This window comes from Rhinoraja longicauda, chromosome 3 (assembly GCF_053455715.1).
Source record: "Rhinoraja longicauda isolate Sanriku21f chromosome 3, sRhiLon1.1, whole genome shotgun sequence".
Classification (NCBI taxonomy): Eukaryota; Metazoa; Chordata; class Chondrichthyes; order Rajiformes; family Arhynchobatidae; genus Rhinoraja; species Rhinoraja longicauda.
The window spans coordinates 3,038,809-3,100,756 of NC_135955.1; the positions used below are offsets into that span (position 1 = coordinate 3,038,809).

General features: G+C 50.8%; 2 protein-coding genes across 3 annotated transcripts in view; both read left to right on the forward strand.

Moving 5' to 3' along the window:
• Nucleotides 1–7,407: 7,407 nt before the first annotated feature.
• On the forward strand, nucleotides 7,408–60,671 carry LOC144592297 (disabled homolog 2-like). Of its 2 annotated transcripts, XM_078396820.1 has the most exons (13): nucleotides 7,408–7,566; nucleotides 16,334–16,473; nucleotides 17,556–17,654; nucleotides 22,677–22,808; nucleotides 25,220–25,306; nucleotides 27,318–27,335; nucleotides 30,222–30,272; nucleotides 32,976–33,038; nucleotides 41,408–41,956; nucleotides 43,603–43,708; nucleotides 46,954–47,529; nucleotides 54,806–54,891; nucleotides 60,420–60,669. In XM_078396820.1, the coding sequence occupies exons 1-13, from the start codon at nucleotides 7,488–7,490 to the stop codon at nucleotides 60,483–60,485; spliced, it is 2,052 nt and encodes a 683-aa protein (XP_078252946.1). In that variant the 5' UTR covers nucleotides 7,408–7,487; the 3' UTR covers nucleotides 60,486–60,669. The 2 variants fall into 2 exon arrangements, with proteins under 2 accessions (XP_078252946.1, XP_078252947.1); XM_078396821.1 differs by lacking the exon at nucleotides 41,408–41,956 and having other exon boundaries at nucleotides 60,420–60,671.
• A 991-nt stretch (nucleotides 60,672–61,662) lies between these two features.
• LOC144611467 (complement component C9-like) overlaps nucleotides 61,663–61,948 on the forward strand; it is a 30,364-nt gene continuing 30,078 nt past the window's right edge. Inside the window, 1 exon segment of the mRNA XM_078430590.1 lies at nucleotides 61,663–61,666. Coding sequence (XP_078286716.1) covers nucleotides 61,663–61,666 — 4 coding nt within the window.

Sequence of the window (61,948 nt, forward strand, 5' to 3'; positions counted from 1 at the left end):
TTCTTTGTTCCCCATAATAAATTCCCCTGCTTCTGTCTTCAAGGGACCCACATTTGCCTTGACTATTTTTTTCCTCTTCACGTACCTAAAAAAACTTTTGCTATCCTCCTTTATATTATTGGCTAGTTTACCCTCGTACCTCATCTTTTCTCCCCGTATTGCCTTTTTAGTTAACTTTTGTTGCTCTTTAAAAGAGTCCCAATCCTCTGTCTTCCCACTCTTCTTTGCTATGTTATACTTCCTCTCCTTAATTTTTATGCTGTCCCTGACTTCCCTCGTCAGCCACAGGTGTCTCTTACTCCCCTTAGAGTCTTTCCACCTCTTTGGAATAAATTGATCCTGCAACCTCTGCATTATTCCCAGGAATACCTGCCATTGCTGTTCTACCGTCTTCCCTGCTAGGGCCTCCTTCCAATCAATTTTGGCCAGCTCCTGCCTCATGCCTCTGTAATCCCCTTTGCTATACTGTAATACCGACACTTCCGATTTTCCCTTCTACCTTTCCATTTGCAGAGTAAAACTTATCATGTTGTGATCACTGCCTCCTAATGGCTCTTTTACCTCTAGTCCCCTTATCAGATCAGGATCATTACACAACACTAAATCCAGAATTGCCTTCTCCCTGGTAGGCTCCAGTACAAGCTGTTCTAAGAATCCATCTCGAAGGCACTCTACAAACTCTCTTTCCTGGGGTCCATTTCCAACCTGATTTTCCCAGTCTACCTGCATGTTGAAATCTCCCATAACCACCGTAGATGAGAGGGGATCTTATTGAAACGTATAAGATTATTAAGGGATTGGACACGTTAGAGGCAGGAAACATGTTCCCAATGTTGGGGGAGTCCAGAACCAGGGGCCACAGTTTAAGAATAAGGGGTAGGCCATTTAGAACTGAGATGAGGAAAAACCTTTACAGTCAGAGAGTTGTAAATCTGTGGAATTCACTGCCTCAGAAGGCAGTGGAGGCCAATTCCATGGATGCTTTCAAGAGAGAGCTAGATAGAGCTCTTAAGGATAGCGGAGTCAGGGGGTATGGGGAGAAGGCAGGAACGGGGTACTGATTGGGAATGATCAGCCATGATCACATCAGAATCAGAATCAGAATTTCCTTTATTGTCATCCAAAAAAAACAAGTCCTTTGGACGAGATTTTGTCACCCACAGTCCTGGCTCGAAGGGCCGAATGGCCTACTCCTGCACCTATTGTTTATAACATCTCTGGCAGGGAAGGAATGGGCGACGTTTCGGGTCGAGACCCTCCTTCAGTCTGATCATGACTCCATCCCCTGCCCTGTAACTGAGGCACGGTAGCGCAGCGGTAGAGTTGCTGCTTTACAGCGAATGCAGCGCCGGAGACTCAGGTTCGATCCTGACTACGGGTGCTGCACTGTAAGGAGTTTGTACGTTCTCCCCGTGACCTGCGTGGGTTTTCTCCGAGATCTTCGGTTTCCTCCCACACTCCAAAGACGTACAGGTATGTAGGTTAATTGGCTGGGTAAATGTAAAAAATTGTCCCTAGTGGGTGTAGGATAGTGTTAATGTACGGGGATCGCTGGGTGGCACGGACTTGGAGGGCCGAAAAGGCCTGTTTCCGGCTGTATATATATGATATGACCCCGTGATCTGGCAATGACTAGTTTTGTAAAATCATCCACTGTTGCCTGAAGGATTAGGCAGCAACACTGCTCCAAAACTCCCCCCTGGTCTTTTAAACTTATAATTTACAAGCTTCCTCCATGGGACTATTTTAGCGATGACTAAAACTAACCACTGGACGTGAACTCTGAGTAATTCTCAAGGTCGGGGCAAAATTCATGGTCCTTTGAGTTTTTGCAATAGCTCTAGCCTTGAAATATTATCAAGACGATGGCTTTTAAAGATGAGATTTTGTTTTTAACACAAGTGGACTCTGAACAGGGGAGGACTATTATTAGCCCAGGTGCAGATGCCTGGGATGGTCGTTGGTGCATTAGTGAGTGACGTGCCTGACTGGGACCCCTGGCAGCACGGTGGCGCAGCGGGTCGAGCTGCTGCCTTGCAGCACCAGGGACCCGGATTCGATCCTGACTACGGGCACCGTCTGTACGGAGTTTGTACGTTCTCCCCGTGACCTGCGTGGGCTTTCTCCGAGAACTTCTGTTTCCTCCCGCACTCCAAAAATTAACTTGTGGGTTAATTGGCTTGGTGTAAATGTAAACTGTCCCTAATGTGTGTGTGCAGGATAGTGTTAGTGTGCGGGGATCGCTGGTCGGCGCGGACTCGGTGGGCCGAAGGGCCTGTTCCCGTGCTGTATCTCTGAACTAAACTGCTCACTGTGACCGGCCTCTGATGCAGTCAACGCAATCCAGTCATCTCGATCTCTCCCTAATGGGTGTCCCGAGTTAATGTTTCTACAGTTTAGGAGCTAATGTTTTAACTCTTGATTAGTTTAACCTTTGGACACCACCCTTGGCTCTTGCTGTGTGTCTTGGTTGTGTCTCATTCCTGTGGCAGTCAGCAGTGGGATTGCAGCTGGTAGCAACCGCTCAATTTGGAGTAGGCAAGGAACTGCAGATGCTGGCTTACAAAAACAGACGCAGTGCTGGAGTAAACTCAGCGGGTCAGGCAGCATCTCCAAAGGAAACTATTCTGGGAATGAATGGGTTAACATATGATGATCGTTCGACGGCACTGGGCCTGTACTCGCTGGAGTTTAGAGATACAGCGTGGAAACAGGCCCTTCGGCCCACCGGGTCCGCGCCGCCCAGCGATCCCCGCACATTAACACTATCCTACGCACACTAGGGACAATTTTTACATTTGCCCAGCCAATTAACCTACATACCTGTACGTCTTTGGAGTGTGGGAGGAAACCGAAGATCTCGGAGAAAACCCACGCAGGTCACGGGGTGAACGTACAAACTCCGTACAGGCAGCGCCCGTAGTCAGGATCGAACCTGAGTCTCCGGCGCTGCATTCGCTGTAAGGCAGCAACTCTACCGCTGCGCCACCGTGCCGCTCAGAAGGATGAGGGGGGGAGACCTCATTGAAACTTACCGAATAATGAAAGGCCTGGATAGAGTGGATGCAGAGAGGATGTTTCCACTAGTGGGAGAGTCTAGGATCAGAGGGCACAGCCTCAGAATAAAAGGACGATCCTTTAGAAAAGAGATGAGAAAGAATTTCTTTAGCCAAAAGGTGGTGAATCTGTGGAATTCATTGCCACAGACGACTGTGGAGGCCAAGTCATTGGGTATTTTTAAGGCAGAGGTTCTTGATTAGTAAGGGCATCAAAGGTTACAGGGAGATGGCAGGAGAATGGGGTTGGGAGACAGAGATACCACAGCCATGAGTGAATGACAGAATAGACTCAATGGGTCAAATGGCTTAATTCTGCTCCAATGTCTTGTTATGAACTTAATTTGGGGACTCAGACTGAATGGGACTTAGGGGACTGGATGAAGAGAATTGGGAGGGTACTGACCCAAACCCACCTCTCCGTGTTCTCCAGAGATGCTGCCTGACCCGCTGAGTTACTCCAGCACTCTGTGAAACGTCACCTATCCATGTCCTCCACAGATGCTACCTGACCCGCTGAGTTACTCCAGCACTCTGTGAAACGTCACCTATCCATGTTCTCCACAGATGCTGCCTGACCCGCTGAGTTACTCCAGCACTTTGTTTTTTTAAAAATTGTAAACCAGCATCTGCAGTTCCTGGTTTATACTTGGAGACTTGCATATTTATCTCATGGCCCAAGTGTTTTGAATGATCCTTTTTAAGAAGTTCTCAGTCTTTTACCACCAAGAGTCCATAGCTGCCTGAAACTGTCATCGCGAGTACTGTATACAGTGCGGTCAAGTCTTATGGCACACTTGCCTTCGTGGCATTGAGCATCAGAGTCAGGAAGTCATGATGTGGCTTTATAGGACTTTGGTTCGACCACATTTGGATTATTGTGTGCAGTCCTGGTCTCCCCGTTCCAGGAAGGGTGTGGATGTTTTGCAGAGGAGCTTTAACAGGATGATAGACAATGGACAATAGGTGCAGGAGGAGGCCATTCAGCCCTTCGAGCCAGCACCGCCATTCAATGTGATCATGGCTGATCATTCTCAATCAGTACCCCGTTCCTGCTTTCTCCCCATACCCCCTGACTCCGCTATCCTTAAGAACTCTATCTAGCTCTCTCTTGAATGCATTCAGAGAATTGGCCTCCGCTGCCTTCTGAGGCAGAGAATTCCACAGATTTACAACTCTCTGACTGAAAAGGTTTTCCCTCATTTCCGTTCTGAATGGCCTACCCCTTATTTTTAAACTGTGGCCCCTGGTTCTGGACTCCCCCAACAGTGGGAACATGTTTCCTGCCACTAACGTGTCCAACCCCTTAATAATCATACGTTTCGATAAGATCCCCTCTCATCCTTCTAAATTCCAGTGTATACAAGCCTAGTCGCTCCAGTCTTTCAACATACGACAGTCCCGCCATTCCAGGCATCAACCTAGTAAACCTACGCTGCACGCCCTCAATAGCAAGAATATCCTTCCTCAAATTTGGAGACCAAAACTGCACACAGTACTCCAGGTGCGGTCTCACTAGGGTCCTGTACAACTGCAGAAGGACCTCTTTGCTCCTGGATTCGGGGGCATTGAATACAAGGAAAGGTTGGACAGGCTCGTAGCATCAAAGGCTGAGGTGTGAGCTGATAGAAACACATGAAATTGACCCACAGATAGGGTAGACAGACCTTTCTGTCCAGAGTGGAAATACCAAAGATGAGAGAGCATAGATTAAGCTGAGAGGAATAAAGTTTAAAGATGTGCAGGGCGAGTTGAATTGAATTGAATTGAATTGAATTGAATTGAATACATTTTATTAGCCAAGTGTGTACACAGATCAGCCAAAACATTACGACCATCTGCCTAATATGCTGTTGGTCCTCCGTGTGCAGCCCCATACGCAGCAGGGTGTGATGCACATTCCTCCCGTGACCACCATTAACATTTTCTGTGACTTGTGCCACAGTCGACCTTCTGTCAGTTCGGACCAGACGGGATAGCCTTCGTTGCCCTCGCGCATCGATGAGCCTTGGGCGCCCAACACCCTGCCTGTCGCCGGTTTGTGGTTTGTCCCTCCTCGGACCACTGTCGGTAGGTACTCACCACTGCTGACCGGGAGCACCCCACAAGCCTTGCCGTTTCAGAGATGCTCTGACCCAGCCGTCTGGCCAGAACAATTTGGCCCTTGTCAAAGTCGCTCAGGTCTTTACTCCTGCCCATTTCTTCAACTTCAAGAACTGACTGTTCACTTGCTGCCCAATATATCCCACCCCTTGACAGGTGCCATTGTAACAACATAATCAACGTTATTCACTTCACCTGTCAGTGGTCATAATGTTTTGGCTGATATATACGTACAAGGAATTTGCCTTTGTGCTCCGCTCACAAGTAACAACACGACATACGTTAGGAATAAATCATAAAACTTAAAAAATAAAACATTACAGTTTAAACATGTGAAGGATGAAATTAAATACCAGAGCAAAAGGAGACTACAGACTTTGGCTGTTGAGTAGAGCTATTGCTCGTGGAAAGAAGCTGTTTTTATGTCTGGCTGTGGCTGCTTTGACAGTCCGGAGTCGCCTTCCAGAGGGAAGTGCTTCAAAGAGTTTGTGGCCAGGGTGAGAGGGGTCAGAGATGTTCATTTTAAACAGAATAGTGGGTGCCTGGAACGTGTTGCCAGGGGTGTTGGTAGGGGCAGATACAATGATGGTGTTTACGAGGCTTTCTTTAGATAGGTACATGGATCTGGGTCATGTGCAAGAGGTGGGCTGTGGTGAAGAAGTCTGGTTCGAGCTTACTGGCGCGGTAAAAAAAAAAATTGTCTTTAGAGATACAGGGCAGAAACAGGCCCTTCGGCCCACCGCCTGTCTGCTGACCAGCAATCACCCCGTGCACTAACACTATCCTGCACACTGGGGACAATTTGCAATTTCACCAAAGCTAATTAACCCACCAAGTTGTGCATCTTTGAAGTGTGGGAGGAAACCAGGGCACCCGGAGAAAACCCACACTGTCACAGGGAAGAACGTGCAAACTCCACACAGGCAGCACCCCTCAGTTGGGATTAAACCCTGGTCTCTGGCACTGTAAGGCAGCAACTGGAAGGGGCGGCACGGTGGCGCAGCGGTAGAGTTGCCGCCTTACAGCTAACGCAACGCCGAAGACCTGGGTTCGATCCTGACCACGGGCACCGTCTGTACGGAGTTTGTACGTTCTCCCCGTGACCTGCGTGGGTTTTCTCCGAGATCTTCGGTTTCCTCCCGCACTCCAAAGACGTACAGGTTTGTAGGTTAATTGGCTGGGCAAATGTAAAAATTGTCCCTAGTGGGTGTAGGATGGTGTTAATGTGCAGGGATTGCTGGTCAGTGCGGACCCGATGGGCCGAAAGGGCCTGTTTCTGCGCTGTATCTCTGAATACCACCTTGTGCCGCGATTGAGTGGGACACGGGCCAAATGCAGGTAAATGGGATTAATTTGAATGGGGGCATCTTTGTTGGCGTGGACAAGTTGAGTCGAAGGGCCTGTTTGTGCTGTCGACTCTGTCTCTACTTCGGGCAAATCCGCCAACTCTAGACACACGGCAGGGTGGCACAGCGGGTCGTGCTGCTGCCTCACAGCGCCAGAGACCCGGGTTCAATCCAGACCACGGGTGCTGTCTGTACGGAGTTTGCACGTTCTCCCCGTGACCTGCGTGGGTTTTCTCCGAGATCTTCAGATTCCTCCCGCACTCCAAAGCCGTAGAGGTCTACAGGTTAATTGGCTTGGCTTGGTGTAATTGTAATTCCAGAACCAGGGGCCACAGTTTAAGAATAAGGGGTAGGCCATTTAGAACGGAGATGAGGAAAAACTTTTTCAGTCAGAGAGTTGTAAATCTGTGGAATTCTCTGCCTCAGAAGGCAGTGGAGGCCAATTCTCTGAATGCATTCAAGAGAGAGCTAGATAGAGCTCTTAAGGATATCGGAGTCAGGGGGTATGGGGAGAAGGCAGGAACGGGGCACTGATTGAGAATGATCAGCCATGATCACATTGAATGGCGGTGCTGGCTCGAAGGGCCGAATGGACTACTCCTGCACCTATTGTCTATTGTCTATTGTAAAGTTGTCCCCAGTGTGTGTAGGCTGGTGTGCTGGGATCGCTGGTCGGTGCGGACTCGGTGGGCTGAAGGGCCTGTTTCTGCGCTGTCGCTCAAAACTAAACTAAACACACTGATCTGGCGAGACACAGAATGCTGGAGTAACACAGCGGGTCAGGCAGCATCCCCTGGAGATTTTGATTTACCTTCGATTTAAACCAGCATCTGCAGTTAGTTTTCCTTACATTGACCTGGCTGCTAACCTTCCTTCCCTCCCCCCCCCCCCCCCCAGGTTGGATGCTGTGTGCTGAGGTCCTCTCCCAGTTCCAGACCAGCTGTCTACCCGCACCTCGTGTCTTCCGAACCCAGAGAACAACATGTCTGACCCCGTTGAGATCAGTCCCACTCCACCCGAGACATCGCCCTCAAAAACATCCAAGAAGGACAAAAAACGAGGTAAGAAACTCTGTGGGTTGACACTAAATGCTGAGGCAACTCAGTGGGACAGGCAGCCTCTCTGGAGAGAAGGAATGGGTGACATTTCGGGTCAAGTCAAGTCAAGTCAATTTTATTTGTAAAGCACATTTAAAAACAACCCACGTTGACCAAAGTGCTGTACATCAGTTCAGGTAGTAAGAACGAACATACAATGGCACACAAACATAACAGCACATACATAAACAGTTCACAGCACCCCCTCAGAGGGCCTCAAACGCTAGGGAGTAGAGATAGGTTTTGAGCCTGGACTTAAAGGAGTCGATGGAGGGGGCAGTTCTGATGGGGAGAGGGATGCTGTTCCACAGTCTAGGAGCTGCAACCGCAAAAGCGCGGTCACCCCTGAGCTTAAGCCTAGACCGTGGGATAGTCAGTAGCCCCAAGTCGGCCGACCTGAGGGACCTGGAGATAGAGTGGTGGGGTAGAAGATTTTTGATATGGGGGGGGGGAGCCGGTTTAGGGCTTTGTATGTGAATAGGAGGAGCTTGAAGTTGATTCTGTACCGTACTGGGAGCCAGTGGAGAGAGGCCAGAATCGGGGTGATGTGGTCCCTTTTACGGTTACCCGTCAGGAGTCTCGCTGCGGCGTTTTGGACCAATCGCAGGCGGGACAGGGATGATTGGCTGATCCCAGTGTAGAGGGAGTTGCAGTAGTCTAGGCGGGAGGAGATGAATGCGTGGATGATTTTTTTCGATGTCGTCAAATTGGAGGAATGGTTTGATTTTAGCTACGGTACGAAGCTGGAAGGAGCTGGCTTTTACCACAGAGTTGACTTGCTGTCAAGACCCTTCGTCAGACTGAGAGTCAGGGGAGAGGGAGACACAGAGATGGAAGGGGAAGGTGTGAAAACGAGACATCAAAGGGGATGAGGTGCAAGGAAAATGTAGAGTAGATCGTTTTTAGCTCGGAGAGGCATAGAGAGATAAAATGTAGCTTGGAAGACGGTCATACAGGTCAGAGAACTAGGGTGGGGGAGGGGGATGGAGAGAGAGGGAAAGCAAGGGTCACTTGATGTTAGAGACATCGATGTTCAAACCACTGGGTTACAAGCTGCCCAAGCAAAATACGAGGTGCTGTTCCTCCAGCTTGCATTGGGCCTCACACTGGCAAGGCTTTTAGATCTGGTGGTCTAGATCGGACCGACTCATTCATGTTAGAAGTTGCGCTGAGTTTTATTCCTCTCCTGGTGATCTTCAGGCAATGCATGCAGTCATGAGGAGAATGGATCCGGTGAATGCATACACCTCTTTCATAGAAACATAGCAACATAGAAAATAGGTGCAGGAGTAGGCCATTCGGCCCTTCGAGCCTGTACGCACCGCCATTCAATATGATCATGGCTGATCATCCAACTCAGTATCCTGTACCTGCCTTCTTTCCATACCCCCTGATCCCTTTAGCCACAAGGGCCACATCTAACTCCCTCTTAAATATAGCCAATGAACTGGCCTCAACTACCCTCTGTGGCAGAGAATTCCACAGATTCACCACTCTCGGTGTGAAAAAAAACGTTCTCATCTCGGTTCTAAAAGACTTCCCCCTTATCCTTAAACTGTGACCCCTGGTTCTGGACTTCCCCAACATCGGGAACAATCTTCCCGCATCTAGCCTGTCCAACCCCTTAAGAATTTTGTACGTTTCTATAAGATCCCCCCTCAATCTTCCAAATTCTAGCGAGTACAAACTGAGTCTATCCAGTCTTTCTTCATATGAAAGTCCTGCCATCCCAGGAATCAATCTGGTGAACCTTCTCTGTACTCCCTCTATGGCAAGAATGTCTTTCCTCAGATTAGGAGACCTAAACTGTACGCAATACTCCTGGTGTGGTCTCACCAATGCCCTGTACAACTGCAGCAGAACCTCCCTGCTCGTATACTCCCAGGGCATTTGAATCAAGTGCAGGGCGGAATGGCCCGGTGGCGCAGGGTAGAGTTGCTGCCTTACAGCGTTTGGACGGCCTATTCTGTGCAGCCCTTCTTGAACAGAAGCACGACGCTTGAAAGCCTCCAGTCTTCCGCCATCTCTTCCTGCATTTAATGATGACTCTGAAATCCCAGCACCTGCAATTTCCCCCTCTCTCGTTTTCCCCTCTAGTGCCCTCGGATAAATCTGATCAGGCCCGGGAGATGTACCTGCCTTCATGCACGTCAGGACTTTCAGCGCCTCTTCCACCACTACACTGACTGCTCTCAAGACACTCCCAGTGTCTCGCCCCGGTCTCCCCATCCCCGGGGAACTTGCCCATCTCCTGCGGCTGCTCACAGAGTTGACCGCATTGATCCCCGATCAATTCCTGAAAGGGGTCCTTGCCTTTTTCCCCCTTTACCTGCTTATTGTCACTTCCAAACGCTTCTATAATTGCTGACCTCGCCAACCTATGCTGCTTCAAGACTGAATTTTCCACTCGGCCCATCCACTTCCCTGAAATCCCACCCCCTCTGCACACGAACATTCCCAGTGTTCATGGTTATTGAGTTGTTGCCCAGCATAGAAATGGGAACTTCGTCAATGCCAACCAAATATGGCATGTTGGGCTAGTCTTATTTGGCCCATAGCACTCTAAACTCTTCCAAATGGTATATACCCACCTTGACAACTTCCTCTGACAGCTCATTCCATATGCCCAGTTGTGTAAACAGTTACCCCTTAGGTTCCTATTACATCTTCCCCCTCTTGCCTTACACCTAGTTGTTGATATCCCTACACCGGGGGTACAAAGCTCCCCTACTAAGGGATGGCACAGTGTCACAGTGGCTCAGCGATAGAGTCACTGCCTTACAGCCCCAGAGACCCGAGTTCAATCCTGACTTACTCGGTTAACTCCCGGAATGGCGGGACTGTCGTATGTTGAAAGACCGGAGCGACTAGGCTTGTATACACTGGAATTTAGAAGGATGAGAGGAGATCTTATCGAAAAGTATAAGATTATTAAGGGGTTGGACACGTTAGAGGCAGGAGACATGTTCCCAATGTTGGGGGAGTCCAGAACCAGGGGCCACAGTGTAAGAATAAGGGGTAGGCCATTTAGAACTGAGATGAGGAAAAACGTTTTCAGTCAGAGAGTTGTGAATCTGTGGAATTCTCTGCCTCAGAAGGCAGTGGAGGCCAATTCTCTGAATGCTTTCAAGAGAGAGCTAGATAGAGCTCTTAAGGATAGCGGAGTCAGGGGGTATGGGGAGAAGGCAGGAACGGGGTACTGATTGTGAATGATCAGCCATGATCACATTGAATGGCGGTGCTGGCTCGAAGGGCCGAATGCCCTCCTCCTGCACCTACTGTCTATTGTCTATTGTCTATTGTCTACTACGGGTGCTAACTGTACGGAGTTTGTACGTTCTCTCCGAGTCCTGCGCGGGTTTTCTCCGAGATCCGCGGTTTCCTCCCACGCTCCAAAGACGTGCAGGTATGTCGGCTAAAATTGGTTTGGTATAAATCTAAAATTGTCCCGCGTGTGTGTAGGGTCGTGTTAGTGAGCGGGGATCGCTGGTCGGTGCGGACTCGATGGGCCGAAAGAAAACAAAGGCCCTGCAACCTGAGGTGCAGCTTTACTAGAAGGTGGCGGGTATATGGTACAAGGTGTCAGGGGAGGTAGTTGAGACAAGTTCTATAACTGAGGGCAGCACGGTGGCGCGGCGGTAGAGTTGCTGCCTTACAGCGCCAGAGACCCAGTTCAATGACTGACTATCGGTGCTGTCTGCACAGAGTTTAGTTTAGAGACACAGCGCAGAAACAGGCCCTTCGGCCCACCGGGTCCGCGCCGACCAGCGATCCCCGCACACTAACATTATCCTACACACACTAGGGATCATTTTTACATTTACCAAGCCAATTAGCCTGCAAACCTGCACGTCTTTGGAGTGCGGGAGGAAGCCGAAGATCTCGGAGAAAACCTACGCAGGTCACGGGGAGAACGTACAGACAGCGCCCGTAGTCGGGATTGAACCCGGGTCTCCGGCGCTGCATTCGCTGTAAGGCAGCAACTCTGCCGCTGCGCCACCGTGCAGCACTATTTCTACGTTCTCCCCGTGACCTGCGTGGGTTTTCTCTGAGATCTTCGGTTCAAAGACGTGCAGGTTTGTAGGTTGATTAGTTTGGTAAAATGCAACAACAAAAAAAATTTGTAGCTGAGCCAAGTAAATAACTGTTTTGTTGCGCGCTGTCCAGTCAGCTAGAAGATTGTCCAAGATTATAATCGAGCCGTCCACAGTGTGCAAGGGCATAACGTTTAGTGCACGGTAATGTGCAATTAAAGATAGTCTGATGATCCCGAATGAGGTAGATAGTGCGTCAGGGCCACTGTAGCCGTGGTAGGAGGGTTCATGTGCTGGGAAGAGACTGTTCCTGAATCTGGAGGTGTACCTCTTGCCCGATGCGAGGGAGAGTGGCCGGGGTGAGACTGCTCCTTGATTATGCTGCTGGGCCTTGCCGAGGCCAGCGTGAAGCACAGGTGGAGTCGATGGGCCGCGTCCACTATTTCCTGCGGCCTTCGAACGGGCACAGAGATAGGAATCCGTGTCTCGGGAATGTGAAGAATGCACACCGGGGTAGCTGGGTCTGGGGAGAGCATGGATCGGCAGGCAGACGTTCCTGTTGTGGCCGTTTGGCACTTGTCCTGGCTGCGACTGAACCACCACCTATAGGTTAGGATTGGACATGCTGGAGGCAGCAAAGATGTTCCCAATGTTGGGGGAGTCCAGAACAAGGGGCCACAGTTTGGGCTAAATGGCCTCCTCCTGCACCTATTTTCTATGTTTCTAAAATCTTTCACTGTACTTCGGTACACGTGACAATAAACTAAGGGGTTGGACAAGTTAGAGGCAGGAACCATGTTCCCAATGTTGGGGGAGTCCAGAACAAGGGGCCACAGTTTAAGAATAAGGGGTAGGCCATTTAGAACGGAGATGAGGAAAAACTTTTTTAGTCAGAGTGTTGTGAATATGTGGAATTCTCTGCCTCAGAGGGCAGTGGAGGCCAAGTCTCTGAATACATTCAAGAGAGAGCTAGATAGAGCTCTTAAGGATAGCGGAGTCAGGGGGTATGGGGAGAAAGCAGGAACGGGGTACTGATTGAGAATGATCAGCCATGATCACATTGAATGGCGGTGCTGGCTCGAAGGGCCGAATGGCCTCCTCCTGCACCTATTGTCTATTGTCTATTGTCTATAAACTAAAAACGACCTCTAGGATCACCCCTTCAGTCCCCTGAGCACCAAGGAATAAAGTCCTAGCCTGCCCCGACCTCTCCCTGTAGCTCAGGCCCTCGAGTCCTGGCAACATCCTCGCGATTCTTCCCAGCATTCTTTTCCGGCTGAATGGCATCCTTCCCGTAGCAGGGTGACCGACTCCGAGCACAAGCACAAGTACAGGACAGTCACAGCACACCTGCGGGTGTCACGGAAAGTTTACAACGGGAACTCTGTCCAAACGTCAGCGATTTACCAGCTGCCATTAACTTGCTCAACCTTTCATAGGTCAAGCAGGCCATAAACACCATAAAATAGTAACGGATATCAACGGTAACGTGCAGGTTTCATACTAACAGGTCCTGAACCTGTCACATATTTGCGGAAGGAGCAAAGAGGTCCTTCTGCAGTTGTACAGGGGAAGTCCTCCTGCACTTATTTTCTATGTCTCTCTCCCTGTGCAATTTGTAGCTGAGCCAAGTAAATAACTGTTTTGTTGCGCGCTGTCCAGTCAGAAAGAAGACTGTCCGAGATTATAATCGAACCGTCCACAGTGTGCAAGGGCATAACGTTTAGTGCAAGGTAATGTGCAATTAAAGATAGTCTGATGATCCCGAATGAGGTAGATAGTGCGTCAGGGCCATTGTAGCCGTGGTAGGAGGGTTCACGTGCTGGGAAGAGACTGCTCCTGAATCTGGAGGTGTACCTCTTGCCCGATGCGAGGGAGAGTGGCCGGGCTGAGACTGCTCCTTGATTATGCTGCTGGGCCTTGCCGAGGCCAGCGTTAAATGCAGGTGGAGTCGATGGGCCGCGTCCACTGTTTCCTGCGGCCTTCGAACGGGCACAGAGATAGGAATCCGTGTCTCGGGAATGTGAAGAATGCACACCGGGGTGGCTGGGTCTGGGGGGAGCATGGATCGGCAGGCAGACGTTCCTGTTGTGGCCGTTTGCCACTTGTCCTGGCTGCGACTGAACCACCACCTATAGGTGCTGTACTTCGTGGTCCGGTATCTGTTATAGCTTTGTTGTGACTCTGGAAGGACCACAGGTACACGTGTTTAAAAAGGTTATAATGCTGGAGCTTAAATCCAGGCTGTTTATTCCACGGCCACCTGGAACCAGAGTGACCACCAAATCACCTCATACTCTCATTCATTCAGGCTGAAGAAGGGTCTCGACCCGAAGCGTCAACCAATTCCTTCTCTCCCGAGATGCTGCCTGACCTGCTGAGTTACTCCAGCATTTTGTGAATAAATAACCTCAATCTCTTATATACACGTTACCTCACAGGCAAACAAAGTAGTCCTTGTGATACAACAAAGTAGTCCTTGCAATATCACAACACCCCACTTGTCTTATAAATTAAAATATATTTAACGACAAACTCTAAACACAAATGTTTTTTTATTAACACCATAAAATAGTAACGAATATCAACGGTAGCGTGCAGCTATCTTACTAACACGTCCTGAACCTGTCACATATTTGCGGAAGGAGCAAAGGGGTCATAGAAACATAGAAAATAGGTGCAGGAGTAGGCCATTCGGCCCTTCGAGCCTGCACCGCCATACAATGTGATCATGGCTGATCATCCAACTCAGTATCCTGTACCTGCCTTCTCTCCATACCCCCTGATCCCTTTAGCCACAAGGGCCACATCTAACTCCCTCTTAAATATAGCCAATGAACTGGCCTCAACTACCTTCTGTGGCAGAGAATTCCACAGATTCACCACTCTGTGTGAAATAAAACGTTCTCATCTCGGTCCTAAAAGACTTCCCCCTTATCCTTAAACTGTGACCCCTTGTTCTGAACTTCCCCAACATCGGGAACAATCTTCCCGCATCTAGCCTGTCCAACCCCTTAAGAATTTTGTAATTTTCTATAAATTCCCCCATCAATCTTCTAAATTCCAGCGAGTACAAGCCGAGTCTATCCAGTCTTTCTTCATATGAAAGTCCTGCCATCCCAGGAATCAATCTGGTGAACCTTCTCTGTACTCCCTCTATGGCAAGAATGTCTTTCCTCAGCATAGGAGACGAAAACTGTAAGCAATACTCCAGGTGTGGTCTCACCAATACCCTGTACAACTGCAGCAGAACCTCCCTGCTCCTATACTCAAATCCCCTCGCTATGAATGCCAACACACCATTCGCTTTCTTCACTGCCTGCTGCAGTTGTACAGGGGAAGTCCTCCTGCACTTATTTTCTATGTCTCTCTCCCTGTGTAACTTTCTGCTGCTGTTGCAATGTGTAAATCCCTGGTCTTTGGCCTGCTTGACCTATGAAAGGTTGTGCAAGTTAATGGCAGCTGATAAATCGCTGACGTTTGGACAGAGTTCCCATTGTAAACTTTCCGTGCTCGGAGTTAGTCACCCTGCTACAGAAGGATGCCATTTAGCCGGAAAAGAATGCAGGGAAGATTTGTGAGGATGTTGCCAGGACTCGAGGGCCTGAGCTACAGGGAGAGCTCGGATGAACAAGGATACCCAGACCTCTTTGTACTTCCCCATTTCCTAACTTGACACCATTCCGATAATAATCTGCCTTCCTGTTCCTACCACCAAAGTGGATAACCTCACACTTATCCACATTAAACTGCATCTGCCATGCATCTGCCCACTCACACAACCTGTCCAAGTCACCCTGCATCCTCATAGCATCCTCCTCACAGTTCACACTGCCACCCAGCTTTGTGTCATCTGCAAATTTGCTAATGTTACTTTTAATCCCTTCATCCAAGTCATTAATGTATATTGTAAATAGCTGCGGTCCCAGCACCGAGCCTTGCGGTACCCCACTAGTCACTGCCTGCCATTCTGAAAGGGACCCGTTAATCCCTACTCTTTGTTTCCTGTCTGCCAACCAATTTTCTATCCATGTCAGTACCCTACCCCCAATACCGTGTGCTCTAATTTTGCCCACTAATCTCCTATGTGGGACCTTATGCTGCTGGCCTTGCCGAGGCAGCGTGAGGTGTAGATGGAATTAATGGAGGGGAGGTTGGTTCGTGCGATGGTCTGGGCTGCGTCCACAATTCGCTGCAATTTCTTGCGGTCTTGGATGGAGCTGCTCCAAGCTGTGATGCGTCCCGATTAAAATCCTTTCTCTGGCGCATCTGTAGAAGTTGGTGAGAGTTGTCGGGCGCATGTCGAGCTTCCTAAGCCTTCCAAGGAAGGAGATGTGTTGGTGTTGCTTCCACACCCAAGAACATTTGTTGTTAGTTTGTGGTGAAGAAGCTGTTCTTGCACCTGGGGGGGGGGGGGGGGGGGGGAGGGGGCTGTTTTTGGACCCCTGTACCTTCCCAATGGTGCAGGAAGGAACTGCAGGCGCTGGTTGGAACCGAAGACAGACGCACAAAACGCTGGAGTAACTCAGCGGGACAGAGCGGGATGGGATGAGAGCGCGGTCAGGGTGGCGTGGGTCTCGGATACTGGCTGCCTTACGGGGGCAGCATCTCCTGTAGATCCCTTCAACGGTGAGGAGGTCAGTACCCGTGACGGGCCGATTGTGACACAGTGGCTTCACGACTCTGCTCCACCCCAGGTCCAGAGAAGACCGAGGAGTTCCTCCTGGCTAGGTTCAAAGGCGATGGGATTCGCTACAAGGCCAAGATAATTGGCATTGATGACGTGGCTGAAGCCCGAGGAGATCAGATGTGCCAGGATTCGATGATGAAACTGAAGGTACGGTCTCTGCTTTCCCCCCCCCCCCCCCCTCCTACAGAGGCCTGGTGGTCCAAATCTAGACATTGCTAAAACTTTAACGTTTTAAGGTGAGAGGGGAAAGATTGAACAGGAACCTAAGGCGGCAACGTTTTACACACAGATGGTGGTGGGTGTATGGGACGAACTGCCAGTGGAGGTGGGGTGTTTGGACATTTGGACAGGTACTTGGGTAGGAAGGATAAGGACAATAGACAATAGACAATAGGCAATAGACAATAGACAATAGACAATAGACAATAGACAATAGGCAATAGACAATTGACAATAGGCAATAGGCAATAGGCAATAGGCAATAGGCAATAGGCAATAGACAATAGACAATAGGCAATAGACAATAGACAATAGGCAATAGACAATAGACAATAGGTGCAGGAGGAGGCCATTCAGCCCTTCGAGCCAGCACCGCCATTCAATGTGATCATGGCTGATCATTCACAATCAGTACCCCGTTCCTGCCTTCTCCCCATACCCCCTGACTCCACTATCCTTAAGAGCTCTATCTAGCTCTCTCTTGAAAGCATCCAGAGAATTGGCCTCCACTGCCTTCTGAGGCAGAGAATTCCACAGATTCACAACTCTCTGACTGAAAAGGTTTTTCCAAATCTCCGTTCTAAATGGCCTACCCCTTATTCTTAAACTGTGGCCCCTTGTTCTGGACTCCCCCCAACATTGGGAACATGTTTCCTGCCTCTAACGTGTCCAACCCCTTAATAATCTTATACGTTTCGATAAGATCCCCTCTCATCCTTCTAAATTCCAGTGTATACAAGCCCAGTCGCTCCAGTCTTTCAACATACGACAGTCCCGCCATTCCGGCAATTAACCTGGTAAACCTACGCTGCACGCCCTCAATAGCAAGAATGTCCTTCCTCAAATTTGGAGACCAACACTGCACACCCCCCTCCAGGGGGGAGGTGTCTGGTTATGTTTTGGTGTAGGGATGGTTTCTGTAAGAGGTGGGCAGGGAGGGATCTTGTGTTGCACGTTCTGTGCTGACGTGACTCTGGGTTGACCACTTGTCTGCTGACTCTCCTGTCCAGGGTATCGCCATCGCCGCCCGTGCCCAGGGCCAGCACAAGCAGAGGATCTGGTTGACCATCTCCCTGTCTGGGATCAAGCTGATCGACGAGAAGACTGGTGTGAGTATCCTCCCGTGCGCACACATCAGTTGAGTTTATTCTCACGCGTACCAAGGCGCGGTGAAAAGCCTTTTGCTGCCTGCTGACCAGTCAGCGGGAAGTCAATACGTGATAACAATCGAGCCATTTAGCCTGCCTTTAGTTTAGTTTAGAGGTACAGCGCGAAAATATAGGCCCTTCGGCCCACCGAGTCCGCACCGACCAGCCATTGTCACTGTTGTGTAGGATAGTGCTAATTTACAATTTTAGCACTATCCTAGCCAATTAACCTGCAAACCTGGAGTGTGGAAGGAAACCGGTGCGCCCGGTGGCACAGCGGTAGAGTTGCCGCCTTACAGCGAATGCAGCGCCGGAGACTCAGGTTCGATCCTGACTACCGGCGCCGTCTGTACGGAGTTTGTACGTTCTCCCCGTGACCTGCGTGGGTTTTCTCCGAGATCTTCCGTTTCCTCCCACACTCCAAAGACGTACAGGTCTGTAGGTTAATTGACTGGGTAAATGTTAAAATTGTCCCTAGTGGGTGTAGGATAGTGTTAGTGTGCCAGGATCGCTGGGCGGCACGGACCCGGTGGGCCGAAGGGCCTGTTTCCGCGCTGTATCTCTAAATCTAAAATCTAAAAAAAACCCACGCGGTCACAGGTAGTACGTACAGACGGCCGCCATTATTCGGGATCGAACCCAGGTCTCTTGACGCTGTGAGAAGCAACTCTACCGCTGTGCCACCATGCGGCCCTCTACCCGAACCCCCCCCCCCCTGAGTGTCGAGAGCCTCTGGTTGATTACTTGCAAGCCGCAATCGTTTGAGTTGCCTATCAGTGCTGCTGTGAACGTAACTGATTCTGTTTTCGATCCTGGACGCGGGTGCTGATTGCACGTTCTCCCCGTGACCACGTGGGTTTTCTCTGGGCGCTCCGGTTTCCTCTCGCACTGCAAAGACGTGCAGGTTTAATTGGGGTTGGTAAAACTGTAAATTGTCCCTAGTGTGTGTAGGATAGTGTTAACGTGCGGGGATCGCTGGTCGGCGCGGACACGGTGGGCCGATGGGCCTGTTTTGCGCGCTGTATCTCTAAACTAAACTAAAAATTGCAGTCTTTTACCCTGAGAAGGGGAATCGAGAGCCAGAGGGCACGGTATAAGGTGACAATAGACAATAGACAATAGGTGCAGGAGGAGGCCATTCGGCCCTTCGAGCCAGCACCGCCATTTAATGTGACCATGGCTGATCATTCTCAATCAGTACCCCGTTCCTGTCATCTCCCCGTACCCCCTGACTCCGCTATCCTTAAAAGCTCTATCTAGCTCTCTCTCTTGAATGCATTCAGAGAATTGGCCTCCACTGCCTTCTGAGGCAGAGAATTCCACAGATTCACAACTCTCTGACTGAAAAAGTTTTTCCTCATCTCCGTTCTAAATGGCCCACCCCTTATAATAACAATAATAATAATAATAATATGCCTTTATTGTCATTGTACGAACAGTACAACGAAATTAAAAGTGCTACATCTGAAACAGTGCGACAGTGCAATTCTTTCAAAGACAATCGCACAAATATAGGAACCAACACAACAAGTACCAATATCAATAAAAACCAATAAAAAACCTAATAAATAATGAATAGGTTTTACACCTAAAATGCTGAAAATATTCAAAAAGTGCGACGAAAGTGAAAGTCAAATCAAGTCAAGTATTTCCATTCACAGTCTTTATGGCCCAGGGAAAGGAACAGTTTTTATGTTGGTCTGTTCTGGTCCTTAGGCTCCTGTAGCACCTCCCAGAGGGCAGGAGAGCAAACACTTCATATCCTGGGTGTGTGCTGACCTTCATTATATTTCTGGCCCTGTTTAGACAACGCGGGCTGGAGATGTCCTCCAGGGAAGGCAGTGGACAGCCGATGATTTTCTCTGCTGCCTTAATAACCTTCTGGAGGGCCTTCTGGTCTGCAACTGAGCAGCCAGCATACCACACTATGTAATACGCTCAGTATACCACTGTAGAATACCACAGTATGCCAGTACGCTCTCAATGGTGGAGGTCACCAGCAGATTCTCCTTCAGTTTCTTTTTCCGGAGCAGTCTTAAAAAGTGCAGTCTCTGCTGTGACTTTTTAACTACCGCCGTAGTATTTGCAGTCCAGGAGAGGTCCTGGGAGATGGTGGTCCCCAGGAACTTGAAGGTGCTCTCCACTTCCTCCCCATTTATAAGAAGTGGGGTTGGAACTGCTCTGTGTCTCCTGAAGTCCAGTACCATTTCTTTTGTCTTACTGGTATTCAGTGCTAAGTTGTTTGCCTCGCACCATTTGGACAGAGCACACACCTCGTCTCTGTATGCAGACTCGTCTCCTCCAGTGATCAGACCGACCACAGTTGTGTCGCCTGCAAATTTGATGATTGAATCGGAGGGGTGAATAGGAGTGCAGTCGTGTGTGTACAGAGCATAGAGGAGGGGGCTCAGCACACAGCCCTGCGGGGAGCCAGTGCTGAGCGGAATGGTGGAGGAGCTGTGGGGGCCGATCTTGACAGATTGTGGGCGGTTTGTGAGGAAGTCTTATTCTTAAACTGTGGCCCCTGGTTCTGGACTCCCCCAACATTGGGAGCATGTTTCCTGCCTCTAACGTGTCCAACCCCTTAATAATCTTATATTTTTCGATAAGATCCCCTCTCATCCTTCTAAATTCCAGTGTATACAAGCCCTGTCGCTCCAGTCTTTCAACATACGACAGTCCCGCCATTCTGGGAATTAACCTAGTAAATCTACGCTGCACCCCCTCAATAACAAGAATATCCTTCCTCAAATTTGGAGACCAAAACTGCACACAGTACTCCAGGTCGGGTCTCACTAGGGCCCTGTACAACTGCAGAAGGACCTCTTTGCTCCTCTACTCAACTCCACTTGTTAGGAAGGCCAACATTCCATTGAGAGTGAGAGTGGGGATGGGAAGTAAAGATTTAATAGATACCTGAGGGGTAACTGTTTTTACACAAAGGGTGGTGGGTATATCGGACGAGCTGCCAGAGGAGGTAGTTGAGGCAGGGACGGTCATCACATTTAAGGGTCAGAATAAACGGAGATGAGGAATTTCTTTAGGTGGTGAATCTGTGGAATTCATCGCCTCAGAAGGCTGTGGCGGTCATCAAAGGGCATTTTTGAAGTGGGGATTGGCAGGTTCTTGATTCATAAGGGTGTCAGGGGTTCTGGGGAGAAGGCAGGAGAATGGGGTTAGGAGGAAGAGAGAGATCAGCCACGATTGAATGGCAGAGTTGACTCGATGGGCCAAATGGCCTAATTCCGATCCTGTCACTTATGACCTTATGAGCAGGAGAATCGAGATCCAGAGGGCATAAGTTTAAGGTGAGGGGGGGAAGATTTAATTGGAACATGAGGGGCAACTTTTTTTTAACAAAGAGTGGTGGGTGTATGGAACGAGCTGCTGGAGGAGGTAGTTGAGTATATCAGGACCATCACAACCTTTAAGAAGCATTTAGACAAGGTGCGTGGAAAGTGTGTAAGAAGGAACTGCAGATGCTGGTATAAACCAAAGATAGACACAAAAAGCTGGAGTAACTCAGCGGGACAGGCAGCATCCCTGGAGAGAAGGAACGGGTGGCGTTTTGGGTCGAGACCCTTCTTCAGACTGGTTAGGGGTAAGGGAAACGAGAGATATAGACGGTGATGTGGAGAGATAAAGAACAATGAATGATAAGTTTGGAGGGATATTGGCCAAACGCAGGCAGTTGGGACTAGTGTAGATGGGGCATGTTGGTCTGCGTGGGCAAGTTGGGCTGAAGGGCCTGTTTCCACACTGTAAGACTCTAAGCCTGAGCCTTGGTGATGGGGGATGGGAGTGGGTGAAGGGCCGTGCCACTGATTGTGCCCCTCGTATCACCCAAGCCCTTGGGCTTGTATTCACTGGAGTTTAGAAGGATGAGGGAGGAATCTTATAGAGACGTATAAAATTATACAAGGATTCGACAAGCTAGATGCAGGACAAATATTCCCAATGTTGGGGGAGTCCAGAACCAGGGGACACACAGTCTAAGAATAAAGGGGAGGCCATTTAAAACTGAGGTGAGAAGAAACCTTTTCACCCAGAGAGTTGTGAATTTGTGGGAATTCTCTGCCACAGAAGGCAGTGGAAGCCGATTCACTGGATGAATTTAAAAGAAAGTTAGATAGAGCTCTGGGGCAGGGCTTCTTAAACTCATTCACCCTTGAGTCTTTATCGCAAAATTTTATTCACCCTCGACAAATTTTCTTATGTTTCTTGGTAATTTTCGTCTTATTCTCCCTTGTGCATAATTTTATATATATTAAGTCATTCAATAGACAATAGACAATAGGTGCAGGAGGAGGCCATTTGGCCCTTCGAGCCAGCACCGCCATTCAATGTGATCATGGCTGATCATTCTCAATCAGTACGCCGTTCCTGCCTTCTCCCCATACCCCCTGACTCCGCTATCCTTAAGAGCTCTATCCAGCTCTCTCTTGAATGCATTCAGAGAATTGGCCTCCACTGCCTTCTGACGCAGAGAATTCCACAGATTCACAACTCTCTGACTGAAAAGGTTTTTCCTCATCTCTGTTCTAAATGGCCTACCCCTTATTCTTAAACTGTGGCTCCTGGTTCTGGACTCCCCCAACATTGGGAACATGTTTCCTGCCTCTAAAGTGTCCAACCCCTTAATAATCTTATACGTTTCGATAAGATCCCCTCTCATCCTTCTAAATTCCAGTGTATACAAGCCTAGTCGCTCCAGTCTTTCAACATATGACAGTCCCACCATTCCGGGAATTCATGCACCCTTCTAGTTTCATTCACCCTTGGGTGAACCATTAACCAGTTTAAGAATGACTGCTCTAGGGGTTGGTGGAATCAAGGGGTAAGGGGAGAAGGCAAGCACGGGTTACTGATTGTGGATGATCAGCCCATGACCACAATGAATGGCGGTGCTGGCTCGAAGGGCCGAGTGGGCGCCTCCTGCACCCATTGTCTATGTTTCTACGCTTCTCCGCCCCCCCCACCCAGGTGATCGAACAGGAGCACACGGTCAACAGGATCTCCTTCATCGCCCGTGACGTCACCGACAACCGCGCCTTCGGTTACGTGTGTGGAGCAGAGGGCCAGCACCAGTTCTTCGCCATCAAGACCGCCCAGCAGGTACGGTGACCCGCCATCACGGGGTGGGCAGAGAGTGCCCTGGCCTCTCGGGTGTGGGCGGGGAAGAAGGCAAACTGTGGCCAGTACGATCCATAACCAGGTAGAGACAAAGAACTGATGTTGGTTTATACCAAAGGTAGACACAGAGTGCTGGAGTAACTCAGCGGGTCAGGCTGCATCTCTGGAGAACATGGATAGGTGACGTTTCACAGAGTGCTGGAGTAACTCAGCGGGTCAGGCTGCATCTCTGGAGAACATGGATAGGTGACGTTTCACAGTGCTGGAGTAACTTAGCGGGTCAGGCAGGCAGAAAAAGGAATAGGTGACGGGATCGGAAAGGTCCCGACCCATCCCCATTCTCCAGAGATGCTGCCTGACCCCCTGAGTTACTCCAGAACTGTAGGTGTCTGTTCTTGGTGTGAAGAAGGGGCCCGACTCGAAATGTCACACAATGCTGGAACATCACACAACCTGATGGTCTGCATCCCAGGGTGCTTAAGGAGGCGGCTCTAGAAATCATGGACGCATTGGTGATCATTTTCCAATGTTCTATAGAGTCAGGATCAGTTCCTGTGGATTGGAGGGTAGCTAATGTTGTCCCACTTTTTAAGAAAGGAGAGAGAGAGAAATCGGGAAATTATAGACCAGTTAGCCTGACATCAGTGGTGGGGAAGATGCTGGAGTCAATTATAAAAGACGAAATTGCGGAACATTTGGATCGCAGTAACAGGATCGTTCCGAGTCAGCATGGATTTATGAAGGGGAAATCATGCTTGACTAATCTTCTGGAATTTTTTGATGATGGAACTAGGAAAATGGACAAGGGAGAGCCAGTGGATGTGGTGTACCTGAACTTTCAGAAAGCCTTTGATAAGGTCCCACATAGGAGATTAGTGGGCAAAATTAGAGCACATGGTATTGGAGGTAGGGTGCTGACATGGATAGAAAATTGGTTGGCAGACAGGAAACAAAGAGTAGGGATTAACGGGTCCCTTTCAGAATGGCAGGCAGTAACTAGTGGGGTGCCGCAAGGCTCAGTGCTGGGACCGCAGCTATTTACAATATACATTAATGACTTAGATGAAGGGATTGGAAGTAACATTTGTAAATTTGCGGATGACACAAAGCTGGGTGGCAGTGTGAACTGTGTGGAGGATGCTATGAGGATGCAGGGTGACTTGGACAGGTTGTGTGAGTGGGCAGATGCACTTTAATGTGGATAAATGTGAGGTTATCCACTTTGGTGGTAAGAACAGGAAGGCAGATTATCATCTCAATGGTGTCAAGTTAGGAAATGGGGAAGTACAAAAAGATCTGGGTGCCCTTGTTCATCAGTCACTTAAAGTTAGCATGCAGGTACAGCAGGCAGTGAAGAAAGCTAATGGCATGTTGGCCTTCATAACAAGAGGAGTTGAGTATAGGAACAAAGAGGTCCTTCTGCAGTTGTACAGGGCCCTAGTGAGACCGCACCTGGAGTACTGTGTGCAGTTTTGGTCTCCAAATTTGAGGAAGGATGTTCTTGCTATTGAGGGCGTGCAGCGTAGGTTTACTAGGTTAATTCCTGGAGTGGCGGGACTGTCATATGTTGAAAGACTGGAGCGACTAGGCTTGTATACACTGGAATTTAGAAGCATGAGAGGGGATCTTATTAAAACATATAAGATTATTAAGGGGTTGAACACGTTAGAGGCAGGAAACATATTCCCAATGTTGGGGGAGTCCAGAACCAGGGGCCACAGTTTAAGAATAAGGGGTAGGCCATTTAGAACGGAGATGAGGAAAAACATTTTCAGTCAGAGAGTTTTAAATCTGTGGAATTCTCTGCCTCAGAAGGCAGTGGAGGCCAATTCTCTGGATGCTTTCAAGAGAGAGCTAGATAGAGCTCTTAAAGATAGCGGAGTCAGGGGGTATGGGGAGAAGGCAGGAACGGGGTACTGATTGTGGATGATCAGCCATGATCACATTGAATGGTGGTGCTGGCTTGAAGGGCCGAATGGCCTACTCCTGCACCTATTGTCTATTGTCTACTGTCTATTGTCTATTATCCCTACAGGTTTGTAGGTTAATTGGCGTCAGTGAAATTGTAAACTGTCCCTAGTGTGCGGGATAGTGCTCGTGTACGGGGATCGCCGGGTTGGCATGTATTCAGCGGGCCGAAGGGCCTGTTTCCATGCTGTTCCTCTAAAGTAAAGTCTGAAGCAAGAGGAAGCCCACGCGGCCGCAGGGAGGGCGTGCATACTCCGCGCAGGCAGCACTCGAAGGCAGCGTTGAGCCCGGGTGCTTGGCGCTGCAGGACAGGGCGTAATTGCGGCTGCTGGGCACCGCCCCGGTCGGCGTGCTTGGGTCCACGTGGACCTAGCTGGGCTCTGTGCTGTCTTTCCCTCACGTGATTCCCTCATGTGGTTCCTCAGGCAGAGCCGCTGGTCGTGGATCTGAAGGACCTTTTCCAGCTGGTCTACAACTTGAAGAAGAAGGAGGAGGTGGAGAATCAGACCGAGGTGAGGGAGCTCCTTCAGGGGCAAGGAGGGAGCCCACCCCCCCACCCTCCCCCCCCCCCCCCCCTCTCCCCAGTGGGGTGGGGTGGCTGTGGGTGGAAGGCCGTGGGTGGTACACTGGGTGGGGGAGGCTTGTGGGTGTGGGCTTGCATTCAAGAGAGAGCTAGATAGAGCTCTTAAGGATAGCGGAGTCAGGGGGTATGGGGAGAAGGCAGGAACGGGGTACTAATTGAGAATGATGAGCCATGATCACATTGAATGGTGGTGCTGGCTCGAAGGTCCGAATGGCCTCCTCCTGCACCTATTGTCTATTGTCTATTGTCTATGGTCTATGGTCTATTGTCTATGGTCTATGGTCTATGGTCTATGGTCTATGGTCTATGGTCTATGGTCTATTGTCTATGGTCTATGGACTATGGTCTATGGTCTATGGTCTATGGTCTATGGTCTATGGTCTATGGTCTATGGTCTATGGTCTGTGGTCTGTGGTCTATGGTCTATGGTCTGTGGTCTATGGTCTATGGTCTGTGGTCTATGGTCTATGGTCTATGGTCTATGGTCTATGGTCTATGGTCTATGGTCTGTGGTCTATGGTCTATGGTCTATGGTCTATGGTCTATGGTCTATGGTCTGTGGTCTGTGGTCTATGGTCTATGGTCTATGGTCTATGGTCTATGGTCTATGGTCTGTGGTCTGTGGTCTGTGGTCTGTGGTCTATGGTCTATGGTCTATGGTCTATTGTCTATGGTCTATGGTCTATGGTCTGTGGTCTGTGGTCTATGGTCTATGGTCTATGGTCTATGGTCTATGGTCTATGGTCTATGGTCTGTGGTCTATGGTCTATGGTCTATGGTCTATGGTCTATGGTCTATGGTCTATGGTCTATTGTCTATTGTCTATGGTCTATTGTCTATTGTCTATTGTCTATCACTGTGTTGGTTGGCTGAACAGTGAAAAGTGTTTTTGTTGCATGCTATCCATTGGCGGAAAGGATATACTTGATGACTATCAAGCTTCCCGCAGTGTAGAGATGAATGAATGAATGAATAGGTTTATTGGCCAAGTATGCGCGTATACAAGGAATGTGCCTTGGTGCTCCGCTCACAAATGACAACACAAACACACAGTTAACAATTAAGAATAAAGCATAACCACATCAAAACAATAAGGATACAACATTACGGTCTAAACATGTGGGTGGAAATAAACCAGAGCAACAAAGAGACTACAGACTTTGGTTATTCAGTAGAACTATCACTCGTGGGGAAAAAAAGTAGTTTTATGTCTGGCTGTGGCTGCTTTGACAGTCCGGAGTCGCCTTCCAGAGGGAAGTGCTTCGAAGAGTTTGTGGCCAGGGTGAGAGGGGTCAGAGATGATCTTGCCCGCTCGCTTCCTGGCCCTTGCAGTGTACAGTTCGTCAATGGGGGGAACGGTTGCAGCCAACAACCTTCTCACCTGTGCGAACGATCCGTTGCAGCCTCTGGATGCAGTATAAAGGGAATCATGTTGAGTGCAAGATAAAGTCTGATTATCTCCAATGAGGTAGATGGGAGGGCAGGACAGCTCTCTAGTTGGTGATGGGATGGTTCAGTTGCCTGATAACAGCCGGGAAGAAACTGTCCCTGAATCTGGAGGTGTGCGTTTTCACACTTCTGTACCTCTTGCCCGATGGGAGAGGGGAGAAGAGGGAGTGGCCGGGGTGAGACTGGTCCTTGATTATGCTGCTGGCCTTGCGGAGGCAGCGTGAGATGTAGATGGAGTCGATGGAAGGGAGGTTGGTTTGTGCGATGGTCTGGGCTGCGTCTACAACTCTCCCTGTGATGTCTCGTGGTCTTGGATGGGAGGTGTTCCCAAGGTGGAGGTGTCTGTTTCCATGGCTACAGGTTCAATGTGGTTGATGCCGTGATGAATACCATCTCAGTGCAGCCAGTCCAACTCTGTCAATGAGCTACTCAACGCCCCTCCATTGTACGTGCTCCCCCAACTCAACTCCTTGTTTCCTTTTGTCTTTCAGGACGACAAGCCCACTGAGGTAAGATCTCCAATGTTCTGGAAGGGCGGCGCGGTGGCGCAGCGGTAGCGCTGCTGCCTCACAGCGCCGGAGACCCGGGTTCGATCCCGACTGCAGGCGCTGTCTGCGCGGAGTTTGTACGTTCTCCCCGTGACCTGCGTGGGTTTTCTCCGGGCGCTCCGGTCTCCTCCCGCACTCCAAAGACGTACAGGTTTATTGGTTAACTGGCTTCTGAAAATTGTCCCGACTGTGTGGGATAGGGCTAGTGTAGGCGATCGTTGGTCGGCACGGACCTAGTGGGCCGAAGGGCCTGTTTCCACGCAGTTTCTCTAAACTAAACCAAGCTGTTGATTCATCAAACCATTTCCCACCTTTTGGACTTAAATAGTAGAATGGAACAATGCAGCAGAGTATCAGGCCTACACGATCTCCCGGTTGCTAAACACTTCAACTCCCCCTGCCATTCCCACACTGCCTTTCTGTCCTGGGCCTCCTTCATTGTCAGAGTGAGGCCCAGCGCAAATTGGTGGAACAGCACCTCATATTTCGCTTGGGCAGCTCACACCCCAGCGGTATGAACATTGACTTCTCTAACTTCAAGTAACCCTTTGCTCTCCCTCTCTCTCCGTCCCTCCCCCACCCTAGTTCTCCGACTAGTTTGACTGTCCTCCAGATTAAATTTTCCTTTGCCTCGTTGTCACTTTCTCCTAGCTAACATTTTCGACATTTTCCTTGAGCCTTGTCCCCTTTGATCTCACGTTTTCACATCTTTACCATTCTATATCTCTTTCACAAAATGCCAGAGTAACTCAGCGGGCCAGGCAGCATCTCAGGAGAGAAGGAATGGGTGACGTTTCTGGTCGAGACCCTTCTTCAGTCTGATCTCTCGTTTATATATCAGACTATATCTCTCGTCTCCCCTTCCCGTGACTCTCGGTCTGAAAGAAGGGTCTTGACCCGAAACGTCACCCGTTCCTTCTCTCCAGAGATGCTGCCTGTCCCGCTGAGTTACTCCGGCGTTTTGTGTCTATCTTCCCAGAAGGCCCTTTGGCCCACGGTGTCCACGCGGAAAACATGATGCCAAGACCAACTCCTACCTCCCTGCACACAATCCTTATTGCCCAATCCCCATTCACTGCATAGCCAGATGCCTATCCACTTCAATGCTTCTTTCATATCTGACTCGAAGCTTCTTGATTATTATGTTTCTAAAACCTGCCCCAATGAAGAGTTGCTTCAGAATTTAGTGAGAGAGGGCGGAAACAGACCCGCACACCAGCACTATCCAGCACGCTGTGGACTATTTGCACTTTGCCGAAGCCGATTAACCTACAAACCTGCACGTCTTTGAAGATCCCCTCATAGCGAGGGGATTTGAGTGTAGGAGCAGGGAGGTTCTGCTGCAGTTGTACAGGGCATTGGTGAGACCGCACCTGGAGTATTGCGTACAGTTTTGGTCTCCTAATCTGAGGAAAGACATTCTTGCCATAGAGGGAGTACAGAGAAGGCTCACCAGATTGATCCCTGGGATGGCAGGACTTTCATATGAAGAAAGACTGGATAGACTCAGCTTGTACTCGCTGGAATTTAGAAGATTGAGGGGGGATCTTATAGAAACTTACAAAATACTTAAGGGGTTGGACAGGCTAGATGCAGGAAGATTGTTCCCGATGTTGGGGAAGTCCAGAACAAGGGGTCACAGTTTAAGGATAAGGGGGAAGTCTTTTAGGACCGGTAGCGCAGCGGTAGAGTTGCTGCTTTACAGCGAATGCAGTGCCGGAGACTCAGGTTCGATCCTGACTACGGGTGCTGCACTGTAAGGAGTTTGTACGTTCTCCCCGTGACCTGCGTGGGTTTTCTCCGAGATCTTCGGTTTCCTCCCACACTCCAAAGACGTACAGGTATGTAGGTTAATTGGCTGGGTAAATGTAAAAATTGGCCCTAGTGGGTGTAGGATAGTGTTAATGTACGGGGATCGCTGGGCGGCACGGACTTGGAGGGCCGAATAGGCCTGTTTCCGGCTGTATAGATATGATATGATATGATATGATATGAGATGAGAACGTTTTTTTTCACACAGAGAGTGGTGAATCTGTGGAATTCTCTGCCACAGAAGGTAGTTGAGGCCAGTTCATTGGCTATATTTAAGAGGGAGTTAGATGTAGCCCTTGTGGCTAAAGGGATCAGGGGGTATGGAGAGAAGGCAGGTACGGGATACTGAGTTGGATGATCAGCCATGATCATATTGAATGGCGGTGCAGGCTCGAAGGGCCGAATGGCCTCCTCCTGCACCTATTTTCTATGTTTCTATGAAACCGGAGCACCCGGAGAAAACCCATGCGGTCACAGAAGGTACGAACTCCGTACAGGCAGCACCCATAGTTAGGACTAGACCAAGTGGACCCGCTGGGCCCAACCCTCTCCTGCAATGGGGAAGCACCCTCTCCTCCCCCCCCTTTCTCCCCTTCCCCCCTCCCCTCCCCCCCACTCCACCCCCCTCAACCCTCATCCTCCCTCTTCCCCTTCCTTCTCTCCTCCCCTCCCTCCCTAGGAGATAGATTTAAACTTTAAAATGTGAATAACTTAAAAATATATAGCACCGATTTCAATGAAACTTCTTCCATTAGCACCAAAGGGACGACGGTGAGTAAGGTGGGCCCGAAATTGTCGTGCTATCGTGTACCGTTTTGGCTGTAGTTCAGGAACAAACAAACAAACAAACAAACAAACGAGAGCTTTAGTATATAGATAGATGGAACCCGAGTCTCTGGTGTTGTGAGGCAGCAACGCTACCGCCCAAGGGGAGATACAATTATTTCAATCCCTGTGCGTTCCACCCAGCACACAGTCGGGACTTGTGGAGTGGACATGTTGTGGCCCAGTGCTTACCATGTTTCTCCCCAACAGAATGGCAGTCCACTGCTTAACTTTGATGATGCCGTGTCCAGCATTAAGAACGTAAGTCTGATTTTTTTTTTTTAGTGGGCGTGGGGGGTTGGGTTAGCTAATAATTAAAGCTGCTGTAACTCAGTTCAGTTTCATTTATTGTCACGTGTACAGAGGTACAGTGAAAAGCTTTTGTTGCGCGCTTTCCAGTCAGCGGAAAGACAATGCGTGATTATAATCGAGCCACTTACAGTGTACAGATACATGGTAAGGGATTGTGTAGGAAGGAACTGCAGATGCCGGTTTAAACAGAAGATAGGCATTAAATGCTGGAGTAACTCAGCGGGACAGGCAGCATTTCTGGAGAGAAGGAATGGACGACGTTTCGGGTCGAGACCCTTCTTCAACCAGTCTGAAGAAGGGTCTCGACACAAAACGTCACCCATCCCTTCTCTCTTGAAATGCTGCCTGTCCCGCTGAGTTACTCCAGAATTTTGTGTCTATCATGATAAGGGATTAATGTTTAGTGCAAGATAAAGCCAGTAAAGTCCGATCAAAGATAGTCCGAGGCTCACCAATGAGGTAGATGGGAGGTCGGGACCGCTCTCTAGTTGGGAAGAAACTGCCTCTGAATCTGGAGCTGTGCGTTTTCACACTTCTGTGCCTCTCGCCTGATGGGAGAGGGGAGAAGAGGGAGTGACCGGGGTGAGACTGGTCCTTGATTGTGCTGCTGGCCTTGCCGAGGCAGCGTGAGGTGTAGACGGAGTCAATGGAAGGGAGGGAGGTTGGTTTGTGTGATGGTCTGGGCTGCTGGCCTTGCCGAGGCAGCGTGAGGTGTAGATGGAGTCAGTGGAAGGGAGGGAGGTTGGTTTGTGCGATGGTCCGGGCTGCGTCCACAGCTCTCTCTGACTTCTTGCCGTCTTGGATGGAGCTGTTCCCGAACCGTGCCGTGATGCGTCCCGATAAAATGCTTTGCGCGGCGCATCTGTAGAAGTTGGTGAGAGTTATTGGGGCAGGCCAAACCTCCCTCAGCCTTCTAAGGAAGTAGAGTCGTTGGTGTGCTGAGTGCTGCAACTGAGTGCTTGAAGTTTTTCCTCATCTCAGTTCTAAATGGCCTACCCCTTATTCTTAAACTGTGGCCCCTGGCTCTGGACTGCCCCAACATTGGGAGCATGTTTCCTGCCTCTAACGTGTCCAACCCCTTAATAATCTTATTATTAAGAAGAACTGTGAGGATCTGTGCAGTTTGGGTCACCCACTTATATCAAGGATGTCATTAAATTGGAAAGGGCACAGAAACAATTCACCACGATGTCGGAACACAGAATATCGAACACTGTACAATAGCACTATCCCGCACAGCAGGGACAATTTACAGAAGCAAATTAACCTACAAGCCTGCAAACATATAAGATTATTAAGGGATTGGACACGCCGGAGGCAGGAAACATGTTCCCGATATTAGGGGAGTCCAGAACCAGGGGCCACAGTTTAAGAATAAGGGGTAGGCCACTTAGAGCGGAGATGAGGAAAAACTTTTTCAGTCAGAGAGTTGTAAATCTGGTGAATTCTCTGCCTCAGAAGGCAGTGGAGGCCAATTCTCTGGATGCTTTCAAGAGAGAGTTAGATGAAGCTCTCAATGATAGTGGAGTTAAGGGGTATGGGGAGAGGCCAGGAATGGGGTACTGCTTGTGGATGATCAGCCATGATCACGGTGAATGGCGGTGCAGGCTCAAAGGGCCGAATGGCCTCCTCCTGCACCTATTGTCTATTGTCCTTGGAGTGTGTGAGGAAACCGGAGAGATGCAATGCAGGGGTTACTTGATATTAGAGAAATCAACGTTCATATCGCTGGGTTGCAAGCTGTCCAAGGGCGCTGTCCTCCAATTTACTCCCACTCTTTGTTTCTCACTCTGAATTAAAACCAAATCGAGAATTAAAATGAGAATGATTGCAGGAATGAGTGGGTTAACATATGATGAGTGTTTGTCGACACTGGGCCTGCACTCGCTGGAGTTTAGAAGGATGAGGGGGGACCTCATTGAAACGTACCGAACAGCGAAAGGTCTGGATAGAGTGGATGTGGAGAGGATGTTTCCACTAGTGGGAGAGTCTAGGATCAGAGGTCACAGTCTCAGAATTAAAGGACGTTCCTTTAGGAAGGAGACGAGGAGGAATTTCTTTAGTCAGAGGGTGGTGAATCAGTGGAATTCTTTGCCACAGAAGGCTGAGGAGGCCAGGTCAATGGATATATTTAAGGCAGAGATAGATGGACTCTTGATTAGTACAGGTGTCGGGGGTTATGGGGAGAAGGCAGGAGAATGGGGTTAGGAGGGGAAGATAGATCAGCCATGATTGAATGGTGGAGTAGACTTAGTTTAGTTTAGAGATACAGCAGGGAAACAGGCCCTTCGTCCCACCAGGTCCACGCCGCCCAGCGATCCCCGCACACTAACACTATCCTACACCCACAAGGGACAATTTTTACATTTGCCCAGCCAATTAACCTACATACCTGTACGTCTTTGGAGTGTAGGAGGAAACCGAAGATCTCAGAGAAAACCCACGCAGGTCACGGGGAGAACGTACAAACTCCGTACAGACAAGCACCGGTAGTCGGGATCGAACCCGGGTCTCTGACGCCGTAAGGCAGTGGCCCTACCCCTGCGCCACCATGCCTGACTTGATGGGCCGAATGGCCTAATTCTGCTCCTATCATTTCTGAACTCCTGAACAAACCTGTAGTGATTTTTCATTTTTCCTTTCCTTCCTCAGGATATTGACCAACTGCAGTTGTTTGGAGACATGTCCACTCCTCCTGACATCCACTCTCCGTCGGTAAGCAAAGTCTCCGCTGGCCTGGGCAGTCACTGTACACGACATTGAGGCCAGTGTTCTCGGCCTGTAACGTTTTTTAATAGTCAATGGCGCGTCAATGTCACAAGTGGAGAAACACGCAGTGAAATATTTTTTTTTGCGTACAGTTCAATAAAGTATTGCCATGAGTGTAGAAGTTGGGAAGGCAAGTTGCAGTTGTATAAGACGTTGGTGAGACCGCATTTAGAATATTGTGTTCGGTTCTGGGCACCCATGTTATAGGAAAGATATTGTCAAGCTTGAAAAGGTTCAGAAAAGATTTACGAGGATGTTGCCAGGACTAGAGGGTGTGAGCTACAGGGAGAGGTTGAGCAAGCTGGGTCTCTATTCCATGGAGTGCAGGAGGATGAGGGGAGATCTTATAGAGGTGTCCAAAATCATGAGAGGAATAGATCGGGTCGATGGACTCTTGATCCAAGATGGAGTATTTTTCCAAGTCCAGTCCACTCTCTAGGTCTTATGAGCAGTTCCCCGTTCCAGGCCAGCCCCAGACTGCTGCAGGGCCCCCAGTCATTGCCGTCCCCAAATAAGGGACAAAGGGTGACGTCACCGCCCCGCGCCCCACGTGCCCTCACCCAGCCAGTGGCCACGTGCTCCCGCTCCACCAATGGCGGCCGCCCGGGCCGGGAGGCAGGTTGCTACGCAACCTCCGAACCCGGGCCTCCTGGCCTACAGCGGCCCCCAGGCCTGCAGAGTCCCCCGGGCCTGCAGAGTACGGACCTACAGTGTCCGGGCCTATAGTGCCCCCCGGGCCTAATACAGGACAAGGAAGGTCCCGTATGGGACAAACCAATGTAGCCCAATATACGGGATGTCTCGGCTAATACGGGACAGTTGGCAACCCTTTGTCCACCATCACTGGCTCCATCTTCTCTGGTCTTCGGGGGATGAGCAGGGGGCCAGCTCGGTGGCTGCCCCTGCAGGCCACATGGCCCGCTGGGCCTGGTGCGTCTGGCTGCATTTCTACCTGGCCTTTGAGGCCGGTTCAATGGCTGGTTGGATCGCCAGCTGAGCAAATCTTTGACCTCTCCCAAGGGTGGCCAGTGATGATTTGCTTTTACACAGTAAACGTGTCCCCGCGATGCTAACCTCCCAACAAATTGTGGACGCAGCCCAGACCATCGCACAGACCAACCTCCCTTCCATTCACTCAATTTGCACCTCACGCTGCCTCGGCAAGGCCAGCAGCATAATCAAGGACGAGTCGCACCCTGGCCACTCCCTCTTGCCCCACTCCCCCTCTCCCGTCTGCAATGGGGTAGAGGTGAATCGGACAGTGCCCTAGCTTATGGAAGGACCGTTCAGAGGCCTGATAACAGAGGGGGAGAAGCTGTTCCTGAGTCTGGTGGTGCGCGCTTTCAAGCTTCTGTACCTTCTGCCGGACGGGAGCGGGGAGAAGAGGGAATGGCCGGGGTGGGACAAGTCTTTGATGATGTCGGCTGCTTTCCCGAGGCAGCGTGAAGTGTAGATGGAGTCGATGGTGGGGAGTCTGGTCTGTGTGAAGGACCGGGCTACGTCCACAACTCCCCGCAATTTCTTGCGGTCTTGGGTGGAGCTGTTCCCAAGTTTGCACTCTACAGCGCATCTGTAGACATCTGTAAGAGTCATGGATGATTCAACATAATGCTATGCTTTAGGTCACATGAAACTGGATTCTATTGGAGGCAGAGTTGAGAGCAGGTCTACAACAGACACAGAGTGCTGGAGTAACTCAGCGGGTCAGGCAGCATCTGTGGAGAACATGGATAGGTGACGTTTCACAGAGTGCTGGAGTAACTCAGCGGGTCAGGCAGCATCTGTGGAGAACATGGATAGGTGACGTTTCACAGAGTGCTGGAGTAACTCAGTGGGTCGGGCAGCATCTGTGGAGAACATGGATAGGTGACGTTTCGGATCGGAACCTTTCTTCGACTGAAAGTAAGGGCTGGGGGTAAAGAGGTGAAGGAGTCTTCACCTCCCGCTCCCCAGTTCCTGATGAAGGGTCCTGACCAGAAACTTCACCCATTCCTTCTCAATAATAGACAATAGACAATAGGTGCAGGAGGAGGCCATTCGGCCCTTCGAGCCAGCACCACCATTCAATGTGATCATGGCTGATCATTCTCAATCAGTACCCCGTTCCTGCCTTCTCCCCATACCCCCTGACTCCGCTATCCTTAAGAGCTCTATCTAGCTCTCTCTTGAATGAATTCAGAGAATTGGCCTCCACTGCCTTCTGAGGTAGAGAATTCCACAGATTCACAGCTCTCTGACTGAAAAAGTTTTTCCTCATCTCAGTTCTAAATGGGCTACCCCTTATTCTTAAAATGTGGCCCCTTGTTCTGGACTCCCCCAACATTGGGAACATGTTTCCTGCCTCTAACGTGTCCAGCCCCTTAATAATCTTTATAAGTATAAGAAAATAACTGCAGATGCTGGTACAAATCGAAGGTATTTATTCACAAAGTGCTGGAGTAACTCAACAGGTCAGGCAGCATCTCGGGAGAGAAGGAATGGGTGACGTTTCGGGTCGAGACCCTTCTTCAGACTCTTAATAATCTTATATGTTTCGATAAGATCTCTCCAGAGAAGCTGCCTGATATAAACCAGCATCTGCAGTTCCTTCCTACGCATTTAGAGTGGGTCGGTGTTGGCTGATCAAATCCTGTTGCAACCGATATTTGAGGGGGAAAGCATTCAGTTAAGGTTTGCCAGGACAAGCAGGAACGTTATGAAACATTGACTTCTCTAACTTCAAGTACCCCACGCTTTTCTTCCCTCTCCCTCCCTCCCCAACCTGGTTCTCCGACCAGTCTGACTGTCCCCTTGAGTACATTTTATCTTTGTATGCTTCGTTGTCACCTTCCCCTAGGTAACAATTATCTCTCTCTATTGATCTGTTCTACATTTTCCTTGATCTCCATCCCCTTCGATCTCTTGGTTTCTCATCTTTCCCCTTCCATTGTCTCTGTGTCTCCCTCTCCCCCTGACTCTCAGTCTGAAGAAGGGTCCTGACCCGAAACGTCGCCCGTTCCTTCCCTCCGGTGATGCCGCCTGTCCCGCTGAGTTACTCCGGCATTTTGTGCCTGTCTTGGGAATGTTGTGGAGTTCACCGCGGATTATTTTGGTCCACAGTGGAGTTGCCGGCACGGCGGGGGAATTGACACCATGGGTTCTGGGCTGTGGCCAGAGATGTCTGCAGAATGAATCCTCCAACGAGTGTTTGCTGGAAGCTGTTCTCATTCCAGGAGGATTAGAGCATTTTTCCAATTCCATTGTTTTTTTAGCAGCATTCTCTTAAAAGTTCCGTTTAGAGATACAGCACGGAAACAGGCCCTTTCGGCCCACCGGGTCCGCGCCGACCAGCGATCCCCGCACATTAACACACACTGGGGACAATTTTTACACTTACCAAGACAATTAACCTACATACCTGTACGTCTTTGGAGTTTGGGAGGAAACCGAAGTTCACAAAGAAAACCCACGCAGGTCACGGGGAGAACGTGCAAACTCAATAGTCAATAGTCAATTTTATTTGTCACATACACATACATGTGCAGTGAAATGAAAGATTACCCACAGTCCAACAATAAGACCAATAAAAATAAGCAATAACACACACAATCATAGACCCAACACAAAACAAAAAGAAACATCCATCACAGTGAGTCTCCTCCAGTCACCTCCTCACTGTGATGGAAGGCCACAATGTCTTTTCTCTTCCCCTGCCGTCTTCTCCCGCGGTCAGGCTGTTGAAGTTGCCACGTTCCAGGCCGCGCCGGACGGTGAAAGGTCCACGGCGGGCCGACCCAAGCCCCGCGACTCGGGTCGGGCGAGTCCATGCAGACAGCGCCCGTAGTTGGGATGGAACCCGGGTCTCCGGCGCTGCATTTGCTGTAAGGTGGCAACTCTACCGCTGCGCCACCGTGGCCGCCCTGAATTGCTGACCTGGCCAAGTTGAAGTGGGCAAATGCTAACCTGTTGCCCGCCCTAAAGATTCACCTGAAGTGACCTTCACTCTGGAATGGTTGGCTTCTTGTCTTGCGTTACGTATGTGGGGTATGCAGTTCGAGGAAATAACTGCAATATTATTCGCTCACTAAACCACTGAAGGCCTTTTTTTTTACAAATACATTATTCCAAAACAAAAAACAAACGTACAGAGTAGTAACGCGATCAAATCAAAGGCTGCCCGTATCGGCAGTTTACAAACAAAACAATTATCAAATTAAAATTCCGCCAGCTTTGTCAATAATACACTCGTCCTCCCGCGGCGACCAGCGATCACGGAAGGCCTCCAGCGCCCCCCCCCCGTGGACACCGCGTGTTCCCTCTCCAGGGACACGCAGGCACGGATGTAGGCCCGGAACAGGGGCGGGCAGCCGACCCCTGTGTGGCCGTCGACTACCCGCTGCCTGGACCCGCGAACGGCCATCTTGGCCAGGCCCAGGAGCAGACAAACAGGGAGACCCCCTCCTCCCCCCCATCCCGACCCTCCCCCCTCTGTAACGGGCGCCCAAATATCAGGAGCGTGGGGCTAAAATGGAGCCAAACCTTGAGGAGCAGCCCCTTCAGATACTCGAACGGGGGCTGCAACCTCTCACACTGTAAATACAAACGGTACACGGTCTCTTCCTCACCGCAGAAGTGACAGGCGGCCGGCGAGACCGTGAACCGGCTCAAGGACCTGTTGCAGGCCACGGCTCTGTGCAACACTCTCCACCCCAGGTCCCCGATGTAAAGGGGGAGGACTCCCTTGTAGAGAGACCTCCACTGCGGACCGCTCCCGCAGTCAGGTGGTAGAGTTGCTGCTTTACAGCGAATGCAGCGCCGGAGACTCAGGTTCGATCCTGACTACGGGTGCTGCACTGTAAGGAGTTTGTACGTTCTCCCCGTGACCTGCGTGGGTTTTCTCCGAGATCTTCGGTTTCCTCCCACACTCCAAAGACGTACAGGTATGTAGGTTAATTGGCTGGGTAAATGTAAAAAATTGTCCCTAGTGGGTGTAAGATAGTGTTAATGTACGGGGATCGCTGGGCGGCACGGACTTGGTGGGACGAAAAGGCCTGTTTCCGGCTATATATATATGATATGATAACACGGACCGCCAGGGCGTGTCCGGACGGAAGACGAGGGCGAGGAAGTGGAGAGTGCTTTTACCCGGTTTTGGTGAAGGCTCGGCACAAAATGCTAGAGTAACTCAGCGGGACGGGCAGCATCTCTGGAGAGAAGAAATGGGTGACGTTTTGGGTCGAGACCCAAAAGGTAACCTATTTATGCCGTCCGGAGATGCCGCTGAGTTCGGTATCTTGTCTCCATTTTGTGGGTATTTTACCCCTTTCCTTCGTAAGGGATTGCAAAATCCATTTCCCATCAGGATGAAACGTGAACGCTAAGTCCCAGGCGAACCGTGATCAAAGGAATGAGGTTTGAAGAGGCTCAGAACCAAAGATACTAGAGGAACAAGATAGACCACTCGACCCTAAAAACCGTAGTACGTCACGGCGGCCATTTTAGTAGGCAGAAACTTGCAGAAACATTTAAAAAGAAAAATAACAAAAATCTGTGAATTGATAGATGAGATATATTCTGCATTTTAATGGTATCATCACACATACTGTTCCTTCAAAACACTGATTACACTACGAGAGGCGGGTTTTGCTTACTAAAATGGCGGACGTTCCGCTCCTTTGCATACTGCACTTCAGTGTAGGCGATTTCGACGGAGGGAGAAGAGGCCTGGGGAGGAGGAAAGGGAAGGAGAGGAAAAGGGAAGGCAATGAGGAGGAGGAGGACTACATAAATTCCTTTTGTTCCTCTTGTTCCTCTAGTATCTTTGCTCAGAACAGACTGAAAGCGGGAGTACATCAGCAAACTGTGACTGCCTTCACCCCAACCCACTCCTCAATAGGTTCATTGGTTTCCATTAGTTTCACCAAATTTCATCATGGCCTCTAATGCCAATTTACGATAGTCGGATATTTTTTTGGTGACTCTCGGACTTCGGGCAGGGCCTGGGGACTGGCGAAGTTAGAGTAGATTTAAAAAAAAAACATTTAGAGATACAGCGCAGAAACAGGCCCTTCGGCCCACCGGGTCCACGCCGCCCAGCGATCCCCGCACACTAACACTATCCTACACCCACTAGGGACAATTTTTACATTTACCCAGCCAATCAACCTACAAACCTGTACATCTTTGGAGTGTGGGAGGAAACCGAAGATCTCGGAGAAAACCCACGCAGGTCACATAGAAACATAGAAACATAGAAAATAGGTGCAGGAGTAGGCCATTCGGCCCTTCGAGCCTGCACCGCCATTCAATATGATCATGACTGATCATCCAGCTCAGTAACCTGTACCTGCCTTCTCTCCATACCCCCTGATCCCTTTAGCCACAAGGGCCACATCTAACTCCCTCTTAAATATAGCCAATGAACTGGCCTCAACTACCTTCTGTGGCAGAGAATTCCACAGACTCACCACTCTCTGTGTGAAGAAATGTTTTCTCATCTCGGTCCTAAAATATAGTCACGGGGAGAACGTACAAACTCCGTACAGACGGCGCCCGTAGTCAGGATCGAACCTGAGTCTCCGGCGCTGCATTCGCTGTAAGGCAGCAACTCTACCGCTGCACCACCGTGCCGCCCTTGGTGTGTAGGAAAGAACTGCAGATGCTAGTTTAAATCGAAGGTAGACACAAAATGCTGGAGTAACTCAGCAGGTCGGGCAGCATCTCTGGAGACAAGGAATGGGCGACGTTTCGGGTTGAGACCCTTCTTCGGACCAATGTCAGGGGAGGGGGGCGGGACAAAGATAGGATGTAGTCGGAGAGAGGAAGACTGGTGGGAGAACTGGGAAGGGGGAGGGGATGGAGAGAGAAGTTAGAGAAGTCAATGTTCATACCGCTGGGGTGTAAACTACCCAAACGAAATATGAGGTGCAGTTCCTCGACAGCAACAACAATGGAATTCCAAGAGTGGGCATTTGGGATGGTGCGTGACAGATAACAACCACATTCACATGCAGGAGGGTGGGGAAAGCTGTATTAAAAGTTGCTGCTAGACTTTCGGACAGGTACATGGACAAAAGGCCTTATCTTTAGAAAGGAGATAAAAAGGAATTTATGTAGTTCTCCCCCTCCTCATCGCCTTCCCTTTTCCTCTCCTTCCCTTTCCTCCTCCCCAGGCCTCTCCTCCCTCCCCATTTCCTCCCCTCCCCCTCTTTGCCCCTCCAACCATCCGCTCCCCACCCCTGTCACCTCCCCTCTCCCCACCTCGTCTCCTCTCCACCCCCTTTTCCCTCCTCTCCTTACGATGGGCCGAATGGCTTAATTCCACTCCATAACAACTTATGAACTTGTCCTCACTGGATGGTGAAAAGGCCTGGATGGAGTGGATGCGGAGAGGATGTTTCCACTAGTGGGAGAGTCTAGGACCAGAGGGCACAGCCTCAGAATTAAAAGGACGGTCCTTTAGAAAGGAGATGGGAAGGAATTTCTTTAGCCAGAGGGTGGTGAATCTGTGGAACTCATTGCCACAGACGACTGTGGAGGCCAAGTCATTGGGTATTCTTAAGGCAGAGATTAATAGGTTCTTGATTAGTAAGGGCATCAAAGATTACAGGGAGATGGCAGGAGAATGGGGTTGAGAGAGAGAGTGAGATACATCAGCCATGAGTGAATGGCAGAATAGACTCAATGGGTCAAATGGCCTAATTCTGCTCCAATGTCTCATTATTAACTTAAAGGACATTATTTTAGGACGGAGATGGGGAGGAATTTATTTCGTCAGAGGGTGGTGAATCTGTGGAATTCGCCGCCACAGAAGGCTGTGGAGGCCAAGTCTTTGGGTATTTTTAGATTCTTGATTAGTGCGGGTGTCAGGGGTAACGGGGAGAAGACAGGAGAATGGGGTTGAGAGGGAGAGGTAAATCAGCCATGGTGGGGTAGACTTGATGGGCCGAATGGCCTAATTCTGCTCCTGTCACTTCTGGATGAGAAGGGCGCAGAGGGTCTATGGACTAACAGTGAGCAGGTGGGACTGGTGTAGCATCTTGGTTGGCATGGGCGAGATGGAACCAAGGGCCTGTTTCCATGCTCTTTAGCTCTGTGACCAACCTTTATTTCATGTGTAGTCTCTCTAGCTGCTGTTGACCCTGTGATTGAATGTCTCTGTCTCTCTCTCCCTCTCTCTCCCTCTCTCTCTCTCTCTCTCTCTCTCTCTCTCTCTCCTCTCTCTCTCTCTCTCTCTCTCTCTCTCTCTCTCTCTCTCTCTCTCTCTCTCTCTCTCTCTCTCTCTCTCTCTCTCTCTCTCGCTCTCTCTCTCTCTCTCTCTCTCCGTCGATGATTAGGAAGGCAATGACAGCTCTTCGGGTTGCTTGTTGGACTTGTCTTCTCCCGAGCTGGACCCCTTGAACACCTGTGCGTCGGCCAAGCCCTCTCAAGACGAGACCGCCGCTTCCACGCTCAGTTTCTTCCCCACGCCCGACCCCAATCCTTTTGGGAACGATCCTTTCTCTGAGCCCAACCAATCGGCGCCTCCATCTGTCGACGCGGTGAGGCCTCCCGGCCAGAAGGAGGCGGCGGGCCTCACCTTCCTCATTGACCCCAGCAACAGCCTTGACCTTGGCCAGTTGTCCGGCCCCGCTGTTGACTCGGCGGCCTGGCCGCTAAACGGATTGCCGCTGGCCCAAGGTCCGAGCGACTCGGCCAGCAAGCCCGCCCACCCCTTTGCTGACGTGGCGGCCACTGTGTCAGCCGTTTCCAATGGGCTCAGGCCAGACCCTCTGGGTCCTCCGAACAAGCAGCTGGACTCCCTCCTGGGCCAAGGGCTCGACTCCATCACACTCTCCCCTCCTCCGCAGAGCAGCAAAGGAGGCCGGGGCAGGAGAACGGTTCAGGTGACAAACCCTCGCAAGGACTACTAACCCAGAATAACCCACGCTCCACGCTACCCTAACCTACTGCTTCTCAAGCTCAGCTCTGAGATCTTCCACGTTCTAACCTTCCCCTCCCCTCAGCTCTGAGATCTTCCATGTTCTAACCTTCCCCTCCCCTCAGCTCCGAGATCTTCCACGTTCTAACCTTCCCCTCCTCTCAGCTCCGAGATCTTCCACGTTCTAACCTTCACCTCCCCTCAGCTCCGAGATCTTCCACGTTCTAACCTTCCCCTCCCCTCTGAGATCTTCCACATTCTAACCTTCCCCTCCCTCAGCTCCTAGATCTTCCACGTTCTAACTTTCCCCTCCTCTCAGTTCTATCTTCCACGTTCTAGCCTCCCCCTCCTCTCAGCTCCGAGATCATCCACATTCCCACCTTCCCCTCCTCTCAGCTCCTAGATCTTCCACATTCCCACCTTCCCCTCCCCTCAGCTCCGAGATCTTCCACGTTCTAACCTCCCCCTCCTCTCAGCTCCTAGATCTTCCACGTTCTAACCTTCCCCTCCCCTCAGCTCCGAGATCTTCCACATTCCCACCTTCCCCTCCTCCGTAATAGACAATAGACAATAGGTGCAGGAGGAGGCCATTCGGCCCTTCGAGCCAGCACCACCATTCAATGTGATCATGGCTGATCATTCTCAATCAGTACCCCGTTCCTGCCTTCTCCCCATACCCCCTGACTCCGCTATCCTTAAGAGCTCTATCTAGCTCTCTCTTGAATGCATTCAGAGAATTGGCCTCCACTGCCTTCAGAGGCAGAGAATTCCACAGATTTACAACTCTCTGACTGCAAACGTTTTTCCTCATCTCCGTAATAGACAATAGACAATAGGACCCCAGCTCCTCTCAGCTCCTAGGTCTTCCACGTTCTAACCTTTCCCTCCTCTCAGCTCCTGGAGCTTCCACATTCTAGCCTCCCCCCCTCTCAGCTCCTAGATCTTCCACGTTCTAGCCTCCTCCTCCTCTCAGCTCCGGAATCTTCCACGTTCCCACCTTCCCCTCCTCTCGGCAACCCCGAAGAGATGAAGTGCAGGGGCTGTAACTTGCTGAAGGTTTGGAGTCTCCATTGAGATTCCCAATTGCTTCCTGAGGTCTCTGATTTGTGGGGAAGACCTGGGGTTTTGGAACCTGCTTGGAAGGGGTCCTTGGTTGCTTGCCCAGTGGCCAACCCGTGGCGGTTGCTCAGTGCCGTGGGCGGGCGGGCGGGCGGGCGCACGCTTAGGCCTCGCACCGCCACCGCCTTGCTTCACTTCCCGGAGTTGAGGAGGAGGAGGTGGGATGGCTCCCGTTGGAGGAGCGACGCTGCACGGTCGGAGGCTGCTTGCCACGTGGACTAACCCCAGACTAACGCAAACCCTTGCGATTTAACGTGTGGCTTGAGCGCGCACGGTGGGGTGGCGGGCAGTTTCTGCGGCTGGGGGCGGAATGCGTGCTACGCGGGGCGTTGTGACGTGCCACCGTGTAGGCCCCCGCGGTCCACGTTTGCTTCGCTCTCCCTGCGTCCCTCCGCGTTCTCCTTCCAGCCACTGGAGTGGGGTTTGGGGGGGGGGGGGGGGGGAGGGGAAGGGAAAGAGAGGAGAAGCTTTAATGTTTGCCATCTCTTGCAGACCGTGAGTGACGCCATTGGCTCCAACAACTCCATGGCCCAGTCTGGTCTCGGAGCCTTGCACCTGTTCAACGTACCGGCCTCCACATCCACACTGGCCAGCCCAGGTAACACCTTCATAAGGTCATCGGTGAGAGGAGCAAAAATTAGGCCATTCGGCCCATCGAGTCTACTCCGCCATCCAATCACGGCTGATCTATCTCTCCCTCCTAACCCCATTCGCCTGCCCTCTCCCCGTAACCCCTTACACCCGCACTAATCAAGAATCTATCTGTCTCTGCCTGAAAAATACCAATTGACTCGACCTCCACAGCCTTCTGTGGCAAAGAATTCCACAGATTCTGATCAAAGAAATCCCTCCTCATCTCCTTCCTGAAGGAACCGCCCTTTAATTCTGGGGCTGTGCCCTCTGGTCCCAGACTCTCCCACTAGTGGAAACATCCTCTCCACATCCACTCTGTCCAAGCCTTTCATTATTCGGCAAGTTTCAATGATGTCCCCCCCTCATTTGTGGTTGAGCAATCAATAGTTATGAGGGGCTGTTACTGAACTGTGGTGTAACAATGATAGACTTGGCATGGTTGCAAGACACGCCAGTTTTTCAGCTACCCCAAGAACAAGCCCCAGGGGGCATTCTGAGGGGGTTTCCAAGAAAGACCATGGGTTAACATGGGTGAGTGATTGTGGGCACTGGGCCTGTTTAGAAGGAAGAGGGGGAGGACCTCATTGAAACTAACCGAATAGTGACAAGCCTGGACAGAGTATGCGGAGAGGATGTTTCCACTAGTGGGAGAGTCTAGGACCAGAGGTCACAGCCCCAGAATTAAAGGACGTTCCTTTAGGAAGGAGATGAGGAGGAATTTCTTGCATCTGTGGAATTCATTGCCACAGACGGCTGTGGAGGCCATCATTGGATATTTTTAAAGCGGAGAATGATGGATGCTTTATTAATACGGGTGTCGGGGGTAATGGGGAGAAGGCAGAAGAATGGGGTTGAATGGCGTAGTAGACTCAATGGGCCGAATGGCCTATTTCTGCTCCTATATCCCATCCCGGGTTCCCACACTGCTAAGCTGTGGGCAAATGGGGCAGGTTGGTTCAGACGGTCGGTGCGAGTGTGCTCCATGACCCGAGTGGTGGAAGCCCGGTCATTGGGAGAACTTCCCAACTTGGCACAACACTGGTCGGGTCGGGTCGGGTCGGGTCGTTGCCAAGTACAGACAAGTGTTAGACCTCCCCATTGCACCTGTTTAGGGACAGCTCCATCCAAGACCGCAAGGAATTGCAGCAAATCGTGGACGCAGCCCAGACCATCACACAAACCAACCTCCCTTCCATTGACTCCATCTACACCTCACGCTGCCTCGGCAAGGCCAGCAGCACAATCAAGGGCCAGTCTCACCCCGGCCACTCCCTCTTCTCCCCTCTCCCATCGGGCAAGAGGTACAGAAGTGTGAAAACGCACACCTCCAGATTCAGGGGCAGTTTCTTCCCGGCTGTTATCAGGCAACTGAACCATCCCATCACCAACTAGAGAGCGGTCCTGACCTCCCATCTACCTCCTTGGTGACCCTTGGACTATCTTTGATCAGACTTTACTGGCTTTATCTTGCACTAAACATTAATCCCTTATCACGATAGACACACAATGCTGGAGTAACTCAGCGGGACAGGCAGCATCTCTGGGGAGAAGGAATGGGTGGCGTTTCGGGTCGAGACCCTTCAGACTGGTTGAAGAAGGGTCTCGGCCGGAATAATTACCCATTCCTTTTCTCCAGAGTTACTCCAGCATTTAATGTCTATCTTCTGTTTAAACCAGCATCTGGAGTTCCTTCCTACACAGTCCCTTACCATGTATCTGTACACTGTAAGTGGCTCGATTGTAATCACGCATTGTCTTTCCGCTGACTGGATAGCACACTGTACCTCGGTACATGTGACAATAAACTAAACTGAACTCCTGCATTAGTGCAGCACACTGGGGCAGCGGTAGAGTTGCTGCCTTACAGCGCCAGAGACCCAGGTTCAATCCCAACCACAGGTGCTATCTGTACGGAGTTTGTACGTTCTTCCCATGACTGCGTGGATTTTCTCCGGGTGCTCCGGTTTCGTCACACATGGAGGGGTTGGGCGTAGAAGGGCCTGTTTCCATGCTGTGCAACTCTGACTAATCATTTCAATCAGCCAACACTTAGACATTTGGACAGGTACATGGATAGGACAGGTTAAGCGGGATATTGGCCAAATGCAGACTCGTGTAGGAAAAAAACTGCAGACGCTGGTTTAACGTGAAGGTAAACACAAAATGCTGGAGTAATAACTCAGCGGGTCAGGCAGCATCTCGGGAGAGAAGGAATGGGTGACGTTTCGGGTCGAGACCCATCTTCAGAGTGATGTCAGGGGAGGGGGCGGGACGGAGGGGGCGGGACAGAGATAGAATGTAGTCAGAGACTGGTGGGAGAACTGGGAAGGGGGAGGGGATGGAGAGAAAGAGAAAGCAGGGGATATCTGAAATTAGAGAAGTCAATATTCATACCGCTGGGGTGTAAACTTCCCAAGCAAAATATGAGGTGCTGTTCCTCCAATTTGCGCTGGGCCTCACTCTGACAATGGAGGAGACCCAGGACAGAAAGGTCAGTGTGGGAGTGGGAGGGGGGAGTTGAAGTGCTGAGCCACCGGGAGATCAAGATGGACTGAGCGGAGGTGTTCAGCAAAACGATCGCCGAGCCTGCGCTTGGTCTCGCCAATGTCTACCTGTAGATGGAGCATCTTGTGCAGTGTAGAAGAGGCATCTTGGCCCAGCATGGGTGGGTTGGGATGAAGGGCCTGTGTCCACTTTATATAACTCTGACTAAGCATCTCAATCAATCAATCGTCACTTAGACATGGACAAGGAAGATTGAGAGGAATGCGGGCAGGTGGGACTAGTGCAGATGGAGCGTCTTTTACTTTAGTTTAGTTTAGAGATACACCGCGGAAACAGGCCCTTCGGCCCACCGAGTCCGTGCCGACCAGCGATCCCCGCACATTAACACTGTCCTAAACCCACTAGGGACAATTTACATTTACACCAAGCCAATTAACCTAAAACCTGCACGTCTTTGGAGTGTGGGAGGAAACCGAAGATCCCGGAGAAAACCCACGCAGGTCACGGGGAGAACGTACAAACTCCGTACAGGCAGTGCCCGTAGTCGGGATGGAACCCGGGTCTCCGGCGCTGTGAGGCAGCAACTCCACCGCTGCGCCACCGTGTTGAGCAGTGTAGAAGGGGCATCTTGGCCAGCATGGGTGGGTCGGGCTGAAGGGCCTTGTTTCAGTGCTGTCTGACTTAGTTTGTGCTCTTGTTCCGCAGGCTTACCCGGACCCACTGCGCCCACCTGGGGACAACCACTTGGCCAGGCCGGCCCTCTGCCCCCCAGGCCCATCCTCGGTGGGGGCGCCCCCTTCGTGCCGCCGGGAGTGTTTGGCGGGCACGCGGGCGCGGTGTGGAGCCAGCCCCCCTCGTTCGGGCCCGCCCCGCCACCCACTGGCTGGGGCCAGCTGTCCCTGCCGCCCGCCGTGTGGACCCAGCCCAGCCCCTTCGGCCCCAACCCCTTCGGGCCCTCGCTGCCGCTGATGCCGCCCACGGGAACCTCCCCCCCTCCCCCGCCCCCGCCGCGGCCGGCCCCCTCGGCCAGTCCCCAGAACGGGGCCTTCACCGCCCTGGACCCGCTGGGGGACAGGGAGAAGAAGAGCGTGAAGGAGATGTTCAAGGACTTCCAGATAGCCAAGCCGCCGGCCATCCCGGCACGCCGGGGCGAGCAGCCCGCCCTGCCCGGCACCACCGGGGCCTTCGCACAATACTTCGGCGCCAAAGTGGGGGTGGCCCAGGACATCGCCGACCACGACGACTTTGACATCAACCAAATCCCTTCAGCTGCAACCAACGGTAACGGTCTGGGCTCCCTGACGCAGTTCGAACAAGGTCAATAGACAATAGACAATAGACAATAGATGCAGGAGGAGGCCATTCGGCCCTTCGAGCCAGCACCGCCATTCACTGTGATCATGGCCGATCATCCACAATCAGTACCCCGTTCCTGCCTTCTCCCCATACCCCCTGACTCCGCTATCCTTAAGAGCTCTATCTAGCTCTCTCTTGAATGCATTCAGGGAATTGGCCTCCACTGCCTTCTGAGGCAGAGAATTCCACAGATTCACAACTCTCTGACTGAAAACGTTTTTCCTCATCTCAGTTCTAAATGGCCCACCCCTTATTCTTAAACTGTGGCCCCTTGTTCTGGACTCCCCCAACATTGGGAACATGTTTCCTGCCTTTAACGTGTCCAACCCCTTAATAATCTTATACGTTTCGATAAGATCTCCTCTCATCCTTCTAAACTCCAGTGTATACAAGCCTAGTCGCTCCAGTCTTTCAACGTATGATAGTCCCGCCATTCCGGGAATTAACCTAGTGAACCTACGCTGCACGCCCTCAATAGCATGATCATAACTCACAGGAGCAGAATCAGGCCCATCGACTCTATTCCACCATTCAATCATGGCTGATCTATCTCCCTCTCACCCCCATTCTCCTGCCTTCGCCCCATAATCCCCCTTACCGTCCAGAACCAGGGGCCACAGTGTAAGAACAAAGGGGAGACCATTTGAAACTGAGGAAGGACATGCTTGCTATTGAGGCAGGGCAGCATAGGTTCACCAGGTTAATCCCCGGGATGGCGGGACTGTCGTATGAGGAAAGAATGAGTCAACTAGGCTTGTATTCACTGGAATTTAGAAGGATGAGAGGGGATCTTATAGAAACATATAAAATTATAAAAGGACTGGACAAGCTGGATGCAGGAAACATGCTCCCAATGTTGGGGGAGTCCAGAACCAGGGGCCACACAGTCTAAGAATAAAGGGGAGGCCATTTAAAACTGAGGTGAGAAGAAACTTTTTCACCCAGAGAGTTGTGAATTTGTGGAATTCTCTGCCACAGAAAGCAGTGGAGGGCAATTCAGTGGATGAATTTAAAAGTGAGTTAGATAGAGCTCTATGGGCTGGTGGAATCAAGGGATATGGGGAGAAGGCAGGCACGGGTTACTGATTGTGGATGACCAGCCATGATCACAATGAATGGTGGCGCTGGCTCGAAGGGCCAAATGGCCTCCTCCTGCACCTATTTTCTATGTTTCTATGTAATCAAGAATCTATCTCAGCTTTAAAAATATCCATTGACTGGGCCTCCACAGCCATCTGTGGCAATGAATCCCACCGATTCACCACACTCTGACTGAGAAGAAGAAATTACTTCTCATCGCCTTCCTAAAGGGACGTCCTTTAATTCTGATGTTATGGCCTCTGTTCCAAGACTCTCCCACTAGTGGAAACATCCTCCCCACATCCACTCTATCCAAGCCTTTCACGATTCAGTTAGAACAAGTTGGAGCAGAGTTGGGCCATTCGACCCATCTAGTGAACTCGGCCGTTCAATCATGGCTGATCTTTCTCTCCCTCTCGACCCAATACTCCTGCCTTCTCCCCATAACCTCTGACATCTGTACTAATCAAAAACCTGTTTTAGTTTGGACATACAGCGCGGAAACAGGCCCTTCGGCCCACCGAGTCTGACCCGACCAGCGATCCCCGCACATTAACACTATCCTACACCTTGACATCAGGTTTACCCTACACCTTAAATACATTTGTTGTATTCTCATGTTCAGCTCCATTTGGTGGCTCGATTGGGTAGTTTAGTTCAGAGATACAGTGCGGAAACAGGCCCTTCGGCCCACTGAGACCGTACCAACCAGCTGATCCCTGCACACTAACACTACCCTGCACACCAGGGACAATTTACATCTATACCAAGCCAATTAACCTGCACGCCTGCACGTCCTTGGAGTGTGAGAGGAAACCAGAGCACCCGGAGAAAACCCACAAGGTCACGGGGAGAACGTGCAAACTCCACACAGACAGCACCCGCGGTCGGGATCGAACCCGGGTCTCTGACGCTGTGAGGCTGCAACTCTACTGCCGCGCCACCGTGCCGCCCGCCCTGAAGAGTTGTTTCATTCTGCTTTTGCTACCGGCGGCTTCTGCCAATTGTCCCCAGTGTGTGTGTAGGATAGTGTTAATGTGCGGGGATCGCTGGTCGGCACGGGCTCGGTGGGCCGAAGGGCCTGTTTCCGCGCTGTATCTCTAAACTAAACTACCCAATCGAGCCACCAGAGGGAGCTGGACATGAAAATACAGCAGAACAAATCTGAACATCACCTGCAGAATATTACAGACATCAGGAACTGCAGATGCTAGAATTTTGAGCAAAGTACAAAGTGCTGGAGGAACTCAGTGGGTCAGGCAGCCTCTGTGGAGGGAATGGACAGGCAAAGTTTCGAATCGGGATCCTCCAGTCCATTTCTCCCCACAGACGCTGCCTGACCCACTGAGTTCCTCCAGCACTTTGTACTTTGCTCAAAATTCCAGCATCTGCAGTTCCTTGTGTCTGTAATATTCTGCATATTGTGTCATGGTTCTAGATCCCGCACTGTTTGACCTAACGCTCCCTCCCCACCGCTCTGAGATGTAGCAGTTCATCGCCATCCTCTGAAGGGCAACTCGGTTTCAGTTCAGTTGATTGTCACGTGTACCGAGGTACAGTGGAAAGCTTTTGTAGCGTGCTAACCAGTCAGCGGAAAGACAACATGATTACAATCGAGCCATTCACAGTGCGCAGATACGTGATAAGGGAATAGCGTTTCGTGCAAGGTAAAGCCAGCAAGGTCCGATCAAAGATAGTCCGAGGGTCACCAATGAGGTAGATAGTAGTTCAGGACCGCTCTCTAGTTGGTGGTAGGATGGTTCAGTTGCCTGATAGCAGCCGGGAAGAAACCGTCCCTGAATCTGGAGGTGTGCGTTCACATACTTCTGTACCTCTTGCCCGATGAGAGAGGGGAGAATTAGGGACAGGATCATAGAGCTGTACGGCATGGGAACAGGCCCTTCGGCCCACTTTGTCTATGCCGACCAAGTTGGCATTCTGGGCCCGTTCCATTTGCCCCATTACCCTCTAAACCCTTCCTACCCGAAATTGTCCAAATGTATCCTGGGTGGCAGCGTTGTGCAGCGGGTAGAGCTGCTTCCTTGCAGCGCCAGAGACCCAGGTTCAATTCTGACCTCGGGTGCTGTCTGTGTGGAGTTTGCACGTTCTCCCCGTGGCCATATTGCTTTCCCCCCATGTGGGTTTGTAGGTTAATTGGACTCCAAATTGTCCCCTGGTGTGTAGGGAGTGGATAAGAACGTGGGGTAGCATCGAACACTTCGGCCAATAAATGGCCCACACAGACCAACATACCACATCTACCTGCATTTGGCCCATATCCCTCTGAACATATCCTGTCCATGTACCTGTCTAAATGTCCCTTGAACATTGTGATAGTCCCAGCCTCAACTACCTCCTCTGGCAGCTTGTTCCATACACCCACCACCCTCTGTGTGGAAAAAGTTACCCCTCAGGTTCCCCCTTCACCTTAAACCTATGTTGTTGATTTCCCCTACTCTGGGCAAGAGACTCTGTGCATCTACCTAATCTATTGGTCTCATGATCATGTACACCTCTATAAAATCACCTCTCCACCCTCCTGCGCTCCAACGAATAGAGTCCTAGCCCGCTAAACTTATCACTGCAGCTCAACCTAGTAAATCTCCGGCATTTATTCACAAAGTGCTGGAGTAACTCAGCAGGTCAGGCAGCATCTCGGGAGAGAAAGAATGGGTGACGTTTCGGGTCGAGACCCTTGGTCTGCCTGAGATGCTGCCTGACCTGCTGAGTTACTCCAGCATTTTGTGAATAAATACCTTCGATTTGTACCAGCATCTGCAGTTATCTTCTTATACTAGTAAATCTCCTTATCCTTTCCGGTTGTCAACCTTTCCTACACCATAACATGGCCCCCAAGCTGAATGCCCAGCGTCTTGTGTAACTGCAACATGGCCTCCCAACCTCTATACGTCTCTTTAGTGACTTCCGTTTTCCGGGCCCCCGTTCCCTCCTCTTTACTATGGATGTTCAGTCACTCTGCACCTCCATCCCCCCACCGGGAAGGCCTTACAGCACATTGGTCTTCCTCAACTGCAGAACCAACCAACAGCCCTCGACCAACACTCTCCTCCGCCTAGCAGATCTGGTCCTTACTCTTTGCCAACCTCTCCTTCGACTCCTCCCACTTCCTCCAAATCCAAGGCATGGCCTGTGGGCACCCGCATGGGCCCCAGCCATGCCTGCCTCTTTGTAGGGCACGTCGGACAATCCCTGTTCCAGGCATACACTGGCTCCATCCCCGAACTCTACCTCCGCTGCATTGATGACTGCATCGGTGCTACCTCCTGCACCCATGCAGAACTCATGGACTTCATCAACTTCACCACCAATTTCCAACACCTCCCTCCCCTCCCTCGATCTAACAGTCTCCATCACGGGAGACAGACTGTCGACTGGCATCTATTGCAAGTCTCCTGACTTCCACAACTATCCCGACCACACTCCTTCCCACCCTGCTTCCTGCAAAGACTCTGTCCCCTACTCCTAATTCCTCCGTCTATGCCGCATCTGCGCCCAAGATGAGGTGTTCCATACCAGGACATCCGAGATGTCCTCATTCTTAAGGGAACGGGGGTTCCCCTCTCCCATCATAGACGAGGCCCTCACTCGTGTCTCATCGATATCCCGCAGCTCCGCCCTTGCTCCCTCCCCCCCCCCCCTAGTCACAACAGGGACAGAGTCCCCCTAGTCCTCACCTTCCACCCCATCAGCCTTCGCACACAACACATGATCCTCGGACATTTTCACCACCTCCAACGGGATCCCACTACTGGCCACATCTTCCCATCTCCACCCCTTTTCCCCTTTCTGCAGGGACCGTTCCCTCCGCCTCTCCCTGGTCCACTCGTCCCTTCCCACCCAAATCCACCCCCTCCCCAGGTACCTTCCCCTGCAGCCGCAGGAGATGCAACACCTGTCCCTTTACCTCCCCCCCTCGATTCCGTCCAGGTACCCCGACAGTCTCTCCAGGTGAGGCAGAGGTTCACCTGCACCTCCTCCAACCTCATCTGCTGTGTCCGCTGTTCCAGGTGTCGACTCCCGTATATCGGCGAGACCAAGCGCAGGCTCGGCGATCGTCCCGCTGAACACCTCCGCTCAGTCCGTCTTTCAACCTACCTGATCTCCCGGTTGCTAAACACTTTAACTACCCCTCCCACTCCCAGTCTGACCTTTCTGTCCTGGGCCTCCTCCACTGTCAGAGTGAGGCCCGGCACAAATTGGAGGAACAGCGCCTCATATTTCGCTTGGGTAGCGGTAGCACACCCCAGCGGTATGAACATTGACTTCTCCAACTTCAAGTAACCCTTGCTCTCCCTCTCTCTCCGTTCCTCCCCCACCCTGGTCATCCTGCTAGTGTCACTGTTCGTACCCGTTCATATCACCTCTTCCACAGCTAGCAATGGACCATTGTCGGCTCCACCAGGTTCATCGATGCTGGCTCTGATATGTTCTGTACCTTTTCCTATCTCTGTGTCTCCCTCTCCCCCGACACTCAGTCTGAAGAAGGGTCTCGTCACCCATTCCTTCTCGCCAGAGATGCTGCCTGACCCGCTGAGTTACTCCAGCTTTTTGTGTCTACCTTCAATACTCCATGTGGTTAAATCTATGGGGGGGGGGGGTGGGGGGTGAATTTGAGGGGTCGGAAGAGGGGGGGAGACAATGGTGGTGATGTTGGGTGGAGGCACCAGCAGAGGGCAAGCGTGAGCAGTCCGTCATAGAGACCTGAGGGTATATAACCTGTCTAGAAGCTGCCCGAGAGATGGTGTGGGCTTGAAACACGGAGACATAGAAAAAAACAGAAAATAGGTGCAGGAGGAGGTCATTCGGCCCTTCGAGCCAGCACCGCCATTCGTTGTGATCATGGCTGATCGTCCACAATCAGTAACCCGTGCCTGCCTTCTCCCCATATCCCTTGATTCCACTAGCCCCTAGAGCTCTATCTCACCTGTGGAAGTGTTTGAGCAGAAATAACAAATGCTTGGTCTATGTGTACGAAGGAACTGCAGATGCTGGTTTACACCGAAGATAGACACAAAATGTGGAAGACCTGTGGAATTCTTTGCCGCAGAAGGCTGTGGAGGCCAAGTCAGTGGATATATTTCAGGCAGAAAAGATAGATTAGACAATAGACAATTGGTGCAGGAGGAGGCCATTCGGCCCTTCGAGCCAGCACCGCCATTCAATGTGATCATGGCTGATCATTCTCAATCAGTACCCCGTTCCTGCCTTCTCCCCATTACCCCCCTGACTCCGCTATCCTTAAGAGCTCTATCTAGCTCTCTCTTGAATGCATTCTTGATGGGTGGGGCTGTCAGGGGTTACGGGGAGAAGGCAGGAGAATGGGGTTGAGAGGGAGAGATAGATCAGCCATGCTGGAGTAGACTTGATGGGCCGAATGGCCTCATTCTGCTCCTCTCACTTGTGAACTCGGGTGCTGCCTGTGTGGAGTTTGCTTGTTCTCCCTGTTTCCTCCAGATGCTCCGGTTTCCTCCCACGTCCCAAAGACGTGCGGGTTTATCGGACAATTGGTGTTCGTAAATCAGATACAGACTAAGTTATTGTCATGTTCACCAAGTTCCTTGTTGGTGTGAATTGCCCCCAGTGTGTGGGCGAGGGGTAGGAACTGGGAGGAGTTTAGTTTAGAGATACAGCGCGGAAACAGGCCCTTCAGCCCACCTAGTCCGTGCCGACCAGCGATCCCCGCACAGTAACACTACCCGACACACACTAGGGACAATTTCACATTTATACCAAGCCAATTAACCTACAAATTCGTACGTCTTTGGAGTGTGGGGGGGAGCCGAACATCTCGGAGAAACCCCACGCAGGTCACGGGGAGAACGTGCAAATGAGTGCCCATAATCAGGATCGAACCCGGTTCTCTGGCGCTGTAAGGCAGCAACTCTACCGCTGCCGCCCACATTGATGGGAACGTGGGAGGATAGAAAATGGGATGAGTGTAAGCGTGCGGGTGATGGTCAGGGCAGAGCGGGTGGGCCGAAGGGCCTGTTTCTCTAGGACCTTGGGTGTGTGAATGCATGCGTGCATGCGCACACTTGCAAACACACGTATGCAACGCGGTTTGGTTCGATCCTGACGTCTGATCTCGTTGCTTCTGCAGAAGTGCCAGCAACCTCTGCTAGCCAGAGTGCTCCCGTGCAGAATCCCTTGGACTTGAGTGGAGACCCGTTTGCTGCCCCTCCCACAGTGAGTACCAGCCTTCAATGATCCAACGCTGAGCTTGGGCACCTGTCTGGGGTGGTGGGGACGAGGTTAATATTGGTACCTGGCCCTCAGTCGCTTCAGGTGCCTTGAAGGTTCGGGTTTATTATTGTCACGTGCGCTGAGGTACAGCGGAAAGCTTTGTTTTGCATGCTGTCCCTTCAGATCAGAAAACGCCACACATAAATACAACCACATCAAACTCAAGTACAATAGGTACAGCAAAGGGGAAGATACAGAGTGCAGAATATAGTTCTCAGCATTGTAGCGCACCAGTTCCAGAGACATTGGTCCAGGGAGCTGGTTTGAACGGAGGTGACACCTTACCCAGCAGTGAGCAATTCTGAAGCGTCGTGACCCAAAGACGCCATCTTGCCATTCCCTCCGCAGATGCTGCCTGACCTGCTGAGTTCCTCCAGAAGCATTGTTTCACTCAGCGACAGAGTGCTGCCCTTCTCCAGACCCAAGGCAGAATCCCATTCTTGTGTTCACTGGAACGTAGAAGGATGAGAGGGGATCTTATAGAAGCATATGAAATTCTTAAAGGATTGGACAGGCTAGGAAAAAATGTTCTTGATGTTGGGGGAGTCCAGAACTAGGGGTCACAGTTTAAGAATAAGGAGTAGGCCATTTAGGACTGAGATGAGGAAATACTTTTTCACCCAGAGAGTTGCGAATCTGTGGAATTCTCTGCCACAGAAGGCAGCGGAGGCCAATTCACTGGATGTTTCCAAGAGAGAGTTACATTTGGGGTCCTATTGTCTGTTGTCTATTACGGAGATGAGGAAAAACTTTTTCAGTCAGAGAGTTGTAAATCTGTGGAATTCTCTGCCTCAGAAGGCAGTGGAGGCCAATTCTCTGAATGCATTCAAGAGAGAGCTAGATAGAGCTCTTAAGGATAGCGGAGTCAAGGGGTATGGGGAGAAGGCAGGAACGGGGTACTGATTGAGAATGATCAGCCATGATCACATTGAATGGCGGTGCTGGCTAGAAGGGCTGAATGGCCTCCTCCTGCACCTATTGTCTATTGTCTATTGTCTAAAGGAAGCAAGGGATATTGGGAAATAGCAGGAATGGGTTCTGATTTTGGATGATCAGCCATGACCATATTGAATGGCGGTGCTGGCTCGAAGGGCTGAATGGCCTCCTCCTGCACCTATTTTCCTATGTTTCTATGTTTCCTTCCATGCCCAATTCCAGCATCTGCAGTTGCTTGTGCTTGCATTGTGCAACTCCAAGCCCAGATGTCCAGAAGCCCACTGCACTTGGCAGAGCTACTGTTCATTAGTGTACGAGGGAACTGCAGATGCTGGTTTGCACTGAGGCTGGACACAGGGTGCTGGTGTGGCTCAGCGGGACAGGCAGCATCTTCGAGATTCATACCCAGCGGTACGGATATTAATTTAACGTAGCCCTTGCTTTCCCTCTCTCTCCATCCCCTCCCCATTCCCAGTTCTCCCACCAGTCTCACTGTCTCCGACGACATTTAATTCCGTTTGCTTTGGTGTTACCTGTCACATCTGTGTCTCAGATGTGTAATAATGAAGCAGACACAATTCTCCCTACAATGACCTATGTATAAGTAGGACCTGCAGATGCTGGTTTAGACCGAAGATAGACACAGAAAGATGGAGTAACTCAGCGGGACGGGCAGCATCTCTGGAGAGAAGGAATGGGTGACGTCTCGGGTCGAGACCCTTCTTCAGACTGGTTACGGATGAGGAAAACGAGAGATATAGACGGGGATGTGGAGAGATAATGATCGTGCTGATCCTGTCTGTCCATTTTCCCAGCCCCCCCCCCCCACCATCCCCCCCCCCACCATCCCCCCCCCCACCATCCCCCCCCCCTCCCCATCCCCCCCCCCACCATCCCCCCCACCACCATCCCCCCACCCCCACTGAACCTTCACATGGTACACAAATAATGCCAGTAAACTCTTCAATGTTTGTTGAAACTGTGGCAAATTTTGCATATCTTTTATTAATTTGTCTGCATCTTCTTCGTCGCCATCTCTATATATTTCGTTTTCCTCTCCCCTGACTCTCAGTCTGAAGAAGGGTCTCGACCCGAAACGTCACCCATTCCTTCTCTCCAGAGATGCTGCCTGTCCACACCGCTGAGTTACTCCAGCTTTCTGTGCCCATCTTCCAACAATGATCTATTCTACATTTTCCTTCAACTTCATTCCATTTCTCCTGTTTTCGCACCTTACACTCCTTTAACTATGCACTTCCTTATCTATGTACCGTCCACTCCCCTGACTCTCAGTCTGAAGAAGGGTCTCGACCCGAAACGTCACCCATTCCTTCCCTCCAGAGATGCTGCCTGTCCACACCGCTGAGTTGCTCCGGCATTCTGTGTCTATCTTCGTATTGTTGTCATGTATCCCGGAACAGAACGATGACACTTTCTTGCAGCAGAACAACACACATGTAAGCATAGTACTCTGTAAAACCCATAATAAACAACAAAAAAACATTCTATATCTATCAGACAAATAAACAATAAGGCATTCGACAAGGTTCCGCATGGCAGGCTGCTCTGGAAGGTTAGATCGCATGGGATCCAGGGAGAGATGGCTGAAGGGATAGCAAATTGGCTCCATGGAAGGAAGCAGAGGGTGATGGTGGAAGGTTGCTTCTCGGACTGGAGGCCTGTGACTAGTGGCGTGCCTCAGGGTTCGGTGCTGGGCCCGTTACTGTTTGTCATCTGCATCAACGATTTGGATGAGAACGTACAGGGCAAGATTAGCAAGTTTGCTGATGATACAAAAGTTTTGCAGATAGTGAAGATGGTTGTGAACAATTGCAGCAGGACCTGGGTCGATTGGCCAGGCGGGGGGAGGAATGGTTGATGGAATTTAATACAGGGAAGTGTGAGGTGTTGCATTTTGGGACGTCGAACAAGGGCAGGACCTACACAGTGAATGGTAGGCCTCTGGGGAGTGTTGTAGAGCAGAGAGATCTAGGAGTGCAGGTGCATGGTTCCTTGAAGGTTGATTTGCCTGTAGATTAGGTGGTCAAAAAAGCTTTTGGCACATTGGCCTTCATCAGTCAGAGTATTGAGTGTAGAAGTTGGGAGGTCATGTTGCAGTTGTATAAGACTTTGGTGAGCCCACATTTAGACTATTGTGTTCAGTTCTGGGCACCACGTTATAGGAAAGATATTTTTAAGCTTGAAAGGGGTCCAGAAAAGATTTACGAGGATGTTGCCAGGACTAGAGGGTGTGAGCTACAGGGAGAGGTTGAGCAGGCTGGGTCTCTATTCCATGGAGCACAGGAGGATGAGGGGAGATCTTATAGAGGTGTACAAAATCATGAGAGAAATAGATCGGGTAGATGCACAGAGTCTCTTTCCCAGAGTAGGGGAATCGAGGACCATAACATAACATAATAACATAACAGAACTTTATTGTCATTCGGTATAAATACCGAACGAAATTTCAGCAGTCACAAGACACAGCAAAAAATAAAAGAACACAGGACACACGACCCCAACACCAACATCCATCACAGTGACTCCAAACACCCCCTCACTGTGATGGAAGGCAACAAAACTTCCACTCTCTTCCCCCCCGCGCCCATGGACAGGCAGCTCAACCCCTACCGAGGCAACCGACACGCACAGTCCCCGCAAGGGGATGGAAGGCCTCGCGGCCGAGCCGCACCGGGCACTGAAACGTCCCGCGGCCGAGCCGCGCCGGCGATGTTAAGTCCAGCGGCCGAGCCGCACCGGGCACTGAAACGTCCCGCGGCCAAGCCGCGCCGGCGATGTTAAGTCCAGCGGCCGAGCCGCACCGGGCACTGAAACGTCCCGCGGCCGAGCCGCGCCGGCGATGTTAAGTCCCGCAGCCGAGCCGCACCGGGCACTGAAACGTCCCGCGGCCAAGCCGCGCCGGCGATGTTAGGTCCCGCAGCCGAGCCGCGCCGGCGATGTTAAGTCCAGCGGCCGAGCTGGAAGGCCCCGCAGGCGATGGAAGGCCCCGCGGCCGAGCTGCGCCCCGGGGAAGAGACCCAATAAAAGAAAGGTTTCCCCCACCCCACCCCACCCCCCCACCCCACCCCGCCCCCCCCCCCAACCCACCCCACCCCCACCCCACACATACACAGCCAAAAACAGAAACAAAAACAGAAACGAAAACCATCCCAACACCGACCAGAGGACATAGGTTCAAGGTGAAGGGGAAAAGATTTAATAGGAATCCGAGGGGTAACTTTTTTCACACAAAGGGTGGTGGGTGTATGGAACAAGCTGCCAGAGGAGATAGTTGAGGCCGGGACTATCCGATTGTTTAAGAAACAGTTAGAGAGGTACATGGATAGGACAGGTTTGGAGGGATATGGACCAAGTGCGGGCAAGTGGGGCTAGGGCAGCTGGGACATTGTTGGCCGATGTGGGCGAGTTGGGCAGAAGGGCCTGTTTCCGCACTGTATCACTCTGTGACTCTATGCCTTCAATACTACAAAGCCAAAAATAATGCCCCCAAGTCTATGTATTTTGGAGCCTATTTGGAGGTTGTAGTGTTTAATAATAGCTTGTGTTGGAAGGAACTGCAGATGCTGGTTTAAATCGAAGATAGACACAAAATGCTGGAGTAACTCAGAGGGTCTGGAGGAAATGAAAGGGTGACGTTTTGGGTTGAGACTGACTTCGGGTCTGAAGAAGGGTCTCAACCCAAAACGTCGGCCATTTCTTTTCTCCAGAGATACTGTCTATCCCACTGATTTACTCCAGCTTTTTGTGTCTATCTTATGTTTAATGTCCTGATAGCTGTAGGGAAGAATCTGCTGCTGAACCTGGACGTTAGCTTTCAAGCTCCTGTGCCTTCTTCCCGATGGTAACAGCGATATGAGAGCGTGGCCAGGGTGGGCGGGGGTCTCTGATGATGTTGGCTGCCTTTTTGAGGCAGCGCCTCCTGTAGGTCCCTTCGATGGTGGGGAGGTCAGTACCGGTGATGGACTAGTACGAGAGAGAGGGAGATCACATCTTGTGAGCAGCGCAGTGTCTGTCTTTGAGTCGGTAAAGCTAAGCCATTGATGTTTAAAACCTAAGGTAGACACAAAATGCTGGAGTAACTCAGCGGGTCAGGCAGCATCTCTGGAGAACATGGATAGGTGACGTTTCACAGAGTGCTGGAGTAACTCAGCGGGTCAGGCAGCATCTGTGGAGAACATGGATAGGTGACGTTTCACAGAGTGCTGGAGTAACTCAGCGGGTCAGGCAGCATCTCGGGAGAACAGGAATGGGTGATGTTTTGGGTCGAGACCCTTCTTCAGACCCGAAACGTCACCCATTCCTTCTCACCAGAGACGCTGCCTGACCCGTTGAGTTACTCCAGCAATTTGTGTCTCCCTTCGATTAAAACCACCAATAGACAATAGGTGCAGGAGTAGGCCATTCTGCCCTTCGAGCCAGCACCGCCATTCAATGTGATGATGGCTGATCATTCACAATCTTTCAATCCTCTCAATGTTTACAACCTGTCTAAAGTAACTTTATATTTTGTTTAGGCAGCTCCAATCCCACAGCAATCTTCTGATCCATTTGGAGATCACTTTGGAAACCCATTTGTTTAACTCCCGGTAAGTTTACGATCTTCTGCAACTTCAGTCACGGGGCATTTTTAAAGTGGAGGTTGAGAGGTTGTTGATTAGTCAGGGTGTCAGGGTTTATGGGGAGAAGGCAGGAGGATAGGGCACACGGTGGCACAGCGGCAGAGTTGCTGCCTTACAGACCCGGGTTCCATCCTGGCTACCGGTGTTTGTCTGTGCGGAGTTTGTGCGTTCTCCCCGTGATCTGCATGGGCTTTCTCCGAGACCCTTGATTTCCTCCCACACTGCAAACGTTTGTAGGTTAATTGGCTTGGTAAATGTAAAAAATTGTCCCTAGTGGGTGTAGGATAGTGTTAGTGTGCGGGGATCGCTGGGCGGTGTGGACCCGGTGGGCCGAAAGGGCCCGTTTCCGCGCTGTATCTCTAAACTAAGCTAAACTAAACTAAACCATACTCTACCCACAAGGGACAATTTTTACATTTACCAACCCAACCAACCTACAAACCTGCGCGTCTTTGGAGTGTGGGAGGAAACCGGAGCACCCGGAGAAAACCCACGTGGTCCCAGGGAGAACGTACAAACTCCTTACAGACAGCACCTGTAGTCGGAGTCGAACCCGGGTCTCTGGTGCAACTCTGCCGCTGCGCCACCGTGCCGCTCGCCCGAAAAATAAGCTGCCCACAACTTCCCCCGGGCCTACGTGATCTCCCGGTTGCCAAACACTTTAATTCCCCTTCCCATTCCCCCACTGACCTTTCTGTCCTGGGTCTCCTCCATTGTCAGAGTGAAGCCCAGTGTAAATTGGAGGAACAGCACCTCATATTTCGCTTGGGCAGCTCACACCCCAGTGGGATAAATATTGATTTCTCTAACTGCAAAGTTGTCTTGTTGGGTCTCATTGTCTTCAACTCGTTTTCACCTAGCCCACAGCTAACAATGGCCTGTTTCTTTTATCTTCGTTACTTTTGGCGTATCTTTCATTCATTTGTACTATATCTTCATATATCACCATCTATATCTCTTGGTTCACTTTCCCCTGATTCTCTGTCTGAAGAAAGGTCTCGACCCAAAACGTCACCTGTTCCTTTTCTCCAGAGATGCTGTCTGTCCCGCTGAGTTACTCCAGCATTTTGTGTCTATCTTCGCTTAAAACCAGCATCTGTAGTTCTCTCCTACACTAAAAAATGTACCTTTTACGAGGATGTGTGGGCTTCAGGGAGAGGTTGAGCAGGCTGGGACTCTATTCCTTGGAGCGCAGGAGGATGAGGGGAGATCTTGTAGAGGTTTATAAATTCATGAGATGAATAGATTGGGTAGATGCACAGAGTCTCTTGCCCAGAGTAGGGGAATCAAAGACCAGAGGACATAGGTTCAAGGTGAAGGGGATAAGATTTAATAGGAATCTGAGGGATAACTTTTTCGCACAAAAGGGTGGTGGGTGTGTGGAACGAGCTGCCAGAGGAGGTAGTTGAGGTTGGGACTATCGC

What these genes read in the sequence shown, in the direction of transcription:
- LOC144592297 (XM_078396820.1), top strand. Translation starts at nt 7,488, where the DNA reads ATGTCTGACCCCGTTGAGATCAGTCCCACTCCACCCGAGACATCGCCC. An exon ending in CCGTGTCCAGCATTAAGAAC is followed by an intron (nt 30,273 to 32,975) that starts GTAAGTCTGATT and finishes TTCCTTCCTCAG; the next exon opens with GATATTGACCAACTGCAGTT. An exon ending in CCCTTCAGCTGCAACCAACG is followed by an intron (nt 47,530 to 54,805) that starts GTAACGGTCTGG and finishes TTGCTTCTGCAG; the next exon opens with AAGTGCCAGCAACCTCTGCT.